At 35.8% G+C, this 72,089-nt stretch overlaps 3 protein-coding genes across 5 annotated transcripts; 2 read left to right on the top strand and 1 right to left on the bottom strand.

Annotated features, from left to right (window-relative positions):
* Positions 1-26,590: 26,590 nt before the first annotated feature.
* On the top strand, positions 26,591-33,685 carry LOC145032198 (inositol hexakisphosphate and diphosphoinositol-pentakisphosphate kinase VIP1-like). Of its 3 annotated transcripts, none has more exons than XM_078980927.1 (28): positions 26,591-26,766; positions 26,895-27,008; positions 27,202-27,261; positions 27,534-27,580; positions 27,679-27,762; positions 27,913-27,976; positions 28,106-28,259; positions 28,397-28,467; positions 28,549-28,653; positions 28,735-28,827; positions 28,929-29,003; positions 29,308-29,393; positions 29,808-30,014; positions 30,117-30,216; positions 30,304-30,374; positions 30,472-30,553; positions 30,663-30,815; positions 30,900-31,025; positions 31,096-31,233; positions 31,313-31,441; positions 31,524-31,765; positions 31,866-31,977; positions 32,054-32,125; positions 32,249-32,508; positions 32,577-32,634; positions 32,733-32,900; positions 32,978-33,052; positions 33,142-33,685. In XM_078980927.1, the coding sequence occupies exons 2-28, from the start codon at positions 26,937-26,939 to the stop codon at positions 33,403-33,405; spliced, it is 3,168 nt and encodes a 1,055-aa protein (XP_078837053.1). In that variant the 5' UTR covers positions 26,591-26,766; positions 26,895-26,936; the 3' UTR covers positions 33,406-33,685. The 3 variants fall into 3 exon arrangements, with proteins under 3 accessions (XP_078837053.1, XP_078837052.1, XP_078837054.1); XM_078980926.1 differs by having other exon boundaries at positions 26,895-27,026; XM_078980928.1 differs by lacking the exons at positions 26,591-26,766; positions 26,895-27,008 and adding an exon at positions 27,334-27,438 and having other exon boundaries at positions 27,197-27,261.
* A 5,939-nt stretch (positions 33,686-39,624) lies between these two features.
* Positions 39,625-41,676, top strand: LOC145032196 (Protein kinase superfamily protein). Its single transcript, XM_078980925.1, has 2 exons — positions 39,625-40,575; positions 40,686-41,676. Exons 1-2 carry the CDS (start codon positions 39,887-39,889, stop codon positions 41,578-41,580), a joined length of 1,584 nt encoding a protein of 527 aa, XP_078837051.1. The 5' UTR covers positions 39,625-39,886; the 3' UTR covers positions 41,581-41,676.
* Positions 41,677-57,338: 15,662 nt separating this feature from the next.
* Positions 57,339-59,423, bottom strand: LOC145032195 (mitochondrial outer membrane protein porin of 34 kDa). The gene is made up of 6 exons (XM_078980924.1): positions 59,267-59,423; positions 58,998-59,065; positions 58,351-58,461; positions 58,166-58,252; positions 57,844-58,052; positions 57,339-57,765 (listed from the first exon to the last, which is right to left on the bottom strand). The coding sequence occupies exons 1-6, from the start codon at positions 59,313-59,315 to the stop codon at positions 57,459-57,461; spliced, it is 831 nt and encodes a 276-aa protein (XP_078837050.1). The 5' UTR covers positions 59,316-59,423; the 3' UTR covers positions 57,339-57,458.
* Between the last annotated feature and the right edge of the window lie 12,666 nt (positions 59,424-72,089).

The raw sequence follows: 72,089 nt of genomic DNA, 5'->3' as shown, positions 1-72,089 counted from the left end.
ATGGGCTGGAGCTACATCAGCTCTCACGCCGTGAGCTCCATGTCTCACGTCGTGAGACCAGTCCCGAACAAAAGTTATAATGTAACCCATATCACATCCTAAGGCTTATTTTCTTCCAAAATCCAACCTTTTGACTCCTCAAAAGCCTAATTCGATTCATCCTAGAAAATGGGTGTTAGAACTCTCCCCAACTTAAATTGAATTTCATCCTAGAAATCACTCCTTACTACCTTCTAGTATTTCAAGACATCATGGCGATACTCCCACAACCCCGATACGTACTGAGGAGTCGATTGATACATACAACAGTCTTCTAAGACTATCACCGAACCTAACCTTAGCAGGGTTCTCAAATCCTAAAGATAAACAGGTCCTTGCCACACAAGCGTTAATTAATGAAGAATAACCATCACTACTCTGCTCAAAATCTGAAATCCTAAGACCTTGTCTGGATCCCTGACATACAGAACATTCTGAATCACTGCCAATTCGACTCCACTTCGCAACCCAAACAGAGCATAAACCCTTTCAACCCTGGATTATCTTGTTGACCCGTAATTTCATTGCCACCAAAACCCTTCGCTCAATAACCAGGTGACTCCCTACATGATTCCCCAATGCTAATACCATCTCGGGCTCATCTTGTTGTCCTATAATTATAATTTGGATGAAACCGAGATCTCCTTGGTCTCATACTTACCTACCAATTAATCGATATACCAAAATTCCAACTAGTTGGTGAGGCTGATAGCCTCACACAGTCACACCACGCAACTCCTGAACGAGTGTCTATCTGGAAAGAGCTGTCCTAGCTCGACTGCCATACTGGTTCCATAACCACCCAATCCAACCAAACTAACATAACCAACCATTCATCACTGTTGAATCCTTCAATTGAGATCTAGGGTGACTCCTAATGCAAGTCTCAACCCCTTTTATGTCAACTGAGGACGTAACTCCCATCCTAAAATCCAAAGAATTACACTTGCGTTCTATTTTGAAATCCTCCGATTCTAGGGCGACCTTTTATTAAAATGAAATATAAAATTCCCCACCCACTGTAGACGCTGACATACTTACACCTGGTCCCTCCATAAGACTCTAACTAAAAGTCCAACAAATAAGGGTTACTCAAGCCTAACCGTCACATGGATGCCAACCAATGGCCCCAAAGTCATCTCACTCTAAACGCAACCTGATACCTTGCTCAAGCCGATCCTACCGGATCTCACATATACTACACAATCGAATTGGCCTTTCATTGACTCAGACCCATCAATCCCCATAGTGCTTAAGGAGTGGCCATGAATCAATACTATCCACCTCGACCCAAGCATGTGTTGATTTTTCCTCAGTCCGAATGGCCACTCGAACCATGGCCTACCTCATACTGGCGAATTCTATGATCCTGTTGAAGACTTACAATACTTCTACAATGGCCCATCAATATGGTGAATGTTATGGCTACCCCATAGTCTTACAACACTTCTACACTGCCATGACCTATAAGTCTGGTGAATGCTATGGATACCATTTGATTTCTGTAGACAATCCCAATAGCTGAAATAACCAATGCGAACAACACTTTCCCATTACTTAAGAACGATACGTTACCACCGCTCAATCCCTACTGATAGTAGCAGTTGGAAACCTGAGCTATATAATAGCTAGCTTTCCTTGACCAGCCAAGCATGTCGATTATACATTCCAAGACCGTGTGATCATTCCGAATATCTTAACTAATCTCAAAATCCTTAAGCACTTTCCGCTAAATATCCACTACAAGTCCTTGGCAACTGATCATTGATGAGGAACATCATCTCAATATCAAACAAGTACCTAACTTGCTCAACTACTTACTTGCACTTAAAGCAATTACCATGCAACCTGAAACTGACCTCGCTTTGAAGGTGTGAACTTGAAACTACCCATATTACACTCATGACCTAACCACTTCCTTACTACCTCGACCATGACCACCTTTACATATCCTACATTCAACACGACATGCCTACCTTGCAGACTCGTTGAATTCTTGTCGATACCACTAAAGATCTGATCGACTGCTGATGTCCTAAGAGGAATACTCAAGACTATTCTAAACACGACCCACAATATGTAAAATGGCATATGAATATTCTCAAGATCATCATGAAGAAACTCAATTTCTAGGTGGAGACTTAGATAGACCACACATAACGTCTCACACACAAACATATAATCATAAACACATTTCATAAGAGCATGAGGAAAGAGATTAAATCACATACCTATGATGGAACTTAGATCCCCTCAGTCTGGAACTTCAATGCTCAGCTCCTCACTACATAAATCACCAACCTACCCTCGCCACCATCAGTATTCCTCAGAATAACTGGAGTAGGCGCACTCACTGCTCTACCCCTCAACATCGGTCAATCATCCTTTTTATGGTCCACTTGGTTGCAGTGAAAATAGATCGGTACTGATTCTCGAGGGAAATCCCTACTGAAAGGATACATATGTTTGCAACTAAAACATCACCTCCCTATTTCCCGACAACCTCCTACATGGGTCCTCCTACACTTGGCACAACGACCCTGACCCTATTGGGCTTTTTTACCTGGCCTACTGTTATCTGAATCAGTTCTAGCTTCCTCTTCATGAGGCGCTCCAAATCAATCTCCCACTTCTGGAATCTAGAGTACCTTCAGTATATCACAAACTCATAAACTCTCTGATGTCATCCCTCAACATATCCTGATGTCATCCCTCACAAACTCACAAACTCCAAGCTCACAAACTCTAAATCAATCTTGCACCCTGAAAAACTCAAAAACTCCTTAATGTCATCCATCAACATATCATGATACCATGAATCTAGAGTACTATCAACATATCACGAACTCGCAAACTCAATACTTACAAATCAATCTTGCACCCTGACAAACTCATAAACTTCCTGATGTCTTCCCTCAACATATCATGATAACATACATTCCTCATCTCCTCGTGCGCTGCATATTACGGAACCAACAATGCTTTCTCCCGGAACTTAGCAACGATCCTGCCACAATCTCAGTCGTATGTCGAAGGTCCTGAAACTCCCTCTCAAACTGTTGCACCTCAATAGCTCGTAAAAACTCTATCCTAAACTGGGTCACAACTCATCCTAAACCATTATCTCCAGGGCTTTGCCTCTCAAAGAGAAGTCTACCTCCTCCCACCAATCTCGAGCTCTTTCTCTTATAAAATAGAAAGAAAATCTAACATTCGACCCCTCAGGGCAGAAAATCATCTGGAAAGCATTCACCATATCTGGTACCCATCTCCTACTGGCAATGGGGTCCTTCTCCCCAAATAACTCGAGAGCTCCACAAGCATGAAAATCGTGGAGGAAAGAGTGCAAGCTCTGAAAATAGCCATAATCTCAGTGTGGAACATGCTCATATGCTCATCCTAAATCTCCATAATCCCCTCCTTGACCTTTCCGAAGAACACAGGAGTCTTCTCCAAAATACCGCGGGTGATTTCCGACGAGATGAACTCCCGCATTCGCTCACCAATCGGCACAACACCAACACATGAGCCTGAAACAGAACTTGAACTTCATCCATGTGTGCTCATGACCATTCTAAAAAGCAACCGTAGACACGATCAAAACATACCCAAATAATCTTCATCCCACCAGCTTGCTAGATTCTCCGTGACTTTTCTCGAGTCGAGTATGGGTCCTGTGCTTTCAGTATTACTGGCCTAATACTACCTTCCACACCTATCCATACTTTCCTCAAGAATTATACCAGATCCTCCAAGTCACCTTCTTAAACTGATAATCTATATATCTACAAAACAATGCATCCAACTCACTACAACACATCCTAGGTTCCCGACCTCTACCTGTCACCAGCTGCTGAAAAACTCCTAATAATATCAATTAACTACTTCATGAATATAATCGCATGCAACAAAGCTTAGATAATCCTTTGAGTAAAAGACTCATCCCTACAATGTTTAGACTCAAATGAGAGCTGAATAATGGAGTCAAATCCATCACTCTTAGATTGTTTAACCTTTACAACATGTGACTTAACATATTTACTTAATAGTTAACTAACTTCACTAAGAGCTCCACAAAGCACAAAGCAAGCAATATTCGAGCAATAACACCTCAAAACAATAGCCAACCAGAGGACATCTCAAGCTCACTTACTACCAATAAAGATTTCAAATCTAAAACATCATTCAATTCCTCTTAGGCTACAAGGCATCACATATCAGGCCAATCCATACAATCATATGAAATCCATACTAGCATGCAACTCAAAAGCTTAACCAATCAGGAAAATAAAGACATCACTCCTATCATAAATTCCTGAGTAGATCCCTAGTCCTAATCTAGCATACAATTCTCATATCATATAACATAACAAACATCAAACATAAAACGTGTATGGGTATTTGGGAAATACTTACTTGAGCTTAGATGATTGCACGTATTGCACCCCTTTTTCTAAGAAAACCTTTTTAGAAAATCATTTTCTATTAAAAGATTTTTGAAATCCTCAATTTGAGTTCAGACACACCCAAAAGTCTGTCCGAATCCCTCAAACTAAGGCTCTGATACCAACTTGTGACGTCCTTAAAATTATAAGGTAATGATTTCATTTTTAATTCAACCATAAACACCAACTATCTTTTTAAATCATTCAAAAACATATCATAGTTAAAATATTTATTAGAGTACAATTCCAAAATCACAAAGTGCGGAACACATGGGTAGATGCGGTGTGATCAAGTAGTCCCCTTCCCTTTCAAACTTGAAGTACCTGAAACATAAACTAAAAATTGTAAGCACAAAGGTTAGTGAGGTCCACAAAATACCCCATACCATACATGCATAACAGCCAAAACATAATTGGGTCTATTTCACCCCCCTTCAGTATCTTTCAACAGCTACTGGGTCTATTTACCCCTTCAGTATCTTTCAACCGGTTCTGGTTCTATTTCACCCCCTTCGGTCTCATTTAACCGGTATCGGGTCTATTTCACCCCTACATGTAACATATAATCATAACAACAAGAGTCACAGAGACAACAAACACATACAAACATAACAGGAAATTGTCACAAAGACAACTATCAACCTCTAAACATAATTCGGTGGCCCGATATTGGTGCTTTTGACCCACAAGTATAGTGAAGGAAACTCACCTGAATCACAAAGTTGATCTCAGCTGACCGCTCTCCTACCAAAAGACGGGTGGTCGACATCTCCTATCAATCCATACAAGGAAAATCCTTATTCTACCTTTTAAAATAGAATTTTACCAAAAGTCAAAGCAAGCCAAAAGTCAACGGTCATGTCAAAGTCAACAACCCAAAATTCAACTATTTATTCTCACATCATGACCAACCCTTGGTCACGTCATGAGATTTCACTCTGTCTGGTTCCAACTCATCATTACTCAACCTAGCCAACTCCATCAAGGATTGACACCTGATGACCTCACGATGTGGGCAACCTTCCTTACGTCGTGAGCCCTAAGCAGCTCATAAAAAATAGGGTCATTCAACCCTTACGTTGTGAGCTCCATGTCTCACGTCGTGTGATCAGTCTGAAGCCAAAAGTCCAATTTTTAAGTCCTTAATCCATTAAGCATTGAACTCTAACTTTCCAGAAGGTCTTATAACTCCATAATGTTTTGGAAAGCCGATGCTTTCAAGACATATATGTCCAATACATGTATGGATCTCATTTGGGTCAAAAGTTGAAGAAAAGACATCAAACTTTCATGCAAGGTTCCAAAACTCAACTACTCCTTAGATCTTAACTCCATATTACTCTTAAGACCCTAATAACACATAAAATTTTCCAACTTTATGGTTTCCATTCATCAAACAAGCACAATCAAGAGGAAAAGTGGGACAAAACCCAGATCTAGCCTCGTAGAACGATAAAGGAGGAATCATTGATACTTACAATGATCCATAAACAATGTAAGATGATGATGATGATGATTCCTTGCAAGCCTCAACTCAAGATCACTTTCTTCTTCTTTTTTTTCATTCTTCCAAACCAAGAAAAGCTAAAAAATGACCAAACATCAAGCAAGGATGAACACTCAGGTTTTTCTGAGGTGAAAGAGGGTTTGGACTGATAAAAAACCCTAAAATGAGTTTAGGGATGCTTAAATACGAAGGAAACCCTAAAATGATCATGGGCTTGGGCTGCATTAGCTCCCACGACATGAGCTCCATTTCTCACGTCGTGAGACCAGTCCCAAACAAAAATTTTCATGCAACCCATCTCATGTCGTGAGCCTCAAATCTCACATTGTGAGGCTTTTTTTCTTCCAAAATCCAACCTTTTGACTCCTCGAAACTCTAGTTCGATTCCTCCTGGAAAATGGAAGTTGTAACTCTCTACCCATATCTATATAATCATGAGTGTATGTATTACAATATTCGCTAGACAGTCCTACTCTTAAAGTTATTTAAAATAAGGTTTTATACATGTATAAAGCCCATATGTTTTATTCTTTTTCTGACAGGGTAACTTATTTAAAAGGTAATTTGATGGCACAGTCCCCCATATGGACCGGCGTAGTGTAAAATTAATTAACATGTTATTCATAAACTCTTTCAAGGCGTGATTTTATTACATTTTATTTTGGTGAATAATGTGAAATAAACTCATGTGTTACATCGTGATTTACACAAAATTCTTTATGACCTACATCCAAGATCATCTATTAGTACTTTAATATTTTTTTGAGTTGATTTCAACTTCTCTTTTTATATGCTATAAAAGTTTTTATTGATTCAGTTGCTTAATTTTTAAATAAATTGACATAAAAAGTTTGATGTTAACATCAATAAAATTTACGAAGTATTTATTTCAACCTCTTGATGAAATCGACTTCATATCATACACATCCATATGAATTAAACTATGGATTAAACTAAGGGGACGGTTTGATAGTCCTTTTATTGGTTTGAATGATTTTCATGTTAATTTCTATGCAACACATGTAGTTTGTTTGTTTTTTAATTTCAATGTGGAAATATGTAGGCAGTTCTTAAATTTTTGGAACCAGTCCCAATACTGATGGTTCCGGTTCCAGGACCGGGTAACCTGGTTACATCATTTTTATTAATTTTTATCAATAAAACGACAATTTAGTTCGGTCCAAATCAAATCAATTCAGACTAAAGATTGACAAAATCAAACCAATATATTTTAAATTAGTCTAAATAACACATACATATTTAAACTAAATACTTGTGTGTGTGTGTGTGTGTGTGTGTGTGTGTATATATATATATATATATATATATATATATATATATATATATATAAGTTGGTTCTAGCAGGTAGCTGTTCTAAAAAAATGAGATTCGGGACCGAAACCGTTTAAGGCGGTTCCACAACTCTCGAAAACAATAGTTCTAAGATGGTTCCAAAAGCGGGTATCCAATTTCAACGCCAATCCCTAGAAATATGTATGTGTTCAAGTTTGATTAACTAGTGAAAAATATCAAATGTAACATGTTCACGTCTAGCATGTTATATATTTGAACTAGTTTATAACCCGTGGAAACCACGGTTACAAAATTAATTAAATTTTCTTAGTGAAAGTTCAAAAATTATTAATTAATTATTTTAAATAAATTACTAATTAACAAATATTTTTTTAGTTACATAAAATTATAATCGCTAATTTAAATAAATATATGAAATATTATATCAACTATAATTTGTATTAAATTTATTTTAACTTTATTCTAATGTTATTAATTTAATTTAATTAGAGTGAGAAATTTAAAATTTGAAATTTGAAATGGAGAACTAATAGATTGACAAGTAGTATGCATTAATTAATGGCTTAATATGGTGACACATGGCAAAAGATGAATAAAATATGTATTAATTAAAAAACCTAATATGATGACACATGTCAAAATAATATTAAAACTATTCTTTTATTAGAATAGGGATACTCAAGCAATTAAATTGACAAACTATGCTTAGTAGCCGTTACAATGAAATTAAACAACCCACTTTATGCATACCTTTTCCCAACAAACATAGGGAAAATGACTTAAAAAAGTAATGAAGTTTCAAAAATATACAAAAAATACCATTATTTTATTTTTAGTACTCAAAATACCATTAAAGTATATTTTTTATACACAAAATACCAATGAAGTACATATGTGTTCAAATAAAACCTTGTAGGTAACCTGCAATAGCCGGTAAAATGGTATTTTGTGTACAAAAAAAAAACAATGGTCTTTTTTGTACATTTTTGAAACTTCGTTACCTTTTTAAGTCATTTTTCCTTCTTTGAATGTAATGGAAATTTAGCTATTTTCTATAAAGAACCCTCCACTTCACTTCGGCCACTACTGTTCTTCATCGCCACCCTCCACCACCATGGAAAAACCCTTTTTCTTATTCTTCCTCCTAATCATCTGCCTACTTTCATCAACGCCGAAATCTTGCCGGCCACCTCCGTTTCTCGGTAAATCCCCACGGCTTCTCAAAACCCAAAACATTCTCGTTCAACTGAAGTACACTTACGAGACATGATACTTTGATCAGACTCTTGATCATTTCAGCTTCAATGATCTTCCCAAGTTCCAACAATGTTATCTCATCAACTCCGATCACTGGGTGGGCCCACGCCCTAATCGTTTGGGCCCAATCTTCCTTTATTGCGGCAACGAAGGCAACATCGAATGGTTCGCTGCCAACACCGACTTCGTTTGGGAACTCACCCCTCGTTTTGGTGCCATGGTCATCTTCCCCGAAGTAAAAGCCCTAATCACTCTACTCTACATTAATTTCTTCACTTGCGGACCTTTAATAATACAATTTTATCAAAAGCTGCGTGATTTGATCTAGCATCGATATTATGGTGAATCGATGCCATATGGAAGCCAGAAAGAGGCATACAAGAACACTTCTACTTTAGCCTATCTAACAGTTGAACAAGCACTTGCTGATTACGCTCTTCTCATCACCGATTTGAAGAAAAATTTGCCAGCCGAAGCGTCACCTGTAATCTTGTTCAGCGGATCATACAGTAGAAGTAAGATCTTTCCAACAATTTCAACAAAAATTAAACAAGCAGTTGCTGATTACACTATTCTCATCCCATTTACCTGAAGCCTGGTTACCACAATGTTGTAGTTGAACACATATGTATTTTATTGGTATTCTGTGTACAAATAGTAACATTAATGGAATTTTTTGTACTAAAAAAACAACAATGGTATTTTTTGAACATTTGGAAACCGGATAACCTACAATAACCAGTAAAATGGTATTTTGTGTACAAAAAAAACAACAATGGTCTTTTTTGTACGTTTTTGAAACTTCGTTACCTTTTTAAGTCATTTTCCCACAAACATATAATATATTTTAGTAAGTTAAAACTTATCAAGCCCAAACCCAAACAGAAATGACAATCATATTTTTTCTACAACTATCATGATGCTAAATTCTTATGAATTTCTAGCACATACAACTCTTCAACATGATTTCTTTTCCCAATCTCATCTTCAAAAACTATAAACTTGTTTCCCTTGATTTTTAAAATGACTAAATTTTCATGAAATAGTTTGTCACCTATGTTAACAGCTTGGAAGTTACTAAACCACTCATTCTTGTAGAGCACATGATGGCTAGCACCCAGTTCGACCTAGTATTCCATCAGGTTTGACTACCATCACAAGAATGATATCAAAGACATCCCGAATGATGTTCTTCATAATATTAGTATCCTTAACTTTATAGCAATTCTAAAGCTTATGCATTATGGATTAGTGCTCGATTGGTTACAATTGTAGCAATATCACGGGAACTTCTTTTTGAATGTTCCTCCAGTTGCTCCCAAATTGTCATCCTTCCCCCCTTTTCTTTTGGGGGGTTTCCCTTTCAAAATATTTTCTTACTAGAATATTTACCATGTTCCACCAAGTTAGCCTTCTTGAAAGTAAATACATATCTACTTTGTTGTGTAAAATTATTATCTTCATCAATTTTGACTATTATAACGAGGACCTATATAGTCATTTTTTGTGCTTGAAATAATTCTTAAAATCTACCCACGTCGATGGTAGTTTATTCATTATAGCAACAACTTAAAATGACTTATTAAGCAACATACTCTCGATATGGATATCATGTAGGAGAACATAGAGTTTGTGGACTTGGTTGATATTGGTTTTTTTATCACTCATTTAAAAGTCAAACCCTAGCAACCATAAATATATTGATTCCAACAACTTCATTTTTACATTTTATTTGTCACATAATTTTTTATCCTCTGGTTGTTACACACTACATATTATAAAGTGAACCAACATGTATGTTTAGAACAAAGTTCCTAAACTAAAATCCATATTATTTGTAACACCCCAAAAATCACAATAAATTTAAAATTTTCAAAACTCACCTCTCAGTCTGAATGTAGTCTGAATAACTCCCAGCTCCGACAAAGTTCCTATAATTTAGGATTTGAAACTGATATTAGAGCATTTGACCCATGTGTACAATGAGGAAACAAAGTTCCTATAATTTAGGATTAGAAACCCTCGCACGTACGCCCTGCGTATGCAATGTATGCCCTACGTACTAAGTTCCTCGCGTGTACACCTTGCATACGAATAGTATGCCCAACATACGAAGTTCAAGCCAAAAATTACCAAAATGTCACTATGGGCCATTTTGTACAATTTCTCATGTACAATGACCAAAATGCAATATTTCTTCATATATAGGGTTAAAATTGAAATTACCTCAATATTGGGATGTTACATTATTTCCATGCATAGATGACTCTCATAGATTGGACATCAGCTTCTCATTCAACAATCTTATGAGCCTCTTCACTTAAGTATGATACAAGATTCAAATTTGTGTAGTAGAAGAACCTATTTTTGTTACTATCTCTTTATATGCAACCCAAAAAACTAGTTTTGCTTTTTCCGCATGATTAATCGACAATGAACTATCGATGTGTTTTCTAGAGCAACATGAATTACAAAGGTTGTGAAGTACAAATTTTCTCGATTATCAAAAATCTAAACATAAAATAAAGTATTTAAAAAAAAACATAAAATAAAGTGCAGAAAAGTACAAACTCAAAGCTAGAAAAAAAAACATAAAATAAAGTGTAGAAAAGTACAAACTCAAAACTAGAAAAAAAAAAAAAAAAAAACATAAAATAAAGTGTAGAAAAGTACAAACTCAAAACTAGGAAAAAAAAAATGAAACTTACACAAAAGTTTTATAAGTTTGCACAAAAGTTCTATAAAATAGATTATAGAAAAGTACAAACTCAAAACTAGAAAAAAAAAAAAAATGAAACTTGCACAAAAGTTATATAAAACTGCACAAAAAGTTCTATATATAAAAACTGTGCAAAATAGTATTATTAAACTATTTAAGCATATTAAAGACTTAAAGTATCGTAATACTATATATGTTCCTCTCAATCATCCAAGAAATCAAACACACACTGATACACTGACACAGAGACCCCCCACACACATATAGAGTAACATGTATTAATTAGATGTACAAATAAACTCATTTAATAAAAATATCATAAACGGTTTCATAAAATAGATGATTTTTTTTAGAATTCTGCATGGAAACGAATTTTGTATATTGTGGCAAAAGTGTTTCATAAAGAAAACTGCATAGATTTTTTTTTTTCTAAACATAAAACGTGTATATAATTTGTACACAACTTGTTTTGAAACCGTGAAAAAACACATAATTGTTCTAAAATCTAAAAGAAAAAAAAAAACGTAAACATAAACGTTTTTTCCCTTACGTGTGCTTAATTTCATCCACAAAATTGTATTAAGATTGTAGGAATGTATATATTAAATATTACAAACGAACAAAATGATGAAGAAAGCATGATGTATTATGTTCTTTTTTCACATCTATGTGCGTATGAACCTTTTTAAAATAACATTTTAAAAATAAAATCATGTTTACAGTACTAAACAGAAGGAAAATTAAACGATAATTTTACACATATCATATCGTATTAAATATATGAATGAAGATTAGAGATATAAATACTAGATAACAAAATTATAGTTAATTATAAAACATATAAAAAAAATTAAAAATATCCAAAGTCCTCGAGTTGGACCGTTAGGTATGCTTTGTTGCATATAGTTATTAAGCTTAGTAGTTAGTAGTCTATTCAAACTTCCACTTAATCCACTTGCACCAAAAATACAACTCATTTATTATTATTATTTTCTATCACAACTTTAATAATCATTAAAAAAAAGTTTTCTTGAATCAATTTTTATTCTATATACACTAATTTTAAAATGTATAGTTCCGGCCTTGTGAAATATAAACGTATTTTTGGTAATCGGGTAATTATTTTAAAGTGTGGTTTGGAAAATTTGGAAAAACCAATCACAAATCTTTGTCACGATAATTCTGCATGCAATTATTGTATGTGTGTATGTATTTATGGTGGTCCAAATATTATATATATTCCACGTCTAGAGTTATAGATAACAATCACCCAACTTCAAAATAACAAATAACTATCACCCAACTTCAAAATATCGAGTGGATGTGCATTACAGTTTGCCACTTGTCTTTATATATCATATTTATATTGATAATAACAAACATCCCACAATAAACCAAAGGCCAGCGACAAATGCACAACATATGTCCTTAGATGAGTCATACACCACACCAAAATTCATTTGTAAATTGTAACCTTAGAACTCTCTCAAGTCCAAAATAACTTTTCTTTCAAAATAAATAAAATAGTGACTGAACTGTTTCATAGCAAAAATATTCTTCATCTGAAAAATAAAGACAATAATTAGGAATATATATAATTAATAATAAAATAAGAAGTATAAGCCAAATTTTACATAAATTGAGGAGAATTACCTTCAATTCAGTCAAGTATGTCCCTTTGTTTTTGCATTTCGGATTTATTCACTTGGAAATTCCAAGTCCCGTACAGTGTAACAAACATAAATATATCTTATATCTTATAGAAACTAAAGTAATATTAATAAGAGAGATATAACTTATATTTATAAATAGCAAATCAGATGAAGGGCTCAACAAAACATTAAAAATTATAAGGAAATTAACCTTTGTTAATTTACAGAAAAAGACTTGAAAATTTTAATTGGTAAAATTTTGGTAATAGATTTTTGTTAAATGAATATTAATTAAAAAAACGTACATGATATAAATAGAATACGTTTTTTAAAGGTTATATACCACCATCAACACAGACAACAAATGAATTACATTAAAATGAGGTAGTGAAGATATATGTTAACGATAATACTTCCAACAAGAGGGAGAGTATCATATAGATGGCTTCCGACATGTGTGAAAACAAGTACTTGCAAAGGGAGCACGTACAAGGGAGGGTTGAAGTCGAATTGAGCAGACATAAGCAAAAGTGATCAAAAGCATATGCATGAATAAAATAACGTCTCAAATTTCAAACCAAATTTCCATTTTAAAATTAAAAGCATTTATTCTAATTACAACTTCAAATATCTAAATACCATCATTTGATTTAAAACATTTGTCACACTATAGAGAGTTATTAAGTGCGGAAATCTCCAAGGGAGGTGATGCAATCTGTAACATCCCCCTCTGACACGTATCACAATATTGTCCGCTTTGGGCTCCCAGCACGAAAACTTCTCACGGGGTCACCCATCCCTGGATTGTTGTCGACCGGGCACGCTTAACTGCAGAGTTCTTATAGGATATATTGCCCTCACGAGTTTAAAACAAGTTATGATAAAGTAGGTATCCACACCCCTTTTAAAGGAATGCTTATTTCTCCTTCCCAACCGATGTGGGATCAGGTGTAGCTAACCTGCCCACCTTCAACCCCCATTATAGGTTTCGATGTCCTCGTCGAACACATCGAATCGTACCCTAACTCTCATACCATTTATAACATCCCCTTGGAAACTTTTCATGTCGGGAGCCCAAAGCGGACAATATTGTGATACGTGCCAGAGGAGGATGTTACACAATCAAGCCACGTCCTTCCTTTAATGTAAAAAAACCTAAAACAATTTAAACATAAAACCGTGAGCATAAACTAATAGGTTTTATAGGTGACAAAAATTATGTGATGGAAAAACTTAATCCTAAGTTCACATGTAACTTGTTGGGTTTCAACTTTTTTTCTATTGATTGCAACAAACAACTGAACATCAAGAAACCTAGGAATATTCTATAATTTTCAAAATTCATAAAGGGTTTTAGGTTTTACATACCTTTTGATTATTATAGACTTGTAGTAAATAATTAAACAATTCATTGTTGAACAAGCTTAAGAAAGCAAGCACCAGAAATCTCGTGCCTTTAATGGTTTCTATCCAAACCTTATAAATAGAAGACTTAAGAGGAGATAGGAGAGAGGAAGGAAATTTTCAGCTCTAAGGTTATTAGAGAAGTGATGGCCGAAAATTCTTAGACCCTTAGGGTATTTATATGTGATTAAGGTATCCTAAGGAACCTTAATTTGAATATTAAAATGGAGGATTTCATATATACCCCTCTTAAATCTTAAAATATCATATTTACCTAACTTAATTTCTTAATATCATATTTACCCTTCATAAACTTCAAAATATCATATTTGCCCAAATCTTTTTTTATAATGTTTTTAATATTTTATAATCATTTTTTAAAACTTAAAATTACTATAATAATTAAAAAATTTAACGATATTATCCTTACGTCTATGATAATGGAATGTGAATTTCTAAATTTTGAATGTCGTCCTCTTGACAAACAAAAATATTCATCTTTAATCCTCTCTATGGAATCTATATTTTGATTGTTTAGTTTTTTTGTTGTAGATGAAGGATATTTTAGATATTACCATTGATATTTGATGTTTAAAAAGTGCATATACGATATTTTGATATTTAAGAAGGGCATATATGATATTTTGATGTTTAAAAAGGACATATATATGATATTTTGAAATTTTATGAATGGTAAATATGATATTTATAAATTTTATGAAGGGTAAATATGATATTTAGAAATTAAGTTGGGTAAATATGATATTTTGATGTTTAAGAAAGACATATATGAAATTCTCCCTTAAATTAATATCTCAAATAAGGTCGTTTCTTTTTATCATTTTCCTTACTCTCCAATGCATTCTAGAAGCCTTAAGGAGCTCCAGCCCAACCATCCCTTCTAGGGAGGTTCTGGAAGCTTTCATTTGCTCAACTTTTGAACATCATCACCTTTAGTCCTTATTCTTTTAATTAATCCAATTAATCCCAATATAAATGCTAATTAATTTATGATTAATTATTAATTAAATATTACTATTTCTAATTAGTATATTATTCTCATAATATGTTAATAAATTATTTATTGCTATTTATTTATCTTATAATAAACCAATAAACTAACCTTTCTCCCCAAAAAGTCAATCTCTTAATTATTAGTTTTGAGAGCAACCCAAAAGGACTTTGCGTTTAATTCTAGTACATACCATTTTAGTTATTGTCTTAGAAAACTAATCCAACAGATTCCACAAACCATACATAAAGTCACTGGTCTATTTCAACCCTAAGTGAATGTTATGGGCCAAATCACTTCATGTCATGGGTCAAATCATGGTATTTCCTTGAAATGTCAAGGGTAAATCCTGGTCTTACATACAGGTGTAAGGGGCCAAATCATGGTCTTTCATACAATTATCAGGTGTCAGATCTTGGTTTTTCATACAAGTCAGTGGACAGATCTTAGTCTTTCATACATACACCGTGGGCCAGATCCTAGTATTCCATGTAAGAGTCACAAAGATAACTATCATCCTACATAATATAGTGAGAAGACTCACTTGAACTACTCAACAGAAGCTCAACAGCTACCTCAACAACAAAATAGCTAACCTAAGCTACTTAACACCAAACCAATACCATACTTAGCTAAATGCTCAATTATATTAAAGTTTGACCAAAAGTCAAATAGGTCTAAAAGTCAACGATCGAAGTCAACTCAACAGGTCACTACGCTATGGCCAACTACTGGCCTAATCATGGATACCAAACGACAAAACAGTCGCGATGAATCCTGCCACCACATCGTGGGTCTTCCTTGGTTACTCTGTGGTTTCATTTTGAAAGACTTTTCTTCATTAAGAGCTTAATCCATAAAGACCAAGGCTTGTAACATCATATTTAGTACTTAATAGCTTCATAATGGATAACATTTCCAACTTTATCCATTAGGATGGTCCAAACAACCAACTTTATTCATAATGGATAACATTTTCAACTTAATTCATTAAGTCCAAGTCTCCAACCTTCAGATCTGAATCAACATGATGTTTAGATGGATAAAGTTTCTAACTTTATCCATAATTATGCTACAAACTTCCAAGATCTAAAACCCTAAGTTACAAAATGTCCAAAAACCCACTTTTCTTCATTCATGGAGTAACTAGATCATGGTTGCAGAAATCGCTAATCGGCTGTTAATCGGTGGACTAGCGATTAGGGATTAATCGGCTAGGCGGGGATTAATCGGGAGATTAATCGGGGACCATTAATTATTAAGAAAATTATTCAAAAATTTATAAATCTAATTTTAATCCTACAAAAAAAGTGATTAATCGGCGATTAGGTCCGATCAGGTCCGATTAGGGCCGATTAGGTCCGAATTTGCCCTGCGTTGACCAAACCCGATTAGGTCCGATTAGTTCCGATTAGGCCTGATTAGGTCCGATTAATTCCGACTTTGACCTGTATTGACCAAACCCGATTATAGTGACCGATTAGCAATAAATCTCATCGGTGGAGGTCCGATTAGCGATTAATCACCGATTAATCGGCCGATTAGGCCGATTTCTGCAACACTGAACTAGATCTAAACTTTAAACATGAGCCAAAGCTTGTTGAGTTCTTTAAACTCCATGGAACAAGTCACAAAGGGATCAAAACTCGTAAAAATAGACCAAAAAACCAAAATACTCATAGATCTAATGATGAAACACAATAAAGCAAGGATCTTTGCAACCCGTAAGGGTTTAGAAGGCGAATGAAGGCTGAATACTTAAAATGCATAACTTTAAGGACCAAACTTTCTTGTTCTTATTCCTTATAGAGAACAATATCACCAAAAGAAACCACCAAATGGACATTAAGAGAGTACCAAAATGGATTTAGGAAAGAGGATGAGTTCCAAACACTTCAATGGAGGCTCGGGTTTCGTTAAAGGTGTTCTAGAGGAAGGAAAGGCTAGAAATGATGAAGTAGTTAGGGTTAACGACCATTATTTACCCCAAAACCCCAAGAAAACGTGCATTCCACTGGGTCGGGGCACAACACACTCTTGAACAGCACTCCACGCTCTTCAGATAAATTTTTGATTTTTTCTTCGGTTTTTAACTTCAACTTCAAACAGTCATAACTTCTTCTTTCTAACTCCATTTGTAGTGATCTTTATATGCACTTAAAAGGTATTGATAAGACCCACAATCCTATCTAATTATTTTTTTACTTAAAACATACTGAAATAAATTCATTATTTCATGCGAGAAGCCTAAAACATCACTTTTTCGATTTTACCCTTTGGCTCCAAAACACAATTCAAGGGCTTAAATCACTTAACCAACATTATCATCGTCCATTAGGGTCTAAACTCGATTCCATTAAAGTCCAAGACCTTTATTCGATCAAATTACAGTCTGCTAAACCAAAATCAGAAATGTCCCTAAACAAGATGTTACACATACAAATGAGGAAAACAAGGGAAAAGTAAGTTAGCTAAAAAGACAAAAAAAAAACATAAATCAAAATACAAGCATATGATTAAGAACCAAAGGAAAAAAATACATTGAGAGTATGCTACTCTTCTATCCTTATATTAAGCATCCACATCCTTATTGATGATATCATGTTGTTCCAAAGTGTAACACCATGTTATGAATCGTTTCCTAATGTGGGGTGGTGACAGAAGAATCAGGTATCATCAGGCCTAGGGAAATCATATACAATGGGTCGGGCTTGGTGCCTTATACCCCTTAGTATAGCGAGGATAACTCACCTCACACTGTCGACTCGCAGATAAACTCAAGCTCTCGGATTGCCGGCACAAACTCCACCACCTATATTCACCATAGAACCATACTTGTAAATTTCCAATTTCCCAAAAAATGTCCCCAAAAGTCCACTGGTCAACACTTGGTCAAAGTCAAAGTCAACGGTCAAGGTTAACAGTTCATGTTGACCTCAACTCGTCGAGTACCCTCAGCTACTCGCCGAGTTCCTTGCATAACTCGCCAACTCGTCGAGTCACTAGAGTGACTTGTCGAGTTCCTAAGGTTTGCGGTCGTAAACTCCTTGGCCGACTCATCGAGTTTCCCCTTGTAACTCGCCAAGTTCATATGTGTCTAAAGGTTGGGAAAACCCTAGCCGACTCGCCGAGCTCATGACAATCTATCGGACTCGCCGAGTCGACCATGCGACTCACCGAGTTCCTTCAGTCCTTCATCCATACAGATGCTTTTTAAGTCGTGCTAAGGATTCAAATTGTAGATCCAACTTCCCAAGGCATATTTATCACGTAAAGTTGCAAACTTTACATGCATGCAAAGCTATAAAGTCTTAAAATGACCAAACTAAGCTTGTAAAGAAGTCTCACAATTGAGGGAAGGTTCGTGCTTGACAGAGCTAACAACTATATGGACCTAGAGACCCAAGAGAGATCAGATTTGAAGTTGCAACTTTAGATGTTAGCTCAAACACAATAAAAGCTTCCAAAAATCCACTCAGATGAGATCTAAGATGAAATAGGGCCAAGATAACAACTTAATACCTTTAAAAGGGTGCCCACTGAAGTAGATCTCTGATTCACACGAGTTCCTTACTTTTAGTCACTTGTTCCCCAAGCTTTTCTCACCAAAATCCTTCTTCCAAGTTTAAACACACCAATTTAGCATACACACACACACACAAATTAGGGTTTTGGAATGACAAGAGGTTGGGGAGGCCAATGATCCTTTAAATAGGGTGCAAAACCCCGAAAATTAGGGTTTCATCCGCCAACTCCTACTCGTCGAGTCCCTTCTTGGACTCGGCGAATAGGTCACTTAAACACGTGGACCAACCCGTTGCTACTCAACGAGTAGGGCAACCAACTTGTCGAGTAGACCTTGAAATCTAGAAAAATTTTATATCAAAATCAATACCTGATAATCGAGGCGTTACAATGAAGAACACGAACAACGAGTTGTACATCATCCATAGTGGGTGGTACAATATTCAAATTGGATATTTTCTCATTCCAACAAAAGAACCAAGATCTTCTGATTTTGATTCGTTCTTTGAAAATGGAACTCGGTTTGTCAAAAAAGTATCACAAATTATCAAATGGATTCCTAAACATCCATGATTTTGATTCATATTTTACATTTTTCATATTTGATCGATTTGCCTCATTGGATCAAATCCATTTCAACCCCTTTGATTCATCCAATCATTTTTTGTTTAGATCAAAATTCCAAAAATTAAAATTTATTTCTCAAAATTCTTTTACTATTCATTCAATTAAATTCAAGCCCAATTGTGTGACATTATTCCAAATTAGCTCACTGTTCATATACATGATTAACCCCAATATTCATTTTGATCCATTTTCGAATTCGATTATTGTTCATGTAAATGAAGCCCAACCTAAAATCGTTTAGTGTTCATTTGATACAATGGAGGCCCAAGTCGATTTCTATTCATGTGTTTCAAAGTCAACCTTGATAGTCAAGATAAGAACATCGAAAGCAAGCAGGATTCGGAGGTTGATGGTCGACAGAAGGATATTCGCAATAAATGTTTTGAAGGTCGATTTTGGTTTTAATTTCGAATCGATGAATGCAGATTCTCTAATTGAAGTGGTTCATGGTTGTACAAATTGATATTGATGGTTGGGAACGAACAAAAAATAGCTATAGAAGTTCGATGTTGATTAAAGGTCGATTATTGAGTGTTGTTTGAAATTGATTTATGATTCCATTCTTCTATTTTAGTCTTTTGATGATTTTGATTTAAGCATATCCTAGGGTTGAAGTTCGATCATGTTACTAGTTATTGGGGTTAACTTCATCAGGACGAATCAAAAAGGTTATTGAATGGAGATAGACAAGCAGTTGAACTGGAATCGAATGACTTCGATGTGTGTATCAGGTCATTTGATGTCTTGAGGATGATTGTGAATGGAAAATAAAGGTTAATTTTGGAATCGAAGGGTAGAAGTCAAACACAGAAAGTCAAAATTGATGACTTTGAATGTCTTTGATACTTAATGGCTGACAACGAACATGGAATATATATTTGGAGTTGAAATCAACTTCAAATGTTGATATGTTGATATCAATTCGATTTTGGAGTTGATTGTTTTGATTTCGAAGGTTGTAATGATGTATTTGTGTTCATATACGCCGTTCTAATCAAACAGATAGATGTTGATGGTATAGAAAAGTGTTCAAGAAGTCAAAATCATATAGAGTATGAGTCTGAATCGTGTGTTGGATGTTTACTGTGAATTTGGTTGATAACAAGGTTGGGATTTTTGTTTCGGTTATGATGTTTTGCATTAACGAATGGGTTAGATGGTCAAAGAAAAACAGAAAAAGTCAAAATAGTTTGGATGGATATTCAATTTTTGATATCGATGATATACAATTTAAAGGATTTTTGAAATCGACAAGTTTGAGGTCGACTGAGAAGATGAACTTGATATTGAGGTTCGAAGGTTGGATGATCGAATTGGGTTCTTGAATGTAAAGCGAAGCATGGAAGTGTATATTGATTTCAATGTTTCGAAGGGTTGAAACTAGAATTGAATGGGTATGAGAATGGTTGGAAGTTAATGTTTTGAAGTCTGGATTTGGTCGACTAATGATGGACGAATTGATACGGTTGATAACTTGATGACGAATAGTTGATTGGTAACGAAGCTATGGTATTTGACTTTTGGGGACCCTGTGATGAAAAAGTGAAGAACGAAGGCTTTAAGATTTGTTACTTTCGAAGATTTTGGGGGTAACACTTGACACTCGATAGTCGAAGATTTTGGGTATGGGAATCGAAGGTTTCTACTTGTCATCGACATTCGACTGAAACAAACGAATTAGGGAAGAAACATAAATATTTTTAAATTGGTCCCTAAAGTTTCAAAGACCTGGCAGTTTAAACTCATTTTGAAATGAGGACTTAATTTCGACATTTTGTAGAATTGTGAAGAACTTTCGAAGTGAGTCCCTGCAATTTTGAAATTTTGGCAAAAAATTAAGGGTGAAAATCCTCGACCCAAATCGTAACCCGACACGGACCCAACACAAAAATAAATGGGTTTGGGTTGAGATTTTCGACCCGCCAACCCGTTTATTTCATGGGTTGGGTTGGGTTACCTGTTTGGGTTCGCGAGTCAACCCGCCAACCTGATTATATATATATATATATATATATATATATATATATTGTGTTTAAAAAGTATATTTAATTATTTATCAATTTTGAATGTTTGATTAACGTTTAATCATTTTCTGAATTCCAAAACTGCAAAACAGTTTCGAGTCGAATTAGTGTTTCCTAGCCCCTAAGAAGCCCCTATTCGTAAAGAAATCCAGTCTTCAGCCTCCAAACTCACGACTCCATGTCTCCAGTCTCCGTCGATTGAGGCATCCAGTTATCGACTGTCACAAGGTCGCATGCACACCACTTGTCTTCTCGTCCTCTGGCTGTCGCACACCACTCGTCGTCGTCACTCCTGTTTATGACTCTATGTTGAAGATTTAAGACTTTATGACTTCATTTTATTTGTATTTTTTTAATTTCATTTTAAAATGTGATGCCTATTAAATGGGTTATTCGGATTGGGTTCGACCCACTGACCCACGAACCCACAAACCCATATACTTATACGGATTATATGGGTTGGGTTGATGTTTTCAACCCGCCAACCCACCAACCCATATATTATATGGATTGGCTTGGGTCAATGTATTCTAACCCGCCAACCCGTCAACTTATGACCCGCCAACCCGAACCCAACCCAATTGCCAGGCCTACAAAAAATACCCAATTTCGAAAACGGGGTAATAAAGTTGAGAAATTGAAGGTTTTACAAGTTTAGTCCCTACAGTTGGTGCGAACTTACACTTTATGCCAAATTTCGCAAATGGGGGAGTGTTTCGCATCTTTAGCTGTTTTTGGTACAACGGGTCCCTGCAAAATTCTGTTATTAACAATTTTTACCTGGATTTTGGAAAATCTTGCAACTTTCACCCAAAAGTAAAAAAGATTCATAAATTGGAATTCTTTTTGAGGATTTTTCGTGATTGTGTTTCCGTGCAAGTTTTTCGGTGTTTCATTTTTGGCACACATCAAGGGGGAGTATTGTGAAGTTCATTCCTCGGACGCTTCTCACTCTTAATGGGTTTTATAATCATTTTTTGACTATAAAAAAGGGAGAATGATGGGTATTCGAAGCGAGTTTTTCGGGTATTCATTTGCGGATTTGAAGACCCATGTTACTTCGAGGGGGAGTTTGGTCTTGATCGCGCGAGCTCGTTAGATATTGAAGCCGGGACATCCAATCCTAACTTTGAGGGGGAGAATGTTAGGGTGCATAGCCACTCTTGGATGTGGATTATTATGCTTACCCTCCTATATTGTGTAACGAGTTGTCTTTCCTAAAAATAGGAAGTGAGTGACACTCATTTAGGTAAGGAACCATTTTGGAGTGTTAGACTAGAGAGAGAATTTGTACAAAACCCACTTTGTATGTTCTTTCTAGATCTAATATGAGCTTAACAAGATTTATTTACTTGATGTGTTTTTAAGTTTACATAATGATTCACTAGATCTTTTCTTATTTCGCACATGCTATCATAATAAACACAACTACACTTTTTATCAGTCAAAACTTTATTCTAAATAACCCATGTCATTTTTTTCTTCTATATTAGCCCCTAAAAAGAATTTATTCCATAAGGATTCCAACTTTCCAAGAACATGGGGGGGGGGGGGGGGGGGCTTATAAAGGGACATGAAGTAAGTAGGCAAGGCTCCCAAAATTAACTTCAACAAAGTTAATCTTCCCCCTACAGATAAGGTTTTCACGTTCTAATTAGATAATTTAGAATTTATCTTTTTCAAAACATCCGACCAAGTGCCTTGTCTATTCATATTACCACCCCCACCAAGCCAAGATAAGAAAAATGGAGCTTTACAGAAGCACACCCTATATTATTTGCCGTCTCAGTCACCAAATCTTGATTAACGCATATGCTCACCAATTTAATTTTATGTAAATTAATCTTGAGACCCGAAGCAAGATGAAAGCAATGCAAAATACAAATAAGATTATACATATTCGATTTTGTCCAATCACTAATAAAGAGGGCATCATCTGCATAAAACAAATGAGAAACAACCAAGGTAGGAGTTTAACCAAGGGAAATACTCGAAAATAATCCATTATCCATGACATTCGAAAAAGTAACATGTAGACTCTCAATTAATAACCAATATAAAAAGGAACGGTGAAAGCAGATCACCTTGGCCAAGACCTTTATAGAACCGAAACTCATCCATAGGAGAACCATTCACCAAAATAAAACCCATAGAAGACGAGAGACAACCTTGAATCCAAGTTCTCCACTTATCACCAAAACCCATCTTCTTTAGAACCTCATCAAGGAAATCCCATCTAACAGAATCATAAGCCTTCTCAAAATCAACTTTTAATATCATAGTTGATTTTTTCTTCTTCTTACACCAGGACACCATCTCATTCATAATCATAGGACCATCCAAAATTTGTCTACCCTTGATAAAAGTTGATTGTTCAACACTAACTAGCTCGTCAATAACCTTACTCAGACGATTAACTAGAATTTTCCCCACAATTTTGTACCGATATCCTATCGAACTAATAGGATGAAAATCTGAAACACGTCTAGCATCCTGAACTTTAGGAATAAGAGCTATAAACTAGGGATTGCAACCTTTAGGAAAATTGCACGAATCAAAAAATTCAATAAATGCATTAATAAAGTTAACCTCAACCAAATACCAAAATTTACTTACCTAATAGTTGTTAGGTTTTTGGTTATGAGTATTCGTAGCTAGGATTTTCAATGTATCACTTGAAACATTCGAATAATATAAGTGATATTCGATATCTGTTCGTGAACATAAGTCACGTCCATCGAATCATATTAATTATATGTATTGTTTTCTTGGTTTTTATTTCATTGCTTGCTTAACAAATTTTATTTTGTACATTAACTAAATAGATTAAGGTAATTAAAAAAAAATTAAAAAACTACTATCAAATATATTTTAACATTTAGTTAACTAACTGAACACTTCATCATAGGGATAATGACTTAGGAGGGTAATAACATTTTTTGCTTGTCCATTTTAGGTCTCTAACGTACTTTTTGTGTGTATTACACCATTAAGGGATTATTTCTAAACGGTTATAACAACCTTAACGGTGTAATACACACTAAAATACGTTAGACACCTAATATGGACAAACGAGAAACGTTATTAGCCTCCTAAGTCATTATCCCTGTACGAAACTATAAACCCCTATAGTAAATTTTTACTTTTTAAATAAGAAACTTGTAGGTCTTGGGGTTGGTAGTTTGGATGTTTTTAACCTCGACCTTCTTTATAAATGGAAGTGGCGGTTTCTTAATGACAATGGAGCTCTTTGGGTTAAAATTGTCAAATTTTATCATGGGGAAGGTGGTGGTTTTTCGGACGATTTGAGAATAGGAACTGGAGGGGGTGTTTGGCAAAAGATTATAGGATCCATTAATCATCTCTATGAGAATGGTTGCATTCCTTCTAATTCCATGTATAGAGTGGTGGGGGATGGGACTCAAACGAGGTTTGGGAGCGGTTCGGGAAGCTCTTTGCTTTGGCATTTAATCAAGATGCTCGAGTGAGTGAATAATGAGATTCGGGGGGATGGAATTTTCATTGGCATCGGGGGATTAAAGGAGGGGCTGAATCGACCCAATTTGATTATATTGTGGAGATATTAAATCCTATTCACATAGGGGAAATCCCGGATAAGTGGTCTTGGAAGCTTGAATCGTTGGGTATCTTTACTGTTAAATTAGTACAAAATTGGGTTAATGATATGACGCTTCCTATGGGAAGTATGCCTACTAGGTGGAACCGTTTTGTCCCTATTAAAATTAACATTTTTTTATGGTGTGTGCTTTTGAATCACATTCCGGTAAGAGCTAAACTGGTGGAAAGAGGGGTGGTGATAGATTCCTTATCGTGTCCTGTGTGTTATAATTCTCAAGAAAATGTGAAGCAATTGTTGTTGTAGTTTTCAGTTGCTGATCAGGTTTGGAGTTGGGTTGGGTATTGGCTTCCTTTGGACCTTCCTGCGTTTTCATCTATCCGTAAAGTGGTGGATTGGGTGGATTCTAGACCGACGGTTCATATGGAACACCCGATTGTTGAGTCGGTGTTCATGGTGGTCATATGAGTGCTTTGGACGTTTCGAAGTTCTTTACTTTTTAGTAACAATAAACCTAGAAAATACAGGCTCTTTGATTCTGTTGTGGATCTTTCTTTTCGTTGGTTTTCGTTTCAGAATTCTAATGCTCGGGTTAATTGGATGATGTAGTTACAAAATCCAATCTGACCTTAATTTGTTATTCTCTCTAGCTCCTTGCTAGAGGTTTTGTTTTGTTAGAGGTTAACTGGATGATGTGGTTACAAAATCCAATCCAAACCTTTCTACTTTTTATTCTTTTTAATTTCAACAACTTTATATGAAATACACATATAAAAATAAATACTAAAAATCTTTAAAATATGTATGCAAAATAATAAATATAAAAATCTTAGGAGGGTAATCACGTTTCTTGTTTGTCCATTTTAGGTCCATACGTATTTTTTGTGCGTATTACACCATTAATGTTATTTTAACCGTTTACAAATAATACTTTTAACAGGAAGAAACCGATAAAAAAGATTATTTCTAAACGGTTATAACAATCTTAATGATGTAATACATATAAAAAATACGTTGGGATTTAATATAGACAAACATGAAATGTCATTATTATCCCCTTCTTGATATTTATCCATACCAAACAAAACTTTTCTATCACAAAAAACTAACAACATGGCCGGATTGATAGAATAATATTGTTTTCGTTAGCAATGTTTCTAAGCACAAAAATTATACTGGTATTTTGTATAGGCTCTTCCACCACGTTTTAAGCACAAAAATTAATGTGGTTAGAAAGAGAAAAAAGAGTTGATGTTCAAAATCGTTAATTTTTATGTTCTTTAATATTAATATTAAAATTGAAAATGATCTGATTGCATAATTTATAAAAATCTTTTTGAGCAATTCTTTTTTGAAATGGGAAACGTACAAAAAAGAGTAGAGAAAGCCGAAAGGGATAGGATGACCACATAAGGGAAAAAAGAGTGAATCCTTTTGCCGTGAAAGAGGTATATGTGTGTATATTCCAGAATCACCCCCCATACATATTATCTTTTATCTCTCTAACAAAAATATTTTTTTCCCGGATATCCTTATAAATCCGCAACTTTTTCCTTTTTCAGGCATGTTCCGTTACCACTTTTCCTTTCTCCTGATATTGAGAGCGAGATCACAGGGATTCACTCGTCTTCTTATTTCCTTCGGCTCAGATTCTCGCTTTTCAGGTAGTACTCTTGCTTATCAATCTCTTTCTTTACATATATACATATACATACGTATATATGTTATATGTATGGTGTATACATGTATATCAATGAGTTTTTTGTTTGTATTTGTTGTGTTGAAATTACAGTTTGAAAAGTGATACCTACATTTGGAGAGAGAAGAAGCAGAGATGGTGGAGGGGAGGGGAAGTAATGGTGTCGGGAAGAAGATCAAAGTCGGTGTGTGTGTTATGGAAAAGAAGGTGAAATGCGGCCCCGAGGTTCTGCTCCTTTTTTCTTGAGTTTTACACGCACATCTAGTTCTCCGATGGATGAGAAACTACAGTGAATGTGTTTTCAGTGATCGCGTTTCTCACTTGATTTCATTTCATTTATGGTTTCGTTTATTGATTTTTGTTTTTTTTTCTTTCCTCCCGATGGTGACGGCGACATTAGGTTTTCTCGGCTCCGATGGGGCAAATCTTAGAGAGGCTGCAAGCATTCGGTGAATTTGAGGCAAGTTATTATCAGTACTTTACTTGTGGACTTTATTTTTAGATTGATTCGGTACGCTTTTGGATGAAATAGAAGTGAGATTCGGATATTCTGAAGATCTAAATAGCAAGTGGCTCCATGTTAAGTGCGGCGATCGGCATCTCTAGAAAAAGTTTGCTATTAGACAGCATATTATTCGTAATGTTGTTGACATGCAAGCAGCTGATATTGAAACTGTTGATAGTACCAGTTTTTATGCTAAAACTTTTGGTAATAACATATTTATATTGTAGATCATCCATTTTGGGGACAGAGTTATCCTGGATGAACCGATAGAGAGGTACAATTATACAATATCGCTTCGCAAAATATCAATTAGTCATCAATTCTTACTGTTTTCTAGTCTTTGATTATTCATTATATGGCTTGCTATCTCAGGTGGCCAATATGTGATTGTTTGATTGCTTTCCATTCCTCCGGATATCCTCTTAAAAAAGCTGAAGCTTATGCTGCACTAAGGAAGTATGTGTTTCTCTTACCTTCATACTGAGATTAGTATTCTCAGTTTGAAGGTGACATTTGTTATCTTATACTAGCATTTTTTACAGCTACCAACAATCCAGCAAAAAAAGCTGGTTACTCATGTTACCTTTTACATATTCTTTGTTCCAGACCTTTCCTTGTGAACGAATTGGGGCCACAACACCTTCTTCATGACCGGAGGAAAGTATATGAGGTATAGCATTTAATAAACTGTCATAAATGCCATGTTTTGCTAATATCTGTATGCATTAGTTCTAGTCTTCCCCAATTACTAATGGTGATTCTCTCTCTCTTTTCTGTTTTCATTTTAAACATCATCAAGTGCCTGGAAATGTATGGAATTCCAGTTCCAAGATACGCATTAGTAAATAGGGACAAACCATATCAAGATTTGGAGTATTTTGTTGAGGAAGAAGATTTTGTTGAGGTTCATGGGCAGCGATTTTGGAAGCCTTTTGTAGAGAAGCCTGTTCATGGTATGCATATCTCACAATCCTTTTCATACACCTTCTCCAACTTTCCCTGTTTGCTAGTAATGTGCGTTCAGGTCAATAACTAAGTATGGTTGGAATTTGAATTTATTTATTTATTTTCTGTTTTTTCTTGTTTAAAGGTGATGATCACAGCATAATGATATATTACCCAAGTGCAGCAGGGGGTGGTATGAAAGAATTGTTTAGAAAGGTGAGTTTTTATAATTGCTATGTGTATTAAGTATTTAATTTGTAATTACTATGAACTAAACTGTCAAGAGGTGTCTTTCAGGTTGGCAACAGATCAAGTGAGTTTCATCCAGAGGTCAGAAGAGTGAGACGTGAGGGCTCTTATATATATGAGGAATTTATGCCAACTGGTGGAACAGATGTTAAGGTTGCTTAAATTCTTGATTGAACATTTATTTTATTTTCCTGTGTAATTGTTCAGGACATATGGATTGTATTTGTGGTACAGGTGTATACTGTTGGTCCAGAATATGCACATGCTGAGGCAAGGAAATCTCCTGTTGTTGATGGTGTAGTTATGAGAAATCCAGATGGCAAAGAAGTAAGTGATAGATGGACATGGACCAAAGTCAAAGTCATATTCTTTGCTTCTTTTTAATGCTCTTTTTTTTTATTTTTTAATTTTTTTTTTTGAAATGTCAGGTCAGGTATCCAGTGCTTCTTACTCCAAATGAAAAACAAATGGCAAGAGAAGTTTGCATTGCATTTAGGCAAGGGGTAGGTTATATTATTCCGATATTGGCTTTCAACTTTAATAACATGTTATAGATTCAAGAAATCTCTGTGTTTGTATCTAATCTAATTCCTCTGCCACTTTCTAAATCTTCTTGCTTGTGACACTTAGGGGTTGTTTCCTGTTTTTTCCCCCATTAAGGCATTAAGTCCTGTATGGGTAAAGTGGTTGAATGAATAATGACGTCTGTTTCTTTTCTAGGCTGAATAAACCATCTGAATGAGACTAAATGACCATTTTACCCTTACATTCTAACAAACTATTCTCACAATACTCATTTTTCTACAGGTGTGCGGGTTTGATCTGTTGCGGTGTGAAGGCCGTTCGTATGTTTGTGATGTGAATGGGTGGAGCTTTGTCAAAAACTCCTACAAGTAATAATCATTAATTACACATATCTACATGCATTGTTTATTCTCTCTATTAAGGATTAAGGAAATAGATGCTCTGTCTCATTGTAGATGCATTGCATTTGTATGTATTTAAATTAACTTGTTATCAAGACCTCCACACATTACTTGCTTATAAATGAAAAATGTCCAATGTGATGTGACAGAAAGAACCAAAGTAAAATAAAAAAAAAGGGAAAATTGCATGAAATAGCAACGTACTTTACTACTTTTACAATATATACAATGTACTTGATTTTTACCCATAATAGCAATGTAGTTACATTTTTATACAGTTAATAGCAATATGTAACTCATAATAGCAACATACTTGCAGTTCTTTACTCTTAATAGAGAGTTGTTGTGTTTTGATTTGATGATGTAAAACAATAACTACAGATATTATGATGATGCTGCTTGTGTGTTGAGGAAGATGTTTCTAGATGCAAAAGCTCCCCATCTTTCAACAACAATCCCACCAGTTTTACCTTGGAAAGTCAGTGAGCCAGCTCAGCCTTCTGAGGGGCTAACACGTCAGGGAAGTGGGATCATTGGCTCTTTTGGACAATCCGAGGAGTTACACTGTGTGATTGCTATTATTCGTCAGTAAGATATAAATCCTTATTTTATTTTTCTTTTCTAGGTTAAATGAGAGCACTTGTTTTGTTATTTGTGATGTGAGTAGCTTTGTTTTTGTTACTTGAACAGTGGTGATAGAACTCCAAAACAAAAGGTAAAGTTGAAAGTCACTGAGGAAAAGTTGTTGAACTTAATGCTAAAATACAATGGGGGAAGACCCAGAGCTGAGGTGCTTTTTATTCTCTTAACTTTATATTTCATTTGTTGCTAAAATTAGTGGTTAAAATTTGACTTATCTTTTATTCCTTTCTTGCAGACAAAACTCAAAAGTGCAGTTCAGTTGCAGGACTTGTTAGATGCTACACGGATATTAGTACCTCGTACTAGGTATTTCTAAGAGTTCTGTTTTTACTATTTTAATTAATTAGTAAAAGATTTAATGTTATATATATATTTTTTAATGGGATATTTGGTTCAAAAATAGACCTGGTCCTGGAAGTGACAGCGAGGCAGAAGACATTGAACATGCGGAAAAGCTTCGTCAAGTCAAAGCAGTCCTTGAAGAGGTTTACATTTAAATTTATCATTCTTACTGCAGTTGTACATTCATTTCATATATTAAGCTGATTAAGTGAAGATACTTCATGAATTAGGTGACAACTTCTTTGTTTACAGGGTGGACATTTCTCAGGCATTTATCGAAAGGTTCAACTTAAGCCACTTAAGTGGGTTAAAGTTGCAAAAGGTGATACTGAAGAAGAACGCCCCATTGAAGCACTCATGGTTTTAAAATATGGAGGTGTTCTTACACATGCTGGTCGAAAACAGGTATTTATTTTGTCTTCTAATACATATATGATATATAATCATGGTTAATAATCATTTAAATATATGTGCATTGCTCATTTACAGGCTGAAGAACTTGGGAGATATTTTCGCAACAATATGTATCCAGGTGAAGGTACTGGACTCCTTCGCCTTCACAGCACATATCGCCATGACCTTAAAATTTACAGCTCTGATGAGGGCCGTGTGCAGGTATTGATATCATCTTCAGTTTTTTGCTTTTGTGGTCCCCAATTGATGACTCATCCATCAATCTTGACAGATGTCAGCTGCTGCATTTGCCAAGGGGCTCCTGGACTTGGAAGGGCAATTAACACCAATTCTGGTTTCACTTGTTAGCAAGGATTCATCAATGCTAGATGGACTTGATAATGCAAGTATTGAAATGGAAGAAGCTAAGGTTGTTTTTCTTCTACTCTTATTTTATAATTTTTTTTTGCTTCATATAAATTTAACTTTTTTTTTTAATGCTATTTTAGGCGAGATTGAACGAATTGATAACAACTGGAGTGAAGGCAGCACAGGCAAACGGATTATCTAATAAAAAGCCCTGGATGGTTGATGGGGCTGGACTTCCACTCAATGCGGCAGACCTTCTACCTACACTGGTAAAGTATTTATTTAATAGGTAATTTAGGCTGGTAAAATATTTAAATATTTATCTTACTGGTTTAATATTGTGTTTTATAGGTAAAGCTGACTAAAAAAGTTACTGAACAAGTGAGACTGCTAGCAAAAGATGAAGATGAAAAGCTTGCTGAAACAACCTCATATGATGTGATTCCACCATATGATCAAGCAAGAGCACTTGGTAAAACAAATATAGATGTTGACCGAATTGCTGCTGGATTACCCTGTGGAAGTGAAGGCTTTCTTTTAATGTATGCACGATGGAGAAAAGTTGAAAGGGACTTGTACAATGAACGCAAAGAGTAAGCTTCTTTTTTTTTTTTTGCAAATTAATTCTGTTTCATGGTTATTATAATGATTGATTAATTAACATTTTTTCCTTCTTTGTATTTCCTTCAACAGTAGGTATGACATAACACAAATTCCAGATGTTTACGACTCATGCAAGTATGATCTGCTGCACAATGCACATCTTAATATAGATGGACTTGATGAGCTTTTCAAGGTTGCTCAGGTAAATATATTCTATGTAATGTAATCTAAGTAGTATATTAATTAGTAAATGTTTAATTCCTAAATGCTCATCCCAGTTACTTGCTGATGGTGTTATTCCAAATGAGTATGGCATCAACCCAAAGCAAAAACTAAAAATAGGCTCCAAGGTAACTAACTATCTCAACACTTTCATCTATCATGTTTTTGGTTTTATATATATATATATATATATATATATATATATATATATATATATATATATATTGTCACCATGTTGACCAACTTTGTAGATCGCTCGACGTCTATTGGGTAAAATTTTAATTGATTTGAGGAATACACGTGAAGAAGCGACTAATGTAGCAGAATTGAAGAGTCAGTGTCAAACGTCAACCACCTCCAATTCCATGAAGAATGTGAAAGAACATATAGATCATCCACCTAAATCCATCATTAAAAGTGAAGAATCAAGAAGAACAAGCTTCACAAGTGAAAAGTCAATGGATCAAGATGAGGATGATGACAAAGAAATTAAATACCGTTTGGATCCAAAGTGAGTACCGAGTGCTTAATAAAATAACCTAATTCGTATCTTTCATCTTTAATAATTTACTTGTGTAGATATGCCAATGTGCGGACACCCGAGAGACATGTTCGGACCCGTCTTTACTTCACATCAGTAAGTATAGTATAATGATAATAATCACCATCATTATTATTAAATTCTGATTCCGCTTTTTCCTTTTTTTTTCTTTTTAAAAAAAAAATTTATGACAGGAATCTCATATTCACTCGTTGATGAATGTTCTTCGTTATTGTAACTTGGATGAATCCCTTCAAGGGGAGGCGGGCCTCATTTGTGACAATGCTTTGGAGCGGCTTTTGAAAACAAAGGAGCTCGATTACATGAGCTACATCGTAATAAGGATGTTTGAAAATACCGAGGTTGGTTTTTTTTTTTTTTTTTTGTCCTATATAGCAATAAAAAATAAATAAAGCAAATTGATATCCCTCCGCCCCAGGTAAATTTGGAAGACCCAAAAAGGTATCGTTTGGAGATGACTTTTAGCCGTGGTGCAGATTTATCTCCTTTGGAGGTAGGTAGATTTATTTTACAACTAGAAATTGCGGTGTTCAGGATAATATTATTATGTTGTAAATGATTTTTTTTTTTTTTAAATTATAGAAAAATGGTGTGGAGGCGACTTCACTGCATCAGGAGCACACTTTACCGATAATGGGTCCAGAGAGGTTACAAGAAGTGGGGTCGTATCTTACATTGGATAAGATGGAAGAGATGGTTAGGCCATTTGCAATGCCTGCAGAAGACTTCCCCCCACCAACAACTCCTCAGGGGTTCTCGGGTTACTTCAAAAGTGCAGGGGTGTTGGAGCGCTTGGTAAACCTTTGGCCCTTCCATAAACATGCAAATGGTAATAATGTCAAATGAATCACACCTTTCCCTTCTAAAAACTTCTGAAAAAACAAGACAATTTTTAGACACCCATCTGTCTGATATATGTTTTAGTTTTATGTACTTGGTGTTACATGCAAATGTGAGTCCATAGGTGTTTTATATGTATAGTCTTGTTAACAAAACTCAAATGTTTTGGTAGCCCTCTTGCTGCACGTTGTTCGTGTGCGTGTTTTAGAGTTCTAAGAAGCGGATCAAATCATGTGATTTTAATGTAACTTGGTTGTTTTGGAATTTACACAACTGTCAAAATTCATATGGTGTGATTTTAGTGTCTGTCAATCGATTGTTGTAGAAGATTCAGCAGTACTCGGCTTAAGTTTTGGACTGGTTATGGAATATGGAGGTCTTCATATTATGAGAATTTACAGCTTTAAGGGATACAACATGTTACAATCATATATGCTTGGAAATAACTTTGTTTTCGTACTGTATAATGAAAGGGAGTTTTGACTCAAATAAATAACCATCAAACTTTCAATTTTAACTTGATTTAGTCAACTAAACATTTATCACGCTAAACTAGATCCTAAGTCTGAACTTTTGTTCATTTTGGCCCTTCTGGCGTCATGCATCAGCATAGCCGGTTCCCATGCCCATGTGACCTAAGTGGGGATAAAACGACTTGATTTAACCACTAAACTTTTTCAATATTTAATTAGACGGCGTGTAGCCTAGCGATACCAGGTATAATGGAAATATGTCCCACTTCTAAGTAATTAAGGGTTCAAGTCTTCTTGTGGGTAAAATGTGCTTACAACTAAGTTGTTCTAAAAAAATAAAAAAATTAGACCTTGAACTCTGATTTTTTTTAATAAAATTAAACTCGAGTTTTTAACTTTTTATATATTTCTATATTTTTAGTCAGAACTAAACTTGTGTTCTCCGTTTCTTTTTCATTTTTTTTAATATTTTTTTGTATTTTTATTTATTTATTTATGTTGACATTAAGCTTGTATTGAAAATAATAAATTAAATAATTATTTATATGTAAATATGTTTGTTATAATTTACAACAAATAATTTATACCGGTTGTCAAAATCAATTGCTACCGTCTAATATGTAATTCAATTTCAAATAACAAAATATTAATGAATATGGTGAGTACATATACTATTTTTTTTTTTCATGTTTTGGTTATAATTTGTATTATATTTTGGTCTTTTATTGAAGTTTTTATAAAGTTTTTTTTTTCCAAAAAAAAAAAAAACCATATCTTCAGCAAAAAAAATGTGAAAATGGGAGAATACTTGAATTCAGATAAAATAAAATAAATAAAAAACAATTGAAACCATAAATAACCAAAATTACAAAAATAAAAAACAAAAAATAAAATTCAAAGACATACTCTAATAGATTCATATATTTTACACTTTTTGAAAAATATCAAAAAAAAATTATCAAATTTATGAAAAATAAAAAAATATGAAAAAAATAAAAAGATATATATGAAAAATTAAAAAATAAGAGCGATTCAACAACAGTCAATTTTATGCTAAGTTTTAGAGCGGATTGAACCAGCCGATTTTTTCAAAACCCGGGTTGAAACGACATGATAAAACTGGTAAAAAACGTTTTGAACATGTTTATTTGATTTAAATATTTGGATTTTACTTAGCTCGTTAAAAAAAACAGTCTATTTTAAAAGAAAATGAATATCTCGATTGATCAGGTTATCCAGAGTGTACACAACTCCAAAGCTGAGACACATCGCTGCTAGATGTAGACTGACGGTCAAACCAAAAACCGATCATTAGATCGGTTCAAGTAAAAAACTGGTTTTCAAAACATTAGATTTTGTTTATTGATATTTCCAAGTATGCTTTATTGAGAATAACTATCGATGTCAGATTATCTTCACTTTGATCTTCTCATCAACTAAAAAGTAAAAATAAAAGTTTTATATTTTTGTGAAATTTGTACCTCATGAAATCGGATGTTACAATTTTACCAAAGATAATAGACAATGTCTAATGCCTTGTTCCGAATCGTTTTCTAAATAGGGGCTGTGGACCGAAGATGTGTTATCATCAGGCTTAGGGCCTTTGGGGAAGAGAGATTTAAACCCATTTGGGTGTGGGTAATGTAATTTAGATGATCCGGGAGTTCGGTTTGTGTTTTGGAGCCAATGGGTAATTGGGTATATCAATAAAGTGATAGTTCGGGCTTTTATAGAAATTGGATTTTTAGTTCAGGAAATGTTAAGGAATGTATGAGTGTATAGAAGTGTAGAGCTTCTCGTTACCTTTCAGTGGATATAAGAATCGTCGGAAACAGACTTATAATGAAGAAGTTATGGCCTTCGGAAGATGGTAAGGTTTAAGGCTAACCCTAGTAAACGGGATGTACATAGGGTGTACACAAGGCGTACTAGGGAGAAAGATCGTGACACCAATTTCATGGGAGTATGCAAGGGTAATGAGCGTACTAGGGATCGTATTGCTCTAGTACGCAAGGCGTACTAGAGCAATACGCTCAGCGTAATGGGAGTACGTATGGCGTACTCCAGTTTCATGTAAACCCTAATTTAGGGTCTTCGACCCTATTTAAGCTCCTTATCTCATCACCAAACCCTAATATCGCCATCCTTTTGAACCCTAGATTCGAACCCTAAGTGCATTTAGTGATTTTTAAGCTTGGAAGGTGAATTGTGGTGAAAGAATAAGAGGAAGAACACTTGGAGGAGTGGCTTTTTGAGCTTGTAGAGCCAAGAGTATCTTCTCATTTGCTAGCTTTCTAAGCTAAAAAGCTTATACCTTGATGATCATTTAGGTTGGATCTACTTTATGGTATTTCCTTGAAATTTTTTAGTCCCTTGAAGTAAAGATGAGCTTTTGATCTACTCCAGCAGTAGCGAATGCTAGATCTAAGCTCCAATAAGGTCCCTTATTCATAAAAATGCAAAATTCATGGAAGATTTTGGTTCATGCAAGTACTAAGACCCTTATTAAGCTCGTTTTTAAGTGTCGAGTCCCATTAAGGCATGTAGGAGGGTAAAGTTGGCAACTTTATTGGTTAAGACCTTGCCTAGGGATCAGATCTATGTTTTGGACATCTTGGCTTAACCCATTAAGAGCTTAATATTGGTTTTTGGACTTTTGACGAGTACGTTGGGCATACATTGGAGTATGCTCAGTGTAATGTTGGATTTGTGCATCATCTGTTTGTACATCGTGCTTCAAGGTTGAGTACGTAGGGCATAAGTCTCGAGTACGCAGGGCGTACTCTCCAGTTCAACTATTTTTGGCCTTTTTGAGTTTGGGCCTTGTTGGGCCATTAGGCTTTTGATTTTGGGCCATGGTTAGGTCGTGAGCTTTCTTGGTATTGATCCCATTAGATTTTTAGGCCCAATTAGGAAGTTGGGCCATATTTGGCTTTGGGTTGCCATTTTGGTTTTTTTGTGCAATTGGGTTGGGCCTTGGTTTGGGGCCAAGTAAGAAAAGGGTAAAATGGTCTTTTACCCTTTAGGAAGTTGGTATATGGAGTGGGCCTCAGATTTTGGGTTTCAGGATAATTATTGATTAAGTTTTGTATTTAATGTTAGTCGACGGAGGTTATCCGGTTCAGTGACCCGAGCAGTCATTTAATTATCAACGGATTGAGGTGAGTCTCATCGCTGTACTCGTGGGTCGAACACACCAATTCCGGCCCACTAGGATATGTTATGCTAGTTTTCTTTTTGACTTTTGCATGATATGTTGGGCTAGGCCCATTAGTATGTTGGGCTAGGCCTATTAGTATGGTGGACTATGCCCATTAGTATGTTGGGTTATGCTCATTTATATGTTGAGTTAGTCCCATGGATCAGGAAGGGCTAGACCCATTGTATGTTATGTAGGTGCTAACTGTCTTTGTGACTTTTGTATTTGTATGATCGGGTTAGGCCCATTGGTTTGGCAGGGCTAGGCCCTTATGGTAGGTTGGCCCTAATGTGAGGGCTAAGCCTAATGGTATGTATGGTATGTGGTATTTTGGGGAGCTCACTAAACTTTGTGCTTTCGGTTTTCATGGTTATGGTTTCAGGTACTTCCGGTTCGAAATGGAAGGATCCGACTTGACGCAGTGTATCCACCCATGTTTTCGCATTATGATGATGTTGGAATTGTACTCTAATAAATATTTTCTTATAAAGTACTTTTGAATATTTGGAAAAAGGATATTGAATGTTGACTTGAAGATAATTAATGTTTGGTTGAATTAAAAAATAAATTTTTTGACGTTACAATATGTAATTAGAAAATTACTTGTCTCCAAGGGTATCCGTGTCACAAAAAATTGACAATTTATAAAAATCAAATATAATATAAAAACATAATTTTAATGTTAATTACTTGATACATGTCTAATTTTACTCCAAATCCGAAACCAATGCAAGGTATTCGTCCTATACTAGTTGCCTAGAGTATCTACCATAAAGTTCATGCTTTAACATATATAATACACTCAGATTGTGTCTTCATAGGATAACTCCTTAAGTGAAGATATGTTGTAAGTCAACAACTTTCACTGAATCTAATAACAAGACAAATAAAAACGCGTAGTTTCGAATTGTATGAATGATAAATAGGTCGAAAAATACTTCCTAGAAAACAAACCCGTGACAAGGCATAAAACTTCTTTATCAAAATAGAGTTCGTAGTCATTTGTCGAAAATAACAACTCATGAACATCAAACTGATGATGAATCACTATCTTTTTGCATAATAAACAATGACATGATAATTGGTGACATTCTACACCGATCAACACATTGACCCACCGATCAAAACAAAACGCCCTAAAAAACATCACATGTGCTGGGATAGGCTGCAACCTTGTCATTATTTCCCGACCCGATTCAGGTTTGCATGTTGTAGTGACAACCACATCATATATAGTGTCATGATGCAAAAATATTAAAATTAGCATACTGTCCCGTACTAGAAATTTATGTGTCACGAACTAGTTCTACAGATTACAAACTAGTTTTTCGTATTTCGACGTGTTTCGAAAACAGTTCTCTAGGGTTTTCCTTGTAGTAATTATTCGTAATACAAATATAAGTCACACATAAAACCTAAATATCACTAACATCTACTTCAAACAAATCAATGTATTAAAATATAAATCACAATACATACAAGTTCCTATAATAATATGAAAACGAAATAATAAGATTGAAATAATAAAACATATACAGAAAAATTCGAATTTTTCACTATCAGACAACATTTATTTTGAAAATTGTTTGTTTGAAATGTATCGGTGTAGTCCAAAAAGTCCAAAAGGCAAGCTCGGAATGCGTATCTACAATGATTCTACGACATGGTATATATATATATATATATATATATATATATATATATATATATATATATATATATATATATATATATATATATATATAGTTATGTCGGGTTAACCACATGTGTGGCCCGTAAAAAAAAGGTCCGGAATGGCGTGTTCCGGACTATGACTATGAAGTTGGTTTGCAAAAAAATGATTATTTTGTAGAAAACCATAAAAATATAGTTAGTTTACTCAATAATATATGAAGTATATAATATTATTATTAAAAAAATAGGGTGATTGCCTTATTTTACATGAATATAACTTTCCAAGCGTCTCGTGGTGAGCGTGAAACGGTTTGGGCAGTTCGTAAGTGAAGGTGAAGGTGTTTGGTCCGCTGAACGCACCTTGTCTTCCTCGTAATTCACACCATTTACCACTTTATTGCTACTTTCCTTTGTCTTTTAACACTTTCCTTAATTCTTTATTACATATTTATTCTCAATCTTTTCTTACATCATCCTAAAAACAACAATATTTCATCATAAGTTATTTTCAGAATAAATTTATTTGTTAATCCATTCACAACTTTTCTCAAATTTATTCACAATCAATATATTTGGTAACGAGGTTTTAATAACTTTTAATTTTTATTCATTTTTAACTTTTTAAAAATATCAAATTAAAAAAAATCTTCTACGAACTTAAATCTTTTATTTCAAATAAAAAAATCTTAATTCAAAAAATACTTCAAATTGTTTTTGAAATATTTTTTAACTCTTTAGTTTTTATATAAAATTTAACTATTACCGTTAGTTTTCTTTTTATTTCAGACGAAGTGTTTTTTTTTTTTTTTTTTTGTCATATTGTTTTGTTTGGTGAGGATTGAGGAATGGGAGAGTATTTAAGAATCTATTCGACTCAAAACCCAACTCAATTCAATATTCATTATTCATCATCGGGTATCTGAAACTGAAAGCTCCATTCAAATTTTGAACGCATCGCTTTGATTCCCCATGCTAACTCCTTATTTCGCGCCTCCCTCTCTCTCCCATTTCCCCGTTTGACCACCTCGGCGTCGCCAAACCCTCCTTTGACCACCACCCACCACTACTAGTACTGCCTCCATCATTTCTTCTTTCAGCCATTTCATCAAACAGTTGGTGCCCTACCTTTCTAGACTCTGCTATGAGCAAAGACGCTAAAAACAGCCCTAATAATGGTTCAGCTAAGTCACCCGATCTGAGTTTCCAAGATCTTAGCATTAATTCCAGTCCTAGGACAGATTTGAGCATTAGCACCGTTAGCGGCTCCAATAATTGCTCCACCTGTAAAGCTAGTGATATCGGCGTCGAGGAGAAAGACGTCATTCATCTAAACGAAGAATGTGAGGGAAGTGAGAAGACTAGTCTGAGTTCTTCCAGCTTTTCTTATAGCGTAGTAGATCCGAATGAAGCTCGAGTTAAGACGTTTTGCCCTTCCAAGCCGCATAAAGCGAATGATATCCGGTGGGATGCTATTCAGTCTGTGAAGGCGAAAGACGGAGGCGAATTGAGTTTATCTCATTTTAGGCTTTTGAAGAAGCTCGGATTTGGGGATATTGGAAGTGTGTATCTGGCGGAGTTAAGAGGCATGGGTTGTTTGTTTGCTGTGAAGGTTATGGATAAAGGAATGCTCGTTGGTCGGAAGAAATTGATTCGAGCTCAAACTGAAAGGGAGATCTTAGGCTTACTGGATCATCCTTTTCTTCCTACTCTCTATTCTCATTTCGAAACGGAAAAACTCTCGTGCCTGCTAATGGAGTTTTGCAGCGGCGGCGATCTTCATATTCTCCGCCAACGTCAGCCCGGGAAACATTTCTCAGAACAAGCAGCCAGGTTTGGTTCTTATCCTTCTTCCCTGACCCTATCTATCTCAAAACATGTTTATGAATCAATTCCTTCACAATGTGCATCGAGTCATTGTTAATTAGCTTTACAAATTCCAGATTCTATGCTTCCGAAGTGCTACTTTCTTTAGAGTATCTTCACATGATGGGTGTAGTCTACAGAGATCTAAAACCCGAAAATGTCCTTGTTAGAGAAGATGGACACATCATGTTATCAGATTTCGATCTCTCATTAAGGTGTTGTGTTAGCCCTAGATTAGTCAAATCCACAAACGAACCCTCTTGCACTGCAACCTCATACTGTATCAATCAATCATGTATCGACCCCTCTTGTACACTCCCTGGGCCCACCTGCTTCCAGCCTACTTCTTGCTTCAAACCTCGTCTCTTCAATTCCTCAAAAACATCAAAACCCAAATCAGATAAACATAAACCTAACAACATATCCCTAGATTCACGTCCTGTTCTTGTTGTAGAACCTACATCTGCAAGATCCATGTCGTTTGTTGGGACCCATGAGTATTTAGCACCCGAAATCATTAGAGGTGATGGCCATGGTAGTGCTGTTGATTGGTGGACTTTTGGTATATTCCTATACGAATTGCTTCATGGGAAAACACCATTTAAAGGAAATGGAAATCGTGAGACATTGTTTAATGTTGTTGGGCAATCCTTAAAGTTTCCAGAAGGATCAAACATTAGTTTTGCTGCAAAAGATTTGATCCGAGGTCTTCTTGTTAAAGATCCACAAAAGAGATTAGGGTATAAACGAGGTGCAACCGAAATAAAACAACACCCGTTTTTCGAATCCATAAATTGGGCACTTATTCGTGGGATTTCACCTCCAGAGATTCCAAAACCGGTTGACCTTTCGTTCTTGAGTCAGAGTCAGAGTCAAAGTCAAACGGTCAAGTCAACGGCTCATCAAAATGACAAGAAAGCCTCTGATTCGGATCGATCATCGGGTCCTTATTTAGACTTTGAATTCTTTTAGTTGTAGTTTTAGTGATATAAAAGTGTTGCTAATTTAATTATCTCATCTCATCTGTGCTCACTTTCTCAATGAAAATTTTGCTTCTTTTTGTTGTTACTTGTTATTTGCACTTTATGTTTGTCCTTTTAGCTGGAAAAAAGAGAAAAGCAAATGAGGTCCACCTGAAATTGTCAACAAGCAAAACATAGCCATTTGCTTTTTTTTTTTTTTTTTTTCTTGTCTTTAAAATTCTACTTTTGTTATGCTTTTATGAGGTAGAATCTTGATGGACCATTTTTCTTTTTTTATGAGGAGATGTAGAAAGTGGGTTTGGATTTGACATATCATGTTAATTTTTTCATAGCAATGTCTATTCATGGTGAATATTAATGTGTTGGATTGAAGGTTTTTTAAGCTTTATTTTTGTGCATATATTGTATATGCTTTTTTCATTGGGGTTGGGGATTTTTGGAATATAATGTCTTTGAGGGTACTAATGATCTGTGCATATATTAGCCAATTCGTTCTCTTTTTCTTTTTCTTTTTGGAGTTGAGAGTTGAGATGTCTCCCTCAATCGTTTTTGTCCGAAAACTAAAAGATGAGTACAATAGTTTCTCTGTTTTGTTGTTTATTTGGGTAAACCCTGCTCAGTTTATATTTTTGTTAATTAGTTATTACAAGATACTGATTTTGGTTTACAATATAATTAAGGAAGGATTACAATATTCATGTCGTTCTTGCTCATTATCTATTTATGTACGTACTAATTTAGTAAGAGTTTGTTACATTGTGCTTCCTAGCCATAAATAACACCCATAAAATGCACTAGTTTTGTTTTGTTTGCTCATATCATTTTAATTCATTTCATATCAAATAAAGCTGATAATAACCACCACTTTGACAAATCGAAAAATGCCACTACAAATCCCTTGTTACTAGGGGTGTTCATTGATGGTTACCCGAAACGAAAACATAATTTGAAAGTTAACTAAGACTATCGGTTCGTTCATTTCTTGAACCTTAATTTAAACCAAAATATCAGATTAACTGGTATTTGGTTAATCGATTTTTTAGTTCGGTTATCTGGTTAACCAATTAAGACCTCGTTTGATAGATATTTTTTTAGGTCTAAACAGATAAATCTAATTGAATGGATCAGAAAAACTATTTGATATGCATAAAAATAGATCTTTTTCGGTAAGATACATCTTTATTAGAAAGCTTTAAAATCTTATCTTTCTGAATGAATATGTTGGAAAGACAATTGTATTCCAAACTCCGCTTCTTTCATTTTAGGATTATTAATTTATTTTAAATATATTTTTTTAATTTTTTATTGGATTATTATATATATTAGTAAATATTATTTTTAATATATAATATTTATGTATTAATTAATATGATTTTATCGGATTATTAATTTCTTTTAAATAATTTTTTTTGTTCCTTTTAATGGATTTAGTCTTTTTATTTGATTAATATGTATTAATAGATATTATTTATAAATATATAATATTTATATATTAATAAATATTACTTTATTGGATTGTTAATTTCTTTTAGTTAAAATTTTTAATTCATTTTAATTGGATGAATGCTTTTTTATAGATAACACTACCGTCATCCTAATATATTTTTAAAAAATTCATCAATCCCACCACTATCGAAATAAACAGGGTTAATAATCATATATTGAGTTATAAATGTAACACCCAAATTTTCAAAACAATTTTTACATTTTCCAAAACATACTTTCATTCATAAATATTATAAAAATATCATTGTATCATATAACTGATGGGTTTTAGCCATAAGAACTTTCCTATGTGCGCATGCAAAACCCTATTGCTCGGATCTAGGCTTTCTAATAAACATGCTTTGAATCCAAGACTTCTAATAGCTAATTAGGTTAAATAACAATGATGAAACAGATCTAGAATCATACCTTTGAGTTCCTTGTTGATCTTGTTGTCTTGGAGCTTCTAGAGTCACAAATGTCACTCCTCTAATGGCTTACAAACACCAATAGCAAGCAAGATGATTTAGGAGAGAGGAGAGGGGAGGAATTCGGCCAGAGGTTCCTTGCTTTTGGTTGTGTGTCGAATTCCCTCACCCCTAGAGTCTATTTATACTTGTAGACTCCTTAAGGATTACAGCTTTAACCCTAATTGGATAACTTAGACTTTAAGTTGATCCATATCCTTTCCTTGATAACCCTATGGACGATTTTGGCTTATCCAAGCCCTAGAAATCGTCCATCCTATCTAGGATAAGGATTTATAGTCTAAAGTGTAACTATCAAACAATTGACAGTTTATACCCTCTTATTTAATTAATCTCTTTAAGTCACCAAATTAATACCAATTAATTTATGACTTATATTAATCAAATAACCATATATTATTCCTTATAATATTTACTCTCTTTTAACAAATCATCCTTCAAGTTGCTATGGTGAAGGCAACCCAAAAGGACCATGCACAACCGAATATAGTTACAGCCTTAGACACTATTCCAACAGTCTCCCACTTGGATAAGTCTAGTAACTATACAAGTACAATTCAGTTTGCAATCGTAGCTCTCAAAGACGCTGTCAACTCTGATCTAATCAATCTTGTCCTTTAGATAAGGGATCGTACAGTCCTCTGTTAGATATCATGCTGACAATCCTATGGAATGGTTAGTCATGCATTTAAATTTCTCGATCTCCGATTTATTCGACATAGAACTTAATCAAACACATCAATTCAGTTCTGACCGGGCCCGGCACATAAGTCAAATCAAATCATCGAGTGGCCAAGATATCTTTTCTACCCTCTTAGGATAAAATTTACAGATAAACTTCGACTTATATGCATTTACTTATTCATTAACCAACAATACACAACAATGCGTTTTATAACATCAAGTTACTGATGCGTTTTCGTATTATCAATGCACAATCAATTAACAAATAATAAACCATATATCTAGGTTTTAAGACTATATGATATTATCGTCTTGCAATCACCTTTTATATCATATTCCATAAGGTGATTCCAGCAAGCGCGGGTTTATTCCAATGCTCAAAACCAGTTCATAAGCACTCATGAACGTTGCAGCAACCCTTGCTATGTCTAACACCATTTAGACATTCTACACACCAATTCATGACAATCTTCATTGATACCTACTCCCAACATATGAATGATTGTGGACCATTTGAATAATTCGATTATTCCTAATAAACTCAATTATTCTGGAAGTCAAAACATGCAAAGTGAAACAATAGTTAAACAACTAACATGTGACAGTAACTTTACTCATAAATAAAACTCCTTTATTTAATCATCAAATGTTAATTACATTTATCTATTATACGTTTCGAATACTATCTAATCTATACTAATATCATCCTTCAGCCCAATACTCCTAGCATGCTGCAAGTGCTTAACCCTACTCAGTCCCTTCGTAAGCGGATCTGCTGGGTTATCTTCTGATGATATCCTCTTCACTACGAGTTGTCCTTCTTCTACACGATGTCTAATGAAGTGATATTTTCTGTCGATATGTCGAGATCTACCATGATCCCTCGGTTCCTTGGTCAAGGCAACCGCACCTTTGTTATCACAGAAAATCTCCATAGGCTCCTTTATGGCCGGTACAACTCCAAGATCACCAATGAAGTTCTTTAGCCATATTGCCTCCTTCGACGCTTCGCTCGCTGCGATGTACTCTGATTCGCACGTTGAATCAGCTACGGTTTCTTGCTTGGAACTCTTCCAAGTCACTGCTCCTCCATTTAGGGTAAAGACCCAGCCCGACTGCGAACGGTAGTTGTCCCTGTCGGTCTGAAAGCTGGCGTCACTATACCCTCGCACCTTCAAGTCATCACTCCCTCCAAGGACTAAGAACCATTCTTTCGTCCTCCGAAGGTACTTAAGGATGTTCTTCACCACAATCCAATGTGCTTTGCCAGGGTTCCCTTGATATCTGCTAACCATGCTCAAAGCGAAGGCTACATCAGGGCGAGTACAAGTCATAGCGTACATGATTGAGTCAACTGCGGAAGCGTATGGTACTCGGCTCATTTCTGCTATCTCAGCTTCGGTACTCGGACTTTGAGTCTTACTCAACTTGGCATTTCCTTGTATCGGTAATTCTCCCTTCTTTGAGTTTTCCATACTAAAACGTTTTAGTACCTTCTCCAAGTAAGTATTCTGACTAAGTCCAATTAGTCTCTTACTTCTTTCTCTTACTATCCTTATTCCCAAAATGTAAGAAGCCTCTCTGAGGTCCTTCATAGCGAAGCACTTCCCGAGCCAGGACTTAACCTCCTGCAGAGTCGGGATGTCGTTTCCTATGAGTAATATGTCATCGACATATAGAACGAGGAAGCTTACTATACTCCCACTGGCTTTGACATATACACAAGATTCGTCTTCGCTTCGTACAAATCCAAACTCTTTGACTTTCTCATCGAAGCAAAGATTCCATCTGCGAGATGCTTGCTTAAGTCCATAAATGGACTTCTCAAGCTTACACACTCTATTCGGATGCTTCGGATCCACAAACCCCTCTGGCTGAGCCATGTAAACATCCTCAGCCAACTTTCCGTTAAGGAAAGCGGTCTTGACATCCATTTGCCAAATCTCATAATCATGAAATGCGGCAATTGCTAGCATCACTCTAATAGATTTAATCTTCGCAACTGGTGAGAAGGTCTCATCATAGGCAACTCCGGGAGTTTGAGTAAAGCCCTTCGCGCCCAATCGCGCTTTATATGTGTGTACGTTCCCATCCACGTCGGTCTTCTTCTTGAAGATCCACTTACACCCTACGATCTTACGTTCGGGCACATAATCAACCAAATTCCAAACTTGGTTATCGTACATGGATTGGATCTCGCTATCCATCGCCTCTTTCCATTTTGCAGACTCCGGGCCTGCCATGGCTTCCTTATAGCTATTAGGTTCATCAAGATTTACTAGTGTACCATCACTAATATACGTGTCCCCTTCGGTAGTAATATGAAAACCATAAAACTGGGGATGAACTCTAACTCTATCGGAACGTCTAAGAGGTAAGGATTCGTCAATCGGTTCAACCGGAGTTTCATCCTCGGGTTGAATGCCAGCGGTAGAGGTTCCTTCATCTATCGACTCTTGAATCTCTTCAAGTTCGATTTGCCTCCCACTGTCTCCTTGGCTTATGAGTTCTCGCTCTCGGAAAACTCCTCTCCTCGCAACAAAAACAACATTGTCTTTCGGTCTATAGAAGAGATATCCAAAGGAAGTTTGCGGGTAGCCGATGAAAATACATCGCTCACTTCGAGGTTCAAGCTTGTCGTGAGTATCTCGTCTTACCAAAGCCTCGCAACCCCAAACCTTGATATGTGCCAACGAGGGAGCTTTCCCTGTCCACATCTCGTGAGGTGTTTTGGCAACCTTCTTAGTTGGGACTCGGTTAAGGATATGGGCGGCAGTCTCTAAGGCATACCCCCAAAAGAAGATAGGTAGTGAAGCACGAGTCATCATAGAGCGAACCATATCCAATAAGGTTTGATTACGCCTTTCTGCCACACCATTCAACTGCGGTGTCCTAGGAGGCGTCAATTGCGAAACTATTCCACACTCCTTGAGATAATCGTGGAATTCAAGACTTAGGTACTCTCCTCCTCGATCGGATCGAAGCATCTTGATTTTCCTGCCCAATTGATTCTCCACTTCATTCTTGAACTCTTTGAACTTTTCAAAAGTTTCTGACTTTTGCTTGATTAAGTAGATATACCCATATCTACTATAGTCATCGGTAAAAGTCACATAGAAGCGGTTCCCATCCTTCGTGGTTGATCTAAAGGGTCCACATACATCGGTATGTATTAGGTCCAATAGCCCCTCACCCCTTTCACAAGTACTCGTGAAGGGTGACTTAGTCATCTTTCCAAGTAAACAAGACTCGCATGTGTCATCTTCCCTAAGGTCGAATGACTCCAACACTCCATCCTTTTGGAGTTGGGCTATGCGTTTCTTGTTGACATGTCCAAGACGACAATGCCACAAGGATGCTTTATCCATACTAGTGGAAGAATCAATATTCAAAACATCATTTCCTAAGTTATCAACAATCATAACAGTTTCATATATTCCATTACATGGTATAGCTTCAAAGTAAAAGACACCATTTAGATAAGCCAAAATAGAACCATTCTCATTATTAAAAGAAAATCTAAATCCTTGTCTATATAAACCATGAAATGAAATGATGTTTCTAGCCATTTCTGGCGAATAGCAACAATTGTTCAAATCTAAAACTAAACTATTACTAAGCACTAAAGAATACACTCCAATCTTGGTCACAGGCGACGATCTTCTGTTCCCCATGATTAGATTGATCATTCCTTGCTCCACATCCCTACTTCTTTTTAGTCCCTGCACATTAGAACAAATGTGATAACCGCAACCGGTATCAAGAACCCAAGAAATAGCATGATTAGAATCGTTAGATTTGATTGTGTATATACCTGCGAAAGATGGCTTGATCTTTCCTTCCTTGATGGCTTGCAGGTAATCCGAGCAGCTTCTCTTCCAATGTCCTATCTTGTGGCAGTGGTGGCACTCTGCCTCCTTTGGGTTGGAATAGGGCTTAGAGGGATCAACGTTGGTCCCACTAGAAGAGGAACCATCTCGGGCTTTCACCTTTCGATAGTTATTTGAAGAAGCTTTCCTCTTCTTTCCCTTCCCTTGACCAATAGCCAAGACAGGAGCAGCGGATGGATTGGGAGTTGGTGCAACAGACTTGTCCTTGAAGTTGCTCTCAGCAACCCTCAAGAGACCTTGGAGTTTGCTTAGGGTGACCTCCTCTTTGTTCATGTGGTAGGTCATCCTAAATTGGTTGTACATCGGAGGCAAAGAGTGAAGCACCATGTCGATCGCCAAGTCTTCGCCGAAGTCAACATTTAACTTGCGAAGGCGGTCGACATACCTTTGCATCTTTTGCAGGTGCACGGTAAGAGATTCTCCATGACCCATCTTAGCGGAAATCATGTTAGTGAAAATCTCGTAATGCTCTTGTCTCGCGTTTTGGTGATACCTCTCCAACAAGTCTTGATGCATCTCGTATGGATACATGTCCTCGTAGGACTTTTGGAATTCGGAGTTCATGGTGGCGATCATGATGCAATGTACTTTCGTTGCATCTCGCTCATGAGTTTCAAAGGCGGTGATTTCGGCGGGAGTAACAACTTCGGGGTTGATTTTCTCGAGCTTCTCATCGAGGACATACTCTTTATCCTCATAGCGAGCAATGGTGCGAATGTATCTTATCCATTCGCCAAAGTTCGTTCCATCGAAGGTGACCTTTTGGCAAATGCTCATCAACGTGAAAGAACTAGCAGCAGCGTTGTTTGCGTTTGACATCTATAGAAAGGACAAAGATAGATTAGAACAAGAATCCCTAATTATCACCCAATAAGAAAAATTAGGGCTAGGATCCAACAATAACATTTACATACTAGAAAAGGGATGCCGTAATCTAATATGCAAATAAATTGAAGGTAAGTGAATGACAATTCACTAATTCTCCATTACAAAACTTAAACTATTAGTCCTAAGTGTTTTTGAGAATTCCTAGGTTCGGATGAGATTCATTGAACTATTCAATGGCATGTTTAAATCTCGATATGCCCCTCTTGTTTGTGACTGGGATGCCGAGGATCACAAAGCGGGTGTGAATTACCATGCAAATTCACATGGTGCCTTCATTGTAACGATCACCTGTTCGATGTGCCGGTAAACCACACACGCTCCATCGAAATATGATAAACAATGAATCACCCTTTGCCACCTTCGCTTAGAACCAATTAGTGTGCCGGTAAACCACACACGCTCCACTAACTTCTTAGCAAGGTGCAAAGTGTAATTTCATGGGATTGCATCAATTCACTTTTCCTAAAGTAACTAAGATTGGGAAATTTTTTTTAAAACGTGTAGTTACTTTGTGTTTCTTATTATACTTTTAATGAGAGGATGAGGTTGCCCTATCCTACCCGTTCGGCTAACGACCCTCCACCAATCAAGCAAGCGGTGGGTGTGAGTGTACACCCATTAAGCGCCATTTTATAGGCCGCAACCTTATACCCACCTTATAGATCGGCTTCGTGAATGAGGCCTACTAGCGGTAAGACTAGCATTTAGTTATACATATATATATTATTCTAGTAATATCATATAAGTATAGGGTTGTATTTTAAAACTTTTTAAAATCTAGGGTTTGAAATTTAAGTTGTCTAAATTAAAACTTTTAATCACAAATATAAATTTCAAAACTTTAGGGTAGGTTTTAAACATTTAAAACATGGAGGATCAAATAACAAATAATTCCAATTAACAATTAATATCCTAATTATCTTTATTTGATTTATCTAAGATTTCTTTCAAGATAATTATCAAAATAATTAATTAATCTCTTTAAGTCACCAAATTAATACCAATTAATTTATGACTTATATTAATCAAATAACCATATATTATTCCTTATAATATTTACTCTCTTTTAACAAATCATCCTTCAAGTTGCTATGGTGAAGGCAACCCAAAAGGACCATGCACAACCGAATATAGTTACAGCCTTAGATACTATTCCAACAATAACATCCATAGAACACAACCCAATATCATAATACATAAACACTCCTCATGTGTGTACTGATCATGCCGGCGTCTTCCCACGATCCTCACTGGTACCTGAAACACATAACACAACACTGTAAGCATAAATGCTTAGTGAGTTCCCCAAAATACGACATATAACACATACTAGCCACTCGAGGCTATAACTCTATGGACCCTCTGGTCCTAACTCTATGAACCTTCCGGTTCTAACTCTAAAACATACATAGCATAAATCACATACAAATAATGCAGTGTATCACATCATATAAATAACATACAAAATACTTTGTCACATAACTCTAATTACTGCTCTAAGTAAAGTATAGTGAGAAGACTCACCTCGGGTATCTCGGATAATCTCGCACTTGAACACACTGATCTAGTCCCCGCCTAAACACAAAACAACACTCTCAAATAAATAATGGCTCTCAAAGGCTAGATTAAATCCACTCTACAAATCCACAGAAGGGTAAAAGACCATTTTACCCCTCCCTGACCCTAAAAGTCCAAGGGTTGACCAAAACCCTAAAAGTCAACGGAAGTCAACAGAAGACAATACGCGGCGCGTACATTCTCTGTACGCGGGGCGTACGTCGGCGAGTCACAAACGGGGTCTCATCCCCTTACATTGCGCGTACTGAGAGTTACGCCCAATGTAAGTCTCAGTTTCAGCCTTTCCTTGGTTTTTGGTCTTAAACGGTTAAGACACTCATTCAACTTCCAGATCTGACTCTTTCTAGACCTCTTATCCCATAAAGTCGGAATCTTTAAGCCTTTGCATGGCTGTAAAGGTCCCTACACCTTCTAACACTTTTCCTTCCTCCTCAAAAGGTCTAGATCTCATACATGGCTCAATATCCACATCCAAGATTGCGTTTTTATGAACATACAACTCTTATAGTCCTGAAATATGATAAATGTAGGCCAATGGAGACCATATGCTCATAAAGTCTCCATCCTGGGTCTAAAAAACCCAGAAATTGGTCCAAGAAGCACACTACACAAATGACAAGTCAAGATTTGAGCTTTTTACCTCAGGAAGAAGCTCCAACCTCTGAAAAGCTCGGATTTACTCTTGCCTACAACTCCTAGCCTCCAAAATGGCCTCTTCTTCTCTTTCACCACCTAGAAATGACACTTTAAAGCTTAGAACACCAACACACTAGCTAGAAACGAAGGAGGACTCTCTATTAGGGTTTCACTCTCTGAAATGGAGCTGAGGTCAAGGCCATAACATTCCTTTTATAGTGCACAATCCCCAAATTAGGGTTTACACCTGGGCTCGCTACGCCCAGCGTACCCAGGCGAGTCTGCGTCCAAAATTAAGCGCGCGAGTACATGCAGCGTACCCTTCAGTACGCCCAGCGTACTTACAAGCCTAACAATTCATTTAAGGGCTTACTTTGACAACTTGGAAAAGGAGAAGTTTTAAGAGACACACCTGAATTCAGGATGTTACAATTCTCCCCCACTAGAACCAGACTTCGCCCTCGAAGTCTCATGTTGCAAACAACTCCGGATGCTGCTTCCGCATCTCTGACTCTTGGTCCCAAGTCAGCTTGGACCCTCTCCGATGTTGCCACTGGACCTGAACCAGAGGCACCTCCTTATTCCTCAGAATCTTGACCTTCCGATCCAGAATCGCGATCGACCTCTCAACATAATTCAGGTTCGCATATACCTGAATATCCTCCAACGGTGCCACTGCTGACTCGTCGGCAATACACTTCCTTAGTTGAGACACGTGGAAGGTATCATGAATTTGGCTCAACACTACAGGTAGCTTTAAACGATATGCTACCTTGCCTACCATCGCGGACACTCTGAATGGACCGATGTATCGGGGCCCCAGCTTGTCCATCTTCCTGAACCGGATCACTCCTTTCCAAGGAGACACCTTCAAGAGCACAAAATCTCCAACCTGAAACTCGATCTCGGATCGTCGCCTATCCGCGTAACTCTTCTGGCGACTCTGAGCTGTCAACAATCTCTGTCTAACCTTCTGTATCTGCTTTGTCATCTGAAGTATTAACTTAGTGCTACCCAACACTCGTTGGTCGACCTCTCCCCAGCAGATGGGAGTCCGACACCTCCGCCCATACAATAACTCAAAGGGAGGCATACCGATACTCGAATGGTGGCTGTTGTTATAAGAAAACTCAGCCAAAGGCAGATACGTGTCCCAACTCCCTCCGAAGTCCAACACACATGCCCGAAGCATGTCCTCGAGCGTCTGAATCATCCGATCACTCTGTCCGTCCATCTATGGGTGGTAAGCAGTACTGAAATGCAGTCTAGTGCCCAACTCCTCATGGAACTTCTTCCAGAACCTGGAAGTGAAACGCACATCTCGATCTGACACAATCGAGATTGGTACACCATGCCGCGATAACACCTCCCTCACATACACCTCTGCCAGCCTCTTTGCGGAAGAGCTCTCACAAATAGCAAGAAAATGAGCGCTCTTCGTCAGCCGCTTGACACTTACGTTTCTAGGCACAGAAAATGTAAGCCAATATGTCAGAGGATTCTGTGAAAGTATGATGAAAAACAAGAGCTTATATTGTAACCCTCTTCTGAAGAGTAAGAGCTGTTTATATATTAAACAAGATTAAGGTTTCATCAGGGTTGGACCGTTATTAGTTGCTTTGGAAGCAAGTAATGTTAATCCGGACCCTAGCCAGGGGCTCTGCCGCTTGGACCCCGCTAGGGGCGCTGCCCCCGAACCCCCGACTAGTCGTCGAACCAGCTTTTAATTCGATCTTATACATACGTGCACTCCGCACAACCATGTACATATATTAGAATACAAATTATGAAGTCCCTTAGCTCACATATTAGTTCCAGTTACTTAAAATGACATGGTGACACTAAAATCACCAACAGATATAAGGCTTCCGCACACATATATTGTCTTCATTTTGCTTAGAGAAATTTCAGTATTTTGCAATATGAAATAATATACACAACACGAATATATAATTAAACCCAAACAAAATAATAGATTTCAAAACTTTGTGGCTAGTTAGAAATTTCGAAGATGTTATTGGTCAGAAAAAACATGTTTAAACTCACAATAGAGTTCAAAGTTGCATATTTTTCTGATTTTTTTTTTGAGCACATTCTATGTTAGGGCATCCATAATATATTGAACTCTGTAGAGTTCAATAGAATGCCACATCATCATTCACTATTTCATACAGCTCTATTCATTTTTATTCTACGATGCATTAAACTCTACAAGTTCAATGGAATATATCAAAAGAATTTTTATTTAAAGATTTAAATACTTTCCTTTTTCCCATTGATGAGTTCAATGGTCATTGAACTCCAAATCCATTGAATGCCAAGGTGATATTTCACAATAGTGAAGTTGTATCCATTGAATAACAAGTAGACATGACACCTCATTTAACTTTTCCATTAAACTCCCCATTGTGGATGCTCTTAAAAAAACATATTTAAAACTCATAATTGAGTTACTAGTTTACAAGATTATTGTCATTTATGATTGAAGATAAGTATTAGACTTATTTATGTGAATATCCCAAATACAACATTTATTTTTTATTCTTTTAATAATAAATTAGCCTCAAAAGGTAATCATTTTGTATGATGAATAATCATAGATTTTTGCTCGCTATAAAGTTTGACTGAACTTCCAACCGATGGGCCCTCAACCTCCTATGCACAGAATGTGATTTGTTAGGCATCAACATATGTAAACTTCAAGATAATTAACGATACAATTGATGTCCATCTTTTTTGTTAATGTCAAAATGAATTATATTTTCATGTTTGTAAAGAAACTTGAATTTATAGTTTTTGGAGAACTAAAAGTTGGTGCAATCGACCAAAAAGCTTTTCATTATGTCGATATTTGTTGATGACCATTCATTGGTGTTCAATAACTTCATCCTTAAACATGGCATTAGTAACCAAACCCTCTAATTTGAAGGCCTGCGTTTCAAATCGTTTAGTTGGATTACGTGTTAAGATTGTGAACGATAATATATAGTATTTGAGTTGAAATTAATCACTGTTTAACAAATTAACAAAACTGAATAAGTTTTTTACTTTTTCATTTGATTTTACTAATAAAAAAAGATCGTGCAATCTACTATTTCCATTATAGAAAAAGTAAAGAAACAAGGGAGGCTGCAAAAAGTAAAGAAAAGGCACAAAGAAAAAAGTAAATACCATTTTTGGACATCGACCGGTCTAACGACCAAGACAGAAAAGATAAAATAATAATAATAATAATAATAATAATAATAATAATAATAATAATAATAATAATAATAATCGTATAACTTAATTTCTTCTTACATCCGTTATGTTTCAAATATCTTACGCCAAACCAAGTTTAAATTGACCATCTTAATTTATTAAATCGCTTAAATTCTAAAAAATAATCCATAGTTGGTCTTTATATAAATCAAGATAATTAACGTATATAAATGGAAATCGATATATGATACCCGTATAACTATAGGAACACTTAACAGTTAGACGGTGTTTATTTTTTTATAAAAGTTTTTCTTGATCTGTTATGTCTGTTATTGGTGTGTCGTGTAGATGGCGCATAGACATTTTGTTAGAAATTGGGTAGGGCTTATAGGGACACTTACAAACATATGCACAAAAAAACGAAAGCCAAATTGCTAGAAGATTAAGAGTTCGTATGAAGAATACGAGAGCTAAAAGGTGATTATTCTCCACAAAAGGAGAGTCGTTTATATAGAAAACGATAAGTAGGGTTTTGTTTTAGGGTTGACCGTCATGAGTTGCTTTGGAAACAAATAAAGGGAATCTGGAATTAATGAGGAAATCAGTGGTTTTCAAAACTGATGAACTTAGTCAGTGTTTCCATAATCACCTTCAAAAATTTGATTTTTCCACTATGCACCCACTTGTAAAAAATTTAAAAAACATGACCTGACTTGCTCCAATAACCCTCATAATTTTGAATAATCGAATTCATACTTGTATCCACCGAATCAACAAGTATTCGACCCATTAACTAGACCATTTTTCAATATTACAATTTCACAATTTTGATGTGTGCCACAAACTAATATTTATCAAAAAATATAAAATATTTACTTAAACAATATATACATTATTTAATACTCAATATCCAATAAAATAAGAATTACATTTTACTTGGGCATAAAGTTGCAGACTTTAGTGATATATATATATATATATATATATATATATATATATATATATATATATATATATATATATATATATATATATATATATATATATATATATATATATATATATATATATATATATATATATATATAGATGGTAAACAAGTAAACAAATCATAAAATAAAATCCAAACACATAAAAATTTTAAGGTTTGGAGCGAATAGCTATATTTTTTTTTTTTTTTGTGCCGGAAAGAATCAAAATCCAAACAAAATGATTTGGTTCGATTTGATTTGGTTAGTGAGACCTACAACCCACATACACCTAAAGGCTAAAGCCACTACTTTGAAAGGTCCGTTGGGCCAACGCCAATGATTGACATGGCCTGATTTGCACGGCTTATACGGCTAAACAACCCCATTCGATTTTTGTCATATCCTTTAACGACTTCGCATAAAACTAAAACATTGGACCATTGGAGACTTAGATATCAGTACTCAGTCACAAAAAGAAAAGGGAAAAGGAGAGTAACAAACTATCGATATTGTTTATATTTTGTCATTTTTTTTGTACTATATTTACCATATAATTACCATTGAACTTGCTTTTGATGCTCACAAAAACCATTGCAACTTACTGTTGAAGGTTTACGGTAACTTTATCTGCTCCGGCGGCTCTTTGGACATCTTCTCCGGCAAGCCTCCGACAAACATGAATTTTCCGTCTATTTCAAACCCACAAAAACTATTGAAACCTTGAAATGAGTTCGATTTTTCAGATCTACAATTTTTTCCTCTTCGAATTCATGTTCATCAGACTATCTATTTTGTTATGGAAAATAGAAAGGGGAAGATGAAGGTTCATCCATACAAGAAATCGCTCAGAAATCATTTCGTGAAATCGTTCAGAAATCATTCAACTTCGAGTTCAAGTTCATCAGAAAAATTTGTAGATCCGGAAAATAGAAAGTGGAAGAAGGTTCATCCATGGAATAAATCATTTATCTTTTCATCAAAAATCGTTCAACTTCGAGTTCAAGTTCATCTCATTCGGCTTTGATTTCCATTGTAGTTTCAATTTTTTTTTTTTTTTTAAGTTTTGATTTCAGGTTGCACTCCATGAATACAAACCAAAGGTTTCTTGAATCGATCCATGGAAATTTCAAGTTCAAGTTCTAGGGTTTTATTCCCAAGAACAAGAACAAAGTAAGAACACATACATTTCCAGATTTTCAATCTGGAACCTCACTTATTTCTTGTATATTTGCAGATTCAGATTTTTTCAAGGGAACCCCACTGATTTCTAGTATGTTTGCAGATTCATACATTCATAAGGTTCATATTTTTAAGGATTCAGATTTTTGCAAGTGTTTCAATTTTCTTGTATTATATTTTTTTCAGATTCACATTCATAGATGCTCAGATGTGAAAAACAAGTTTAAGTAATTCATAGTGTCCATCACTTCACCAGAAAAATCATCACATTCAGCAAAAAATTCATAATTTTGCCGGCAAAATTCATATATTGGCCAGAAAATTATTTAAGCTGACTGGCTAAACCTATAACAGCCGGTCATAATAACATCAAAAACAAATTTGAAGGTAATTAGAGTACCCAAAAAAAAAAAACCAAATGTGACCAAAACCAATAGTTGGTTACCCTCGAAAATAGCATGCTTCCGTTTTAAAGGCAACTATTCTTCAAAATTACTTGGTTTCTTCAACAACTTTTTATCTAAAGATGCATACACATCATACCCACCAAATAAAAATTTGAAAAAAAAAAACCAAACATTACTACACAGGAATGAAAAACCATAATCACCTTTAAAACCACCAAAGCAATGAATAAATATATGAAATCTAAACACAACCAAGATGAACACTTTCTTCGCCAGAAAACAGAAGACTCAATACTTGACAATCAATTACCATCCATGTTTAACATGGGTAAACAGAAAATTTTGGTAAACTAAACATCAAACATTCATGGAATTTAATTATTTTAATACCCACCAAAACAAAACAAAAACCCTTCCAACTCATAGAGAAGACTTAACTTGTTACCATTCATTCATTCATTCAGGGCTTAAGAGCCAACGCAAGACCAAACTTTGCAGTCTTGTCAACAGCTTTCGTGTCAACTTCACCTGAAATGGTAAATAGAGACTTTGGACGCCACTCATGCTGAATCAACGCACTTGCTTTCCCAAAGTTGTTCACCCGAGCTTTGACCGTGGTCAATGGGTCCAAAGCATGCTGGCTACCAATTGTGATCGTGTTTTCATTGCTAGAAAAGCTGTGGTTGACTTCCGCACCTACAGCTGTGTTGGTCAACGGCTTAACAATGTGGTAGTATGATGCAGTCAGCGTGTCCCCCTTGTCATTCCTGTTACAATAATTAATCAATTAATTAATTGATCACCAAAACAATATTCTTTTAATAAAAACAATATAAAGAACTCACAGGGTCAAAGCAGCAATGAGATCTGCATTAGAGAAGCTAATTCCAGCATTGTATTTGGTGAAATTTCCAGTTTTGGTGTCGAATGAAACATCGGTTCCAATTGAGCTAACATTGGTCCCCACCACACCAGAAAAGTTGACTATTGGGTTTGCGGTCAACCCAACACTTGTGCAGATTCCAGCATAGTCATGTAGGTATTGAAGTTCAAGCTATATAGTATATAAATGAATTACAATTACAACTAATAGTTAATCACAAAACATTTTTAAATTTATTAAATTACTTTTACAGATATAGAATTATAGATTAGATTATTGCTTACCTTGCCAGACCTTTGATCAGGAACTTTGAAGCTGAGTATTGTTTTAAGCCCAGGTGCAGCTTCATCGACAGTGATGGTTGTCGAGAGCTGGTAATGTTGCAGATAATTTAATTATATATATTGAAAAAGAAAGAAAATGTTAAATAAACAAAAAGGATATATATATAAAGGAGTGAGATGTATACATTGGAGTTGGTGTCCACTTTGACATCAGCAGTGATGTTGTTCCTCTTTAATTGTGTATTCACATCAGCGAGGAATATTTCACCTTTTTTCGTTCCAGATGATGTGATTGCCTACATGGTGTGGAAAATGAGAATATAAGTCATGATGTAAATGACGTTAAATGGCATACAAACTATAGCAGCTATCGATGTACAATTTCATTTGTTATCTCAAGTAGTACACTAATCATAACATTCTCAAAGAGTCAATGTTAGATCACCAATTCACAATCATCATTAACAGAAACATTCATATCTGAAGAAAGTCAAACAGGGAGAAGATGGAAGAGACAACAAGATAACTAAAAATTACAAAAAATTTGTATACATGTAATGGACTGCAATCTAGAACTATTGATCCTGAAAATGTGAGATAAACACAACCAATCTCTACTTCTCAAATATGAGAAATAATATAATTAATCATCTCTTACAGAAACATGGACGGTGGATGGATGGCTTCAGATTAAGAATTTAGCACTTGAAAGAGACATAAGCATCAATTACATTCACACAGAGTAGCCTACTGACGTGCCTTTTAACAATGTCGATACAAAATACGATTCAACGGATCTACAAATACAATAACAAATGAAAAAATAACTCACAACTCCAGTAGGCGAATAGGTCGTGATGGTGAACTTCTGGTCCCCCTGGTAATCCCTGTATAAAAGATCTGCATCACACAGCATAACAGATTCAAAATTAACATATTTTGATCCAAAATTCCGACAACAAAACACAAATAAGGAAAAAGGCACCGATACACAAACATTTATCGAATACGGATTACTATATACGTATATTTCTATACACGATTACGCACATATATATCGAACTATACAATCTCAGAAATAAATGACGAGACAAAACGAACCTCTGGCTTTTTTGCCGATTTCGGTGTAGAGTCCTGGACCTTTACCCATGATTTCTGGCTTAAAATGGAGAACCCAAACAAGAAACAGAGTATCAAGCACCGAGAGAGGGAGAGAGAGACGTATAGGGGGCTTGAAGAACACCGGAAAAACAACGCTAAGCTATATAAATTGGGGAAAGACAAAGGTTACGCTTTTTAGACCCAAAACAGCTAAACCTAGTTTAGTGTACAAACTTAAATGCACGAGGTATAAGTAACAACTTTGGTTTTGATAATTTTGGGTTTGGAATAAAGGAAAAGTCGTGGGTTTTCTCTTGAAAGGTGTGATTCTTACGTGCTCTTCGGTCAATTGTAGACCGTTCGATTTGAGAGAGCGGTGCTTAGGTAATTTTTTGGCCGTAGATCGGAAGTGGCCTAGGGAATAGATTTATATTTTATATCGATGGCGATGAGGACATTTTAGGAAGTTCCTTAAGTTACACGTGGATTTATATTTTAATTGGGCGAGGCATCGCCTTTATTTTTTTTCTTTGGGCCAAAAGGCAAAAAGCAAGAGAAAGCCTCATGAATTGATGATACTAATTTATTTCCTTTACAATTTAAACAACTAAGGAAAGGTCCTGTCATCGAAGTATTTCAAGAGCTATATTAAAAAATATATAAAATATACTTAATTATTTTACCAATATACACAATATATATGCTTGATAAAATAACTCAAAAAGTAGTAAAAATAAAATTGGACAAACAACCTTTTATGTCACCGACATGGGGCCCAATTTGGGGTGTGGCCAAAGAGTAGTAGAAAGGAGAGGCTTATGTGAGGATAGACAGTGTAAGGCATGGAAGTATTTTCTTTTACATATTTCGGATAGAGATGCACATGAAATTTAAACATCAACAACAGACGATATACAAATCTCATATGAATGGAGCAAAAAAATAAAAAATATACAGTCATACATACAACAGAATATAGAAAATGTTAACCTCAAGATGACGTGTGGCTTTCTTCACCAAAACAATGGAGAGTAAAATGGGGACAATAATGTCTAAAGTAGAAAAAAATAATAAGTAGATAAATATTATATTTAGAACCTTATATTAGTAACTAATTATCTATTGTTATCAATGGCGGAGCCAGGGTCAAAGTAAAGAGGCATCCCAAATTTTTTTCAGGTGGCCTAATTTTTTTTTCCGGGGTACTTGGGTTTCCCCGGTTCGGTTTCGGTTTTAAACCCAAATCATAATTGAATCCTTAGCTAACTTTAAGTCTTGTTATATAAACATGAATTTGAAGTATCTTTTGATACTTGAATGGATGCGAGAATCAAAGTAGATATCAAATGAAGTAGGAGGATATCAGGTTAATATAATAGATGAAAATGTCTGAAATTACATGTGTTTGACGATGTGAGATAAAATAGTTGGGAAAATAAAAATAAAAGGTAAACAAAGAACAAGTGAGGAGGGAGATTTGATCCTAAGAACTCTGCTTAAATATATTAGCGCCTCATCGAACAAACCACATGTTTGTTTGTATTTACAGGTGAAGGAAAATGTATATATACAATATATAAAACGAAATTTTTCTAGAAAAATTACACTATCGAAAAATTTTGAGGGGTATCTCGGGCTACCTCAGGCACTACATTAGATCCGCCCATGATTGTTATTTATAAAGTCTGTTACCATAAGGTTGGTGGGAGTGAGGAAGAGTTTACCACGTGTCACCTCAGTAAAATTATTCCCCCCCCCCCCCTCATGAGAGAGAGAGGTTGGCTCTAGTTGTACACCAGGCGTAGTGTTTGCCACAACCACCGTGATCAAAATTTGATATTTCTAATCATTGTAATTGTAATGTAACACGCATTATTAGTTTAAATTTATCATTAAAGTATTTAAATTCTTAAAGTATTAAAATTATTAGTTTAAATTTATCATTAAAGTATTTAAATTCTTAAAGTATTGAAATATAAATTATTTAATATATAACAAGACCCATGTATTATATGGGTTAATTTAGAAAAAAAAAAGTTAGATATAAAAATCTAAATATTTAAGAAATTTAAATTTATAAGAAAATAAGAAAAATAATGAATTATTATAATTGAAATGTTTTTTTTATATTTTAAATTTAAACAAATAATTTAAATAAATAAAGAAATAAATTAATGAGTTTTAATTTGATAATTTTGAAATTAGAAGGTAAGCCCATTAATGAAATTGATATTCATTTATTATTATATTTATTATAATTATTACATTAAAATATTATGTAAAATTTAATAAAATAACAAAACCTATAAAATGACACGTGGAAAAAAATTAACTCAAAATAACCAAAAAATAACATTTGACAAATTGAATGAGAATGTGACATGTGACAAAAAAAAAACATTCATTTATTAGAATAAATTACGGTAATTTGATTTGGTTTGGTCCAAACATCATGATGCCATAATTCAAACCAAATACCAAATTCATAACTCAGTTTTGCTGAAACCAAATTAAAATTTAGTTAGGCTCGAAATCTGTTTCGATTTAGTTTAATTATCGATTATTTCTATTCTAAACCAAATATTTCCCGCCCTTAAAACTTTTAAAGGAGGAAAAAAATGATGTAACTTTTATCAAAAGTCACTCCCAGACTTTAATTTTGATATTATGAAATGTTACGATAATAAATGCAAGTGTTAGACACTAGGTGGCAAGCTTGGGTAGAATCGGACATATTACAATAGAGGATCAAAATTTTTATAAATGAAAGTACATAAGAGCAGCATCGTAAAAGTCGTTAGATGCTAGTAGTTCGGTCGACCAAGGACTAGCGACTAGTGGGTTAAGACGAATATCAATCTCGGATTAGAACACTCTGTTGTTAAAAGCCTATTTTTTGAAGATTGATTGTGATCGATAACATTAAAAATAAAAATAGATAAATAACCATGATTAATGATTACATGAAGCAAGTAATTTAAGAGCCAAACTCATATTATATGCATCTCTTAAAACAAAGTAGTGAAAATAATAGAAGTATAACATATTGAGTGTTAATATGACTGATGAGAGAGAGGTATGTAAGTTTTTTTTTTTGGTAAGACTTTTAAGTTAGGCTTATAATAGATAAATTAATGATATATTTTTTTTTTTTTACAATTTAACCACTTTTATTGATTTTCACTTTGGTTGACCGGTTTTCATTAACTCTTTATTAAGTTTATGGAAGCCGAATTTCAAAAATCCTACTCATTCACTGACTGCTTAGCGCCTACGCTTAGTGAAGATATAATTCCTCAAAAGAAAACGAATTTTGAGAGAAAAAATGATGAGCTTGATTTGACCTCCAATGGAGTTTTTGAGTTTGAATCATGAATGAGATTAAAAAATTATACCAATGGTTAATAAATGTTGTGTTTAAACTTTGTTTTTAACACATTAAATTTATTATAGGTCCAAAAGTAATTACAAAAGCGTTACAATGAAAACGGATAAAATTATTGTAACGCTTGCAGATCTGGGCAATTTAGAGGCAATAGGGGTCGAAAATAAATAATTTTAACCAAGTTGTATAATATATCACAAGGTTTCCGTACATATAAAGAACACCGAAATCCGAGTTATAACGAAGAAGTTATGGCCCGTCAAAGTTTCGCGACGGAACCGGCACGGCACCGGGAAGCGTAAATAGTGAATTTACGATGGAGGACTTTTTAGCCTTAGTGATCTAAATGAATTTCGTAGAATATGTTAAACTAAGAGCGTCGATAAAAAAAACGCCCAAATCTGACTTTGTATGAGGAAGTTATGATTTTTCTAAGATTCGGCTTAGCAGTGTACAACCCGAAACTCGAATTTTAGTTCGAGCGGTTTTTGGCTTACGCGGCCTAAATGAGAGTTAAATATCTCATTAATAGGAACTCAACGGTAAAAAGACAGACGAAAACGGAATCCGTATGAAGGAATTATGAATTCTTCGCGGTCATTTACCAGTCTAAACGCCTCCTACTGCTAAATTTGAGATCGGTCGAGAATTAGCCGATGGAGTCTAAACAAAAGTTGTAGATCTTGATTTTACCTACGCGTTGAAAAAAAGAACGTCAAAAACGGAGTTCTTATGCGAAAGTTATGATTTTTCTAAGTTTGAAGGCTGATACGCGATAGGGAGTGACGTGGCACCACCAGAAGGTTGCCACATGCACCAACTCGGCGAGTAGGTCCTCCTACTCGGCGAGTAGGCCAGTCAGCACCCCTATAAATAGAGGTGTCGGGTTCCATTCATTCTCACACCTTCAAACCCTTCTTTCTCTCTCAAAACTCTTTCTCTAAGCCTCCCTAACCCCCCAAAGCCTAGGGTAACTCCCTAGCACAAGGCGGAAGCCCCAAAGTGCCCAACGGCTCTGAGAAAAGAGCCTTTCGGCTCGGGAAACGCTGCTCCAGCGAAGCCCGGTTTTGCGAAAAAACCCGTTGTTAGTGAGCTACGCCTACGCTAGTTTTAATACAGCTTCTAATTAATTATAGTAACATTATTAGGACCTTAAAATAATTGTTTGGGCTATTATTATGAGTTATATTGAGTGTTATTTAACGCTTATATAATAATAATAATAGCTAGACTATTAATTAGTCGCGGTTATCGTTAGACTAAACCCTAGTGGTATTTGTACTAGGTTTTATCGAAGGAAATTGTTTTGAGAGTATCGAAGCGCTGTCCGAGTGCTAAGTCATCACCTTTCAGGTGAGTGCATAGTTACTTTCAGCTTACACATAGATATGAAGTATTTTATATAAATTACGTGTTGTGTGTGAATATTATCTGTATACTTGCTATCTATGATGGATGAACGTTTTATACATGTTTTGAAGGATTTAAATTGTATATGTATTTTTTATCTACAAAATGTGTTGGTTAAAACATGGGTAGATGAAATAGTTTATGTGTGACAAAAATAAAATGAGGAAGAGGTAATATAGACCATGAGGTAAGGGTGAGAGGTGAAGCATGAGAGAAGCCTTTTTCCCAATTGATGGCCCCGTCATCCAGCAGAGTATGGATGACAACCACTGACTATTCTAGACAGTCCAGTAGACACTAGCAGGCTCGCAACCTGTATGTGTTTTGAACTGTGTATTCACCAGGTGTACTCTAAAAACCCATCGACAAGTATTGCGAGTAGAGTTTCGGAAACGATACCGTCGATAAACGAGATGAAACCCATTGACCTGTATTGCGAGATGAGTCTTAGAAACGATACTGTCAATAAACGAGATAAACCTTGGGAACTATGGATTTAGTTCCCGTTGAGTAAACCTTGGCAACGATGGATTTCGTGCATATTCCTTAGGATAACCCTTAGGAATAAATGAACAAGAAATAGCTGATTCTTAGGGTAGATCCTTAAGATTAAAGAAGATAATGGGGATGGGTAATTAGGTTGATTGTTTGATTGTTTAAACATAATAATTATGTTATTGTGGGTTGAAAACCCTATGTACTCACCAGGTTTCCCAACCTGCCCACTCAGTTTATTTACATCACAGGTATTGATATGAAGTCACACTAAGAGATTAAAGAGATGTAGACCACTAGTGTAAATAAATGTAAGTTCTGTTTATGCTTATGTTTCTGTATTGACGATGACATCCCAAACATTTTAACATAAATAAAATACGTTTCTTCGAAAATGTTTTGATAACGTATTTATCATATTTTTCTGGGAACAAATTCCGCAACATTTTTATGAAAAGAAATACTCTGATTTTTATAAAGCATAAACAAAATCGGTCTTTTATGGCCATGAAAATGGGGATGTCACAATTATATCTTGATTTCAAGACTTCGACACAAAAAGGGAAATATATAATTACATGAGTTGTGTAATATTACACAACTCGGGTATAAAGTTGTCAAATTACATGAAAATTTGTATTTTTTTTTAATTTTGTGATCATTAGGTTTATTTCATAGTTTCTTATGTATTAATGATAAATAAGCATTTGTAATAACATTTGAGTGTTTATTATGTAATTACCCTTTTCTCTTCTACCCAATGTGTAAATTATTGTTTTATAGATATATTTTGTCTCCACCTCTTTTTGGTGTCGAGATTTTCCAAGATTACATGGTATCAGCCTAAATTTTCTTCCTCTCCCAAATCTCTTTTCTTCAACCCTAATCGGTCTTCTGATCTTCTAGTCTTCATTTCTTCTTTATCTCCCCCTCTCGATGGAACCCTTCCCATGGCTACTATTCTTCATATGATCACTCTAAACTTTCTTCCACTAATTACTTACTCGGGAAGAATCAAATGGTGCTATTTCTTTCTTCAATATTAGAATTTATTGTCTCATGTTGATGGCTCATCTCTTCCTCCATCTAAAACCATTGAATCTGATGGCAAGTTTGCACCAAATCTCTTATTTTCTAAATGGTCTTCTACATATCAACGTGTTGTTCAGGTTCTTCATGCTTCCCTGTCTGAAGGAGCAATTTTTGAAATCATTGGTCTTCCCACTGCTCGTTCTATTTGGCTTGCTCTTGAGTTCTCCTACAGTAACTCATCTGTTGAAAGGATTCAAACCCTTCGTGATCAACTTCGTCAGGCCTCCAAAGGCTCCTCTTCAGTGGCTGAGTATGGTCGCAAATTTAAAGGATTATGCAATCAACTTACAACAATTGGTCAAACTGTGGATGATGCGGACAAAATACACTGGTTTTTATGTGGTCTCGGACCTTCCTTCGAGACTTTCTCCACCGTTGTTCGTGCCTCCAAATCGATAACAACCTTCCGTGATCTTTTGGCACAAGCTAAAGGTCATGAATTCTTTGTTGTCTTCTATTCATGGACCTGAAACCCCGCCTGTTTCTTTTTCAGTTGATCACAAACAGAATCACTATCATACTCGAGGTCGTGGGGGTCATTCCTTGGGTTATTCTCGTGGAGGCAGTTATGGTGGTAGGGGTTGTGGGCGCCGCCCACCCCATTGCCAATTTTTCCGACATAATGGACATTATGCCAATTCTTGCCCTAGCCTTTCGAAATATGCCACTCAGGTCTCTTCCACATATGCTAATCTTGCAGCCGCTTTTTGTGACATCCCCAAAATCACGGCCAGAAAACATCGGTTTAATTCATGCTTTTAAAACAATTTCAGAGTAATCTTTTGATTAAATGAGTTGCGGAATTTGTTCCCAAAACGAAATATGATAAAAATAAGATTTACCAAAGCATTTTAAAGAAATGTATTTTCATTGTATAACAAAATTCGGGATGCCATGTTCCGATAAACAGACCAAAAACATAAACATTACATTACAAACCTTACAATAGTTATATAAAACAACAGGTTTATAATCCAAAAATAACTTAGCAAGTCATCCATCTAATGCCCTCGCGCCAATACCTGTAATACAAATAAACTGAGTGGGTCAGGCTTGGGAGCCTGGTGAGCATATAGGGTTTTCAACCCGCAATAAATAATTATATTTAATTTCACCAACCAACAATAACCCGATTACCCATTCCCGTTATCCTCACTTTACGTCCCTAAAACAACATCTATCTCAAGGGACCTAATCTAGGATTTTCATCGGGACGGACAATATTGCAAAGGAGTTTCCTCAACAGTAGATGTCCTAAAGGCAACCATGAGGGGGATAGAGTACACCGGTGAACACATCGTTCACAACACCTACAGGTTATGAGCATGCTAGCATTCCACAAGACTGTTTAGAAAGAGTCTGTGGTCGTTATCCATACTCCGCTGAATAACTAGATCAACAACAACAACATCGAGGCCTCTCATCTGTTTATCACACATCAACTATCTACCCATGTTCTACCCAACATATTAGTATGTAAAATATATATTTTTATACATAGTTTAAAACCTGTATTGCATTCTCATTCAATACATATTCCAATCAACAGATGAGACACATACACATAACACGTATTTCATAGAGAATAAATCATATCTATGAGATAGAAGAAAGTGAATATACATTCACACATATAGCAACAAAATATACACATAACACGTATTTTGCATAAAATACTTCATAATTATGCGTTAGAAGAAAGTAACTACACACTCACTTGATCAGAAGATGATCGGACAACACTATGGCTCTAAGAGTAGTATTCTTTGGTGAAACTGGGTTCACTTCACTCACCGGGCTTCTTACGGGCAGAGCTTCGGCTCGGAAACTCTTTTCTTCGCGGGATCTTCGAGCTTCGGGACTTGCTTCGGGTCTCGGGATGATACCGGGGCTTCGGGTGTAACACCCAAAGTCTGGAAGGCCAAGAAAGGAAAGAAAACCCTGATTTTAAAGGGAGACTCGGCGAGTCCAAGGATGAACTCGGTGAGTCCGAGCGGGATCTGGGTCGAGGAGTAAGTGACCGACTCGGCGAGTCGGCCAAGGGGACTCGGCGAGTCTGTTATGTGCGAGGAAAACCCTAAAATCAGGACTTGGAGCTTATTTAAACGTCTCATTCTCTCCCCTAGGGTTCCTTTATTGCCTCTTTCACCCAGAACATCAAACCCTAGCCGCCATATCCTCTATTTGAGCCATTTGTTGCCTTGGAAGGTGCATTAAAGCTTGGAGAAGGAATAAGGAACTTGGAGGAGCAAGAAAGGACTATAGATCTGGGATTGTGAGAACATTTATGAGCATTTGGAGTTAATAATCTAGTTCTTGGACCCTTTTTGCACCTAGATCTATGTGTGGTTGTTGGGGTTTTTAGCCATAATGTTATTCTTTTGAGTTAGAAGCCAGATATGAAGTTGCTACTTCAGATCTAATCATATTATGGTCTTGAGAAGCATAAAGTATCAGCCCTTGAGTGGATTATGGAGCCTCTTTGCCTTAAACCCTAGTTTATGGTGTATTTTGCATAGATCTCCTTCTCTACACGTAAAGTTTTGCAAATTTACGTGAGGAATAGGATTGGGAAGGGTAGATATACAGTTTGGAGTCCATGCATGACTCAAAAGCTCTCTGCATGTAAGGGGATTTGAATGGACTCAGCGAGTCCTTTGAGTGGACTAGGCAAGTAGCGTGAAGATTAACAGCAACTCGACGAGTGGGATGAACAGCTCGTCGAGTCAGATGAAGATTGCCTTGTACTCGGCGAGTCAGGTTGCGAAACTCCAAACCCTTCGAGTTGAGACTCGAATCAGTGAGTCGGGTGGAGACTCGGTGAGTTGGACAAGTCAGAATTCAGAAATCGGTAGACTCGGCGAGTCATGGACTGACTCGGTGAGTCGAGGCGCGAAAGGAAGGATTCTAAATATATGAACTCGGCGAGTCAGTAGGGTGACCTGGCGAGTAGGGTTGACCTGTAAGGTTGACCTTGACCAGGACTTTGACTTTGACCAGGGTTGACTTGGTTGTCTTTCGGGGGTCAGTTTGACTCAGTGTTGCATTGATATTGGTAGTTCGGGGAGCAAGGGGAGCAGGAGTTCAGTGAGTTGCAGGGCAGCAGCTAGTGAGATCATCAGCAAGTTCATCCAGTGCAGGTGAGTTTCCCTTTGTGTGAATGGGTCTAAGGCCATAATGCCAGCCCATGTAGTTATGAGTAGAAGACCTGGGGGTTAACCCTAGGCACAGTATGCTAGTATGATATTTAGGACGAGGTCCATTAATAGTGGGCGGGTGCCCAAGGATTTGTTTATATGATAGTTTATACTTGTTTTCTGGGTGATACATGTATGTGCCTGGTAAGGAGGTGAGTGTGGGCGAGGTCCCGTATCTCACCAATAACAGAGTGTGGATGGGGTTCCATATCTCATTAGTAGCATAATAGGGGGGAGTCCTAAGTTAGGGAAGGAGTGAGGGTGGGTTGGGCCCGTATCTCACTACCAGTAGGAACGTGGACGGGGTTCCATGGCCCATCAGTAGCAGGATATGGGCGAGGCCCAGGATAGGCGAGGCCTTAGGACATGATCAGTCGTATGAGTTTAGCTTATGTGTTGTGATATGTTTATGTTTTATTACTTGTTGGCGGGCAAGGCCCTGTGACAGGCGAGGCCTAAGTGAAACAAATCTGTATCCGAGCGGGGCTTGAAGCCAGGCGGGGTCTGGAGCATCGGGGCCGTTGTAGCGGGCGAGGCCCAAGATAGCGAGCGTGGCCCAGTATGTGCAGTATGTGATTATGCATGGTATGTGGTAGGGTGGGGAACTCACTATGCTTCGTGCTTACGGTTTTCAGTTTTGGTAGCGGAGCGAAGAGCTCGGGGTGATCGCATGGCACACACCATAGATTAGACAGCCTGGGAATGTTTACTCTAATAATGAACATGTGTTTTGAAAGCTAATACTCTGATTATGTTTCGGAATGATGACTTTGCTTAAAGTAATGTTTTATTAAAAGAAATTTTTGTTCTTGAATTTTGGTTCGTTACATCGGGGGTATTTCTTTGCACGTAAATTGAGGTAATATGAGTGAGAGGAGAGAATTTGAGCAACCAAACTCGGCTGGCACTTCAAATCTATTTATAGGGAAAAATTTGCCTTTGCCACGTCGTGGTGGCTGGGTCCTCACTGCATGCGTCATTGCAAGTGGGTCTGACAGACTCCACAGCTCCTGCCAAGTCGTGGCACTTTTATCACGTCGTGGTGGCTGACAGTTTTGCGGTTTCGCGCCCCGAACTTCAGAAATTCATAACTTTCGCATTTGAACTCCGTTTTAGACGTTCTTTATATCGAAGCGAAGGTGAGAATACGCTCTACAACTCTCGTTTAGAATCTGTTGCCTAATTTTGACTTTACTTTTAATATATTATAAATATATTACTTTTATATTACTTTTAGTAGGCCGGGACAGGAAAACTCTGTTATAAATTCATAATTTCTTCATCTGACGTCCGTTTTCACCTATCTTTTTATCGTTCCACTACTATTAACGAGATCTTCGATTCTCATTTAGATTGTTTCGGCTAAAAATCACTCGATCGCAGATCGAGGATTCGGGCTGCATACTGCTAAGTCGAAACTTCGGAAAAATCATAACTTCCTCATAGGAAGTCAGATTTGGGCGTTCTTTTTATGGACACTCTCGGTTTAACGTATCCTACAACTTTAGTTTAGATCACTAAGGCTAGATATCGATGTATCTTAAATTCGTATTTTATGTCATTCCGTGTCGTGCCAGTTCTGTCGCGAAACTTCGACATGTCATAACTTCTTCGTTATAACTCGTATTTCGGCATTTTTTATATATTCGGAAACCTCGTTTCAACTACTACAACATTATCCATAGATATCGGCTTTGTCTAACATTTCATTTTGATGCTTATTTTTATCCTTAATTTATTTAAGTCACATAGTTAAGCACAAAACACATAATACTCAAATAATACACTTCTATTATTTCAAAACGGGTTACAAAGGTTAACATAGAATATTATATCAACATTAATGACAAGCCCAGAAACACATGCGTTACACTTTTCATGCTCAATTCCATGTTAGTACATCTACTCCTGACTGGTACGTTGATTCCGGGGCCACTGCTCGTATGACACCGTCTCAAGAACATGTTACTAATCCGGCTACTTACTTGGGTAATACCAAGGTGACTATTGCTAATGGTAGTGTTCTTCTACCTATATCTCATACGGGTTCATCTATGATATCTAATGCTCATTTGAAAGATATTTTGGTTGTCCTTAATATTGCCAAGAATCTTTTATCTATTGTTAAATTAACAACCGATAATCCTGTGGACATTGTGTTTTCTCAACCGTTTTTATATTCAGGATCGAATAACCAAACAGGTTCTAGTTCGAGGCAGATGTGAGAATGGGTTATATGCTCTTCATGATGAACACAAAGCTTTGATGGTAGTTTCAAAATCTAGTTCAAAGGCTTCTTATGAACTTTGGCTAGTCGGTTAGGGCATGTTGCTTTTGGCACAATTTTGCTTTTAAATCAGTTGGGACATTATCTGTTACATCTTTGTTACCAAAACCAATTTTATGTTCTTCGTGTCAATTTTCAAAAGTACATCGTTTGCAATTTGATTTAAATGATAAACGTTCGTCATATCCATTGGACCTAGTGCATTATGATTTATGGGGACCCTCCCCGGTTTCTTCCATGGATGGCTATTGGTATTATGTGGTTTTTGTTGATGACTATTCAATATTTTCTTGGTTTTATCCCTTAAAAACCAAATCCGGATTTTTTTTTTCTATTTTAACAATCTTTATGACGTTTGTCCAGACTCAGTTGTAACGCCCGCGTTTCCAGGCTAGGCATTATTATTGATGTAATTGTCTAGGTTAACCCTTGTAACTCTTTTTGAAGTATTAATGATGAAATATTTGAGTATTATGTGAATTATGTGTTTATTTTCTTAATTATTTTAATTTAATGAATTAAGAATAAAATAAGCGTCAAAATTAAAGTGAGAGATAAGCCCAATATCTTTGCATGAAGATGTAGTGGTTGAAACAAGGATTCCAGAAACATAAAGAACGCCGAAATCCGAGTTATAACGAAGAAGTTATGACCTGTCGAAGTTTCGCGACAAAACGGCGACGTTGAATGACATAAAAAGTGAAATTTATGTTAGAGCGATATTTAGCCTTAGTGATCTAAACGAAAGTTGTAGAGTTTGTTAAACTGAGAGCGTGCATAAAAATAACGCCCAAATTTGACTTCGTATGAGGAAGTTATGATTTTCCGAAGTTTCGACTTAACAATATGCAGCCCGAATACTCAATTTGAGACCGAGCGCTTTTTAGCTAAAACAATCTAAACGAGAATCGAAGATCTCGTTAATAGTAGTGAAACGATAAAAAGACAGGTGAAAAC

Source organism: Lactuca saligna, chromosome 2, assembly GCF_052625555.1.
Source record: "Lactuca saligna cultivar CGN05327 chromosome 2, ASM5262555v1, whole genome shotgun sequence".
In the NCBI taxonomy this organism is placed as follows: Eukaryota; Viridiplantae; Streptophyta; class Magnoliopsida; order Asterales; family Asteraceae; genus Lactuca; species Lactuca saligna.
This window is presented reverse-complemented; position numbering and strand designations above follow the sequence as displayed.

Bases quoted from the DNA above. Each gene is read 5' to 3' on its own strand.
- LOC145032198 (XM_078980926.1), top strand. From the start codon at position 26,937: ATGGTGGAGGGGAGGGGAAGTAATGGTGTCGGGAAGAAGATCAAAGTC. The intron at 28,654-28,734 runs GTTGCTTAAATT...TTTGTGGTACAG, and splicing joins CTGGTGGAACAGATGTTAAG to GTGTATACTGTTGGTCCAGA. The intron at 31,766-31,865 runs GTAAGCTTCTTT...TTCCTTCAACAG, and splicing joins TTGTACAATGAACGCAAAGA to TAGGTATGACATAACACAAA.
- LOC145032196 (XM_078980925.1), top strand. From the start codon at position 39,887: ATGAGCAAAGACGCTAAAAACAGCCCTAATAATGGTTCAGCTAAGTCA. The intron at 40,576-40,685 runs GTTTGGTTCTTA...TACAAATTCCAG, and splicing joins TTCTCAGAACAAGCAGCCAG to ATTCTATGCTTCCGAAGTGC.
- LOC145032195 (XM_078980924.1), bottom strand. From the start codon at position 59,315: ATGGGTAAAGGTCCAGGACTCTACACCGAAATCGGCAAAAAAGCCAGA. The intron at 58,462-58,997 runs GTGAGTTATTTT...CACACCATGTAG, and splicing joins CCTATTCGCCTACTGGAGTT to GCAATCACATCATCTGGAAC. The intron at 58,253-58,350 runs GTATACATCTCA...CAACATTACCAG, and splicing joins AAGTGGACACCAACTCCAAT to CTCTCGACAACCATCACTGT.